Raw genomic sequence first — 72,089 nt, 5'->3', positions numbered from 1 at the left:
TCGTCTATTATTATGCTTTTCAACTCTTCGATCTTGTTCCTAATACTACGAGCATTGATATAAAAAACCTTAGGTAAGCCCATCTTACTTTCATTTAATGCTGGGAGAATATTTGAATCCCAACGGTTAAAATCTTTTCTCTTATTAGCCATCCTATTTTCGTTTCTGCTAAAATCCCAATAATTAGTACCCTTTCGAATTCTGCACCTTAAACCATGCCCCCCTCCCATTCCAACTTACTATCAAACGGCAGGACCTTGAGGGTAACGGATTTAGATAAAATCCTAGATATAGGTCAATTCCCATTAGGTATAAGCCCAGGTAAAGCGGTTTGGCTGCATAAGCCCTAGTTCGGTAGCAGCGGGGGTCCGAAGTTGGAAATTTGAACCAAGTATTGCAATGGAATTTCTTTCAGAATTATCATTTCTACCCCTTTTTTCTGCTCTTGTACTGCAGTATGCAGTGGCGGCTCGTGCCTTAATTTAGCGGGTGGGCTCGCTGTATAAAATTTTCACAATAATATTTATACAGATAAAATGGAGAGAACTGCAGTTAGTAAAGCTGGACTTGCAGTTTCTTTATTTTGAACTTTTCTTCTAGCGTCAAAGTTGAAATTGTTTAGAAAAATATCCACTTGAGCATTTTTATTATAATTTCAAGGTAAACAACCAAAATTTAAAGACACCCACCCCATGCAACTAGTAATATACAACACACAGCATTAATCAAACTACTACATTACACTTTTGATGCCAACACGATCACATGATGACGCAGCAGCATTAACTTTCGTTTTAGCATGCTTCCTTACGTCAAATTATGAAAAAATTGGTAACTATTTTCTTCTAGAAGAACAAACAGTTTCCTCAATCGCCAGTATATTCTTCATATATCAAAATTAGAATTAAATTCAATTTTTATTGTGTGAAACTACATCACAATACCTAGGGGTCACATCCCATTCATAGCACTTTTTAAAACATTTAAATAAAATATGTAATTCCTTGGAATATTTGTATGCGCTTACTTATTAGCCAATAATTAATTTTCATGCCTGTTAAAAAAAATCAAAGCAGTGAAGAATATTTCAATTTTTTAAAAGTATAAATTTTGAGACCTTAAGTTCAAATTATGGTTTTCATTATCGCGGATCGCGATAGGAGGAGTTTCTTTTTTCTACTAATGGCTTTTATCGCAACCATAGTTTGAATTCATGACATCAAAATTCAAATGAATGCAAGGGGATGGATGTTGGATGTTATGTGCTTGATACTATTTTCACGTAAAAAGGATTGTGTAAAATTGTGAAGGTCGATAATAAATAATTTGATTCCAAGGCACATGAATTCCTGCATTATAAGATTAAAAAAATAAAATCAAAGGCAGACGTCATTCAACGGTCAAGTAAAAACTATAAGCAATTCGTAATTGCTCAAAAACAGTTCGAAATCGATAAAAGGCGCATATATGAGTGACCTAACGCTAATAACTTTTTAAATAATTCAACTAGAGCGTTGAAACTCTCGTCATAAAGTTTGAAACAATCTGAAGTTTTAAAATAAACAATAAAAAGAAATCGAATAGTTTGGTCATTTTTGAGGTTATGTGGCCCTACGTCTTTAAGTACTTAAAGCGATGTACCGGATCAAATTGAAATAATTTTGGTTTGTTCCGCCTTAGAGTACTACAGAATAGAAAACACATATCGATAAGACCTATTATACGATTTAATACTTATTACTTTAGCCAAATATCAGAACAAAAAAGAAAATTGAATAGATCTCGCCCATGAAGTTTTTTTGTAAACGTTTTCGACCAGTTAGAACTTTTCACACTCAAAACCAACTATTCAAAAACAAACTCTTCGTTCAGAAATTCCGATCATATTAGTTCCAAACAGAAAAATTAATAAATAAAAATATGCACGCGATGCGATGCGATAGAATCGGGGGAACCCATAAAATGGTAAATGCCAATTCCAGATATTAACAGCCATTTAAGATTAAAGACAAATACAAAAGAAGGACGGTGGTAAACGAAAAGAGCACTTTCTTTCATTCAGTGGACTAGCCTTTTTTTGCCCTTTTCTGAGATGTTGTTTCGTACAAGCGACGTGTGTCAAATCCTTCCCCACCTGCTATTGCCCTTCTACTGCTATTGGGTCAAGCTATTTTTCGGAGGGCTAGGGAGCTGGAGCCCATGCAGAAGGAATCAGGGTGGCGCGGACTTGCGGTTTTGGTGACTGGTTGAATCGTCGTGATTGGTTAGGAGCGGGGGTGTGGCAGGGGTAGTCCTGGGGCAAACCAGAGTCGAAGCCCCAAGAATCATTCTCAGAGCTTGCAAGCGCAAACGCTAACAGATGGAAAATTTTTCACATTTTAGAAGAGATATGCAAAGCGTTAGAAATTTAAAATGTGTTTCATGTCCCAATTCGTTGTTTGTTTGTTGTTTTTAAAAAAAAATTTAACGAAATATTAAACCTTATTTTTCATGAGTTGTGTGCAATTTTTCTGGGCGGGCCTGGCCCACCCGGCCCATAGTGACGAGCCGCCCCTGGCAGTATGAGTCATTTGCGTGCACTTAACTTGGAACTAAGTTGAATACTAATTTTTAATAAGTGTTTCTTAAATTTATATAGGACACTACTTTTACTTTCAGTAACTTGAATGCCAAAATAACATAATTACAGGATAATTATCGTTTGCAAATGAAATTAATTATTTTCGTTTTATATTAATTCTTTGCTAGTAAAAAGTATTTATCGTTTGCTAATGAAAGCATTTACTTTAACTGGATATGTATTGTCTGATATTAAAAATATTCCACAATGATAAGCAAAAAAAAGGGGGGGGGAGGAAAAAAAGCTCTAATTTATTGCGCATAACACATAAAAAAATAAAAATACAAGAGCTTTTCGACTCTTCAAGTAACTTAAATAATGCCTATAAATACATAAGTGTTCTCCTTTCCACTTGTCGTACTAACAGAAGATGCCAAATGCGTTGGTACATCGAATATAGTATCGAAGTTTGAAATTCCAATGGAACGCCATTGCATTTCTGGGGCCAAACTAGCAAATTTTGGACCCTCGTTGCAGTCAAACTGCTTCACTTAGGCTCCTATCTAGTGGGAATGGACCTCTATCTAGAGTTTTGGCCAAATCAGTGACCCTCAAGGTCGTGCCGTTTGGTTGTTAGTTTTTTGATTCTGAATCCTCTAAAACCAAACCACTAACCATTTTGATCCCTGTAGAACTCAGATGCAGGCCATCCCTAGCAATCCAATCGCATTTACATTTACTCCACACATCAATAAACCTGATACTACGCTTTACGCAAATGTCCTTGAGTACCAGGTTCATATACCGAAGCCCGTTGGTTTAACCAGCTCCTATGCACTCCATATCTGGGAAGCAAACCAACCACTTGGACATTTGTCGAACTGTTGGTTGCTTTGTCCAACAGGGAATCCCATTCTTTTGTAAACTCATCGTTGTTACTATGGCCTACATCGTTAGTTCCCACCCACAAACTACATGTCCTTTATTAAATACCCCCTTCTTTTCAGCAACCATATTTACATCTCTCACCGGAGCCCCTCTGACAAACAACATCTAGCCACCTTACGTCTAACTCTGCCTATTGAGTTTCCCACCTCACGCACCATCAGGGTCGGATTAAGCTTTTCAACCGCTCCGTGCAAAAGTGAAAAATTGCGCTCCTTTTGAACTGCATGCATAGACCCCCCCCCCCAATAAATAAATAAATACGTACTATTTTTTTTACATTTCTTAGTAAACGCACAAAATGTGTCGATGATAACAATTTTCATTAAGGGGGCATTAAAAGTACTTTATTTTGTAAAACGGATAACAGATATGATTCTAGTGATTTCAAAAATAGCTGAACAGTTACCAAGCTTATCTTCCGTTCTTAAGACGGCGGATTGAGAGGAAGTGGATCTAGCGTCTGGTTCAAGAGGGAGTCCTTCCTTACTAGAATATGAGCTCACAAATTAGGAGACTTGGGTTATCTATGTTGAATCTGGAATTAGTAGAATTATACTTATGTGTTACATGTATATAACTAATTTTGTTTCTATGTGCAAAGAAAAAAAAAAGAATAAATAAAATAGTTTGAATTTACAGCTCTTGTCCTCGGGATGTGAAGACGAGGGGAAAGTTAAGTGGCTCTTCTCCCCTCGGAGTTTTTCGAAATTGAAATCGTTTAAACAAAAGTTGATCTTTGATGATGGGGAGGGAAGGTTCGGAAGGGCTACTGCAGAAACTTTTCAAAATTGAAATCATAATTACGCAATTGTAAGCAATCTTTGATGACGTTAATGATGAGAAGGGGAAAGATTCAGGGATCCTTCCTCGGAAATTTTTCAAAATTAAAGTTTTGAAAACGCAATTGTAGACAATTTTCGATAATGTTATAGGGATTAGGTTTTTAGGGCTTTTCCTAGGAACTCTCTTTTGAAATTAGAGTCCTAAAAACACAAATATCTAAATTTTTAATTTTCATCCTTACCTTACATTTTAACATGTTTGAATTCAAACGTCTACAGCCCCAGTTAAATATTTCATTGTTTTATACTCAATCTCCAGCAGAATTCTTGTTTTAACCTTCGTTTTTCCCCTAGAACCATTTAACAACTTCTGGTGCGACTTTTCATTACAATTGTTTATATAAACCTCTGTCTCTCTCTATTTTGACTTTTCATCTGTTTGAACCATATTTCGGAGGCTCATACATTTTTCACCATTTAGCTGTGAGATTTCCATGTTAAGAAAAAAGAGGAAATTAAGAAAAACAGAAACAGAAAATCATCAGCTCCTTAGACATTATCTTGTTTACTTATAAATTTATACATTTTTTAGGCTAAAGCTTGCTATGAGTTTCTATAATGCACTAAGTATTGTAAAAGCACTCATTTTCACAAGGCTTAATTTTCACGATTTTCGCAAAACCCCTCTTAATCGCAAAAATTTAAAACTCGCGAAATGTTTTTTTTGAGTAGGATTTTTCACTTTTCGGTTGTGTTTAAAATTCTCAAAATTTTCAGCTCGTGAAATCACCGTTATCTTCATTTTTGCAAAAATTAATGTAATCGTGAAAAGCTACTGTAAGTAGCTTTTTGTACCTGTTTAAAAATGTCTAAACGTTCATCTCAGCGGCTCTTAGTTGGTTTATCTTAATAGTACAGATGTTCTCTGATTTTTTTCTATTTTTTTTTAATTTGCATTTTTTTCTCAATTTTTACAGAAAAAAAAATTATTTACATTTCTTAAATAAATCTTTATCGCTGCGTTCCTTTTGTTACATTACTTAAACCAAATTGGCGATTTACTAAAATCAATGCTTACCGCGCTGCCCATCCCCCTCCTGGTGACTTGGAACACCGGCGTGGGAGGTCACTGAGATCTCACAAAAAATTCCCAATTTGGCAAATTTTGCCTGACGATTCTGCTAATTCGGAGACATAATGGAAATATTTAAATGCCTAAATGTAACTGTTTACTAGATGTAAGTACGTATGTGTGTTTATGCGTATTTTATCATGGAATTTTAGAACTTCTCACCTCCCAAAAATTTAAGTTCGGGACGCTCATGTTAGTGATGATCCTCACAGATGATTCTCCTTCGTTTTAAATTATTTTAATGTCTCTGCAATTAGTTAAAGTTATGCAAGAACTAAACTTTTTACTTGCAACTTTTGCAGACTACGTTTATAGAATAGAACAGAGGATATCGCTCTGCACCATTTTCATTTGTAGATGGTGCCAGAACTTTTTTCCGGAGAACTTTTTTTTTTCAGACGCTTGGTCGCAATATTTTTCTCAATTTTGATTTGGCAATTTTGCGCCCCTCAAATGTTTTAATCCGTGACGGGGCACGGACTGACGGAGTATTAGTCCGGCCCTGGCACCATTGAATCTCCCAAAATTATACCCTTTGTTTCCCAGTCTGTTTCCTCAGCAATAACTTCCTCCTTTACCTCTGGAATAATCCCACTATCTAACACACAGCTAATGCCCACCTTCTTTTTACTAACTCCCCCCCTTTCCCTCTGGAGTGTTTGCCCCATCTGCAATCCTACAGCCTAATGCTAACTCAGCCTCCAAAGTAATCATCCTGATTCTGATTTCTGAGAGTTCAACACACTTGGTGCAAATGAAATCCTTCTCAGACTCATCCTTCCTCTTAAACAAGCAGAACATCTTATAAAAGTCACAATAAATCCACTTGTCCCTCTTACCACTCTTAACCTCCTTCAAAATGCATATAACCCCCCATTCTAGCTCAAAATGATAAACTTAAAAAGTCAATACAAAAATGCAAAATTGAAGAATCAATGCTAATTATTAGAATTAGAAAGTATTGGAAGTAAAAGGAGCAAATATTACTAAATCCTGAGACAAGCAGTAATTTAAAATAAACAAGTTACACACTTAACAAAGCACTCAGGGTTAACAACAAAGAAATCAGCACAATTTAAGCTTAGCTTCAAAGAATAGAAAAACACTTTAAGAAAGCAAGTAAATCAAAAATAAGACTTAAAAGCATAAAAATACTTAATTATATGATAAAATACATTAAAAATACTGAAACTAAAGCAGTAAAAATAAACAATTACAGTAAAAAAATCACTTATCCCTGGAGCTGCAAAAACTCTCAACAAAAATTTTGATAGATCTTTGGTATTGTTAGTAGAAGGAAAAGTTCGGGGGCATTCACCCGGCAATTTTTCGAAATTGAAACTTTAAAATGGCTTCTGTAGATTGTCTTTGAGTGTGTAAAGAAGAGGGAAGGATTCAGGGGCTCTCCCCATAAATTTTTCGAAATTGCAGTTCTGGAGACGCAGTTTTAGATGACTCTTGACTCTTAATGACCAAGAGGGCGTTTTTCGGGCGTTACAGTGGAGGCGCTCTCCTGGAAGTTAACCGAAATTGAAGTCGCATATTCAAAAAAGATGGGACACACACACAAGTACACTATGACAGACATTTTTCGGAAATCCTCAAAATTGATTCAGCTATTCTGCTCACATCGAAATTCGTAACTCGAGAACTTCCACGAATCTAATACTTCCTTTAATATATACATCTTAGATATAGAAAAAAATAAAAATGATTTAAGAAAAATAATTAAAATACCTTAAGAACAAACTGTTCTACTTCCAACAGTGAAACCTAACATCATTGAAAGCTTTATAAAAATTATCTAATGATAAATTGGAAGAACAGTCAATTTTAAAATGGTAGAAAAAATGAGAGTAAAGTGAAATGAAAAATTCTATATAAACTGAAGCTAATTTATGAAGAAAATATATTAATTCTCAAGTTATTGGCTAAAAAATATGTTATTCGAAAACTTCAAAACTAATTTTTAACGATTGTTTTGGTGCAAATGAATCCATGAAAGGGTAGAGCATAGTGGTCAAAATTCTTACAAACAATAAATAAATAACAGGTAAAAAAACAATTTAAAAACTTTTTATTTTAGCCATTTTTGACCTCCTTCTCATCACTGCTACACGTATTCCTTATACTGTGCTGCTTCAAGATACATTAATATAAATAAAACAAAGAATATATGTGCATAAATGTATGCATATTCCCGATACAAATCCAGTTTATGTCGGATCTCGACCAACTTTGACAGGGATATAGTTGGGCATCCAAGAACGAACGTAGATGGATTTTCAAGCGGCAAAGTACCGAACCGTTAGATTTAGTTTTAGCACCTTAAATGGCATTAAAAGGCTCTTTCTACCTGAAATAATTATCCGATCGGTTCGATTTTAGTCTCATTCGAAAGCCCGCAAAAAACGCCCGGAAATAGATTTACGTACTTCCTTCGGATTTCAAAATAAGTCTGTAAAATCAACAGGAGAGAAAATTATACGCATTTTTAAGTAAAGGAACATCAATATCAAATCGGAAGTTTATCGTCTACTGCGAGCTCAGTTTTAATTATCGTCAATAAAATCATTGAGAAGAAAGAACTGTTGTCATTTTTTTTCTTCTCGACTGTGAAGAAATAAAATGCTTGCTTTTGGTATGAGGCTTTTCCTGTAATTGGAGGAAAATATTCCCTCTCTGGTTATTTTTCCGCGATTCAGTCGAGAAATTTTACAGATTTTTTTTTTCTTCTTTTTCTTTTTTTTTTTAACCCTGATTGTTAAACACGCATCACCTTGCTTTAATTTTCGAGGTAGATCTTGCAAAGCCGGCTGACGCAGCTAGTTTATGATAAATTAAAAAGAAATCATATCGTCTGATCCTGATCTGCAACGGACACTGACTCCATTCCGTCTTTGATGATCCCTTTATTGAAAAAGAGACACGGCTAATAAATTTTGGAATGAGTACGTCAAAAGGGTGTTATTTATGCATGTATTTCGTGTTGAATAAGTTTAAATATTTTTTTTTCCTTCCAAAAATCAAAAATTTCATGTTAAAAAAAAATTTGGAAAAAATAATTTTCCCCCAAAAATTTTGGTGGCGCAACTTGCGCCATACCCCCCCCCCCCCCCGTGGAAACCCCTCCGCACCAATATCAGTCCCATAGGTTTTCTTTTTCCAACGATTGCAGCAGGTGTAACGATTGAAGCAATCATATTGGAGCAGGTGTTTTTTGTCCATCTCTTTACTTTCATCACATAGAGTCAGGGCCTGATTACTGAATAGGCCGTGGCGTAGAGCCCCCACTTTTTAGAGGCCCCCAAATGGCTTTTTTTTTTTCCAACCAATAACTAAAACTGTTTTCGCCAATGCCTAAAATTTTAAGGATTGACTACACAGGGGCCCCGAAACAGCATATATGGCCTAGTGGCCCCTGATATCTTAATCGGGCCCTGCACAGAGTGTTGTTGGTAGTATTGTATACGCTAATGTGATGTAGGTGTTTAGAGACCCAATCGAATCTAGTCTCCTAACGAAATTCTGCAACTGCAATCCATCTGGATTGTCATTCCAAGCTCGTCAGCTAGCGAGATCGAGATTTTCGCTCACGTGATCGGTTGTGACGTAGAAATGTCGCAAAGTAGCATTTTAATCTACTCGAACGTAGCTTGCGGCTAGGTTCGATCAGATTCGAAGACTACTTTGCGACATTTCTACCACAACCGATCACGTGAGAGAAAATCTCGATCTCGCAAGCTGGCGAGCTTGGAATGACCACCCTGGGAGAAGAAGCTGGAATTTTTAAAATTCCCTCATTTATTATATTTAATTTCGTCATAAAATTTGGTATCGCACTTTTTCTTCGTTGAATTTTGGAATATTCTTTTTATATTAATTCAAATGGTATTACGCAATGGGGTCGTTTCCAAAAAAAAGTATTTTTTTCTGAAAGAGCATGCTTAAAAACATAGAATATAACCATTTTTCAAATAATTTGTTTAAGTTCAATATTTAAAAAAATAAATACTTAAATCGGAGCGCTTTCATTGTTTACGGCTTCTGCCGATGACATCACAAATGATGAAATGCCAGTGTTGCTATTCACAGTACAAAATATTTAATTCGCATCTTTACTCACGTGTATTGGCAACGATATGGTTGACAGCAAGCGTAGCGCGCAATTTTAATTCGCTTCTTGATTATCATAACGTGCAAACGCGGAAGAAAGATATGCCAAAGAGCATCATTTGTGACGTCATCAAGACCACGCTTTGTTTGAAAAATCGGACATTTAAAAAAATTAATTTAAAAAAAAAATGTTGGGAAAATGAAAGTATTTTCTGGGTCCATGTTTTTTTTTTTTTTTTTTTTTTTTTTGCTCATTCTATTCATTTCAATGACTAAAAGTAGTACTTTTGACTGAAGGAAACCACCCCATTAGTTGATTGTAAAAATTTTTGGTTCCTTTTCTCTCAATTCATTGACGCATTCTATTTATTAAATGCATTGATTTCAGAATGTTTATGACTCGTCCAGATTGACTAAACTCCTTTTGAGAGTAGCTTGGCAAGAATTTCATGCGAGGAATATGCTTAGCTTTTACTTGCAATTTTGTCTTAGCTCTTTCTATGGATGTAATGATGTTTCTGGAGTTACCTTGGAAAATCAGGAAGGTCGGAAGGTGCCAATCAATTATATTATACAGGGTGGTTATAAAATAACGTGAGGTGTTCAGAGCCCTATTGTATTGTAGTTTTCCATTAATCGCTTGGGGGACGGGGAGGGGGAGAACTAATCACAGTCACATTTTCTTTAATGCAAAATATTTCAGTAAACTATTTTTAAAAAATAAACTAAGAAACGTGTTTTAAATTCTGTATATTTTTATGAATTTATTTATTGCTACAAATCATCTTATTTAAGAAAAAATACATGTATTAATTGTTTTTTAACTCATTCAGCATATTTTCTTACTTTAATTACAGTTATTGCTTTAATTAATTTAAAATAAAGAATGATATCTCAACCGATTAATGGGTAAAATCTGCCGATCACAAATAATCAGAAAAATGGCGCTGGTTTCCCATTAATCCGTGTATCTGTACAGTTTGCCACATGTTCTAACTGGAATTGCATTAACTAAAAGGGCTGAAGAAATTGTCAAATACTTTGTACTAAAAATGAAAAACTTCGTTTTTTACTTGTAACGGATTCGGTGCGACTTCCACTTTCTTGAAATGAAGACACAGTTCTTGATAAAAACACAGGAAATTTATTTACACTATGTACAGGAAAGATCTTCAACAACTGCTAAATTATTCATCAGCAATTAAGCAATTATCACACAACACCGTAAACTCAACGTTTACACACGTATTTACTTCCAAATACGAAAACAACACAGCGAAATGCCTCGCTATAAACAGAGCAAAAATGCTCTCAGTTCGAAATCTGAATCGAAACTCTTCTGTTTATCCATCGCTAACGGCTTATATAGACACCGAAAAGAAATTTCTCCAATATTCCACACGCTTCTGTAAAGTAGTAGACCGTTATCAAATTTTATCAATGAAAAGAAAAGAAAATAGGGGCTCGTATACTTTAGCCGAATGAAAAGGGGTTGTATATTCATTACGGGAAACTATTTACAGGTTACGTTACTACAATAATTACTATTTACAGGATTTGTAACATTGCCCCCTTCCTAAGGACTGCACGTCCTGGGCAGTACAATCCCCAGAAAGGGTGCCAAACTTCTATCACATGTTCACAAATACACACATTAAATAATAACCAATAGATACAGAAAACACAATAATAACAAGAAATATTACTAAACATTAAAAGCAAAAATTATCTACAACTTTTATGTTATCAACCATGGTTGTTTACGTATTACTCATGAACTATGGCCATAGTATGGGGCTAACCGATCATAATGTACAACCCTAGGTTTTGCATTAGGTGATTTTTGGATCCTCACTACGACGTCATTTAGTCGGTTAAGGACTTTGTAGGGTCCATCCCAATGCGACTGCAATTTGGGTGAAAGACCTTTCCGTCGGATGGTATTCCATAACCAAACCTTGTCGCCTTCGTTGAATTCATGTCCAGTAGACCTTGTGTCGTATCGGGTCTTCATCTTCTCCGCCGCGATGTTGATTCGCTCTCGTGCGAAGTTATGAACGTCTTCCAACCGGGCCTGGAGATAATGGATGTACTCCTCAGGCGATGAAGGCGCATCAGGAGGACGACCGAAGACGAGATCACAAGGTAGCCGAAGTCTCGTCCGAAGAGCATCTGAGATGGGGCAAATCCGGTAGTCTCGTGGACAGCACTGCGGTAGGCCAGCAGGAACAAAGGTAGCTTCTTGTCCCAATCCTGTTGATTTCTGGATACCATAAGCGAGAGATTATTCAGGATTGTGCGGTTAAATCTCTCCACCATGCCGTCCGATTGTGGGTGTAGTGGTGTTGTCCTAGTTTTCTCAATTCCGAAAATTTGACATAGGCCCTTAAACACAGCAGAGATGAAATTCCTCCCTTGATCGGAATGAATCTGCAAAGGTGTTCCATATCTCGAGATCCAATGTTGGACTAGAGTCTCTGCTACGGTGGTAGCCTCTTGATCTGGAATGGGATATGCTTCCGGCCATTTGGTGAAGTAGTCGATGGAAACAAGAATGTATTTGTTCCCATCAGTAGTTCTTGGTAGAGGACCCAGGATGTCGATCCCAATTCGTTCGAAAGGAGCTCCAACGTTGCACAGATGTAGCTTCCCTCTGCTTCTCTTCTTCGGTCCTTTACGAGCAGCACAGGCGTCACAAGAATGGCACCACTTCTCCACGTCATCCTTCGCCTTGCTCCAGAAGAAGCGCTCCCGAACTTTATTGAGGGTTTTCAAGACACCAAAATGTCCTCCAGTCGCACTACTATGTATTTCTTTCAGAACATCTGAAATCCTTGATCGGGGAAGTAGTAACTGCCACCTAGATGTTTTGCCGTCGTCAGATTCCCATTTTCGGTGTAGCACGCCGTTCCGTAAGTGGAGCGAGTTCCATAAAGCCCAGTATCTTTTTGTTGCAGGACTGAAGATGGAAACGTCCTGCCAGCTAGGGCGCCGACTGTCACTTTCCATGAACTCCAAAATTGGTTTTATGTCGGGGTCTTCAAGTTGATCTTTTCGAACTTGGTCGTCACTCCATGGATCAGGTTCTGATGATATTGGAGTCACTGTCACATGATAGGCGGTAGGGCTAGTCGTTCCATACTGTTTCTCGATTCGGGAACAATAGTGGCAGTTCTCAGGACAGGGTCTCCTTGATAAAGCGTCAGCATTACCGTGAGATAACCCTTTTCGATGCTTGATCTCCATGTCATATTCCTGGAGCCGCTGTATCCATCTGGCTATCTGACCTTCCGGATTTTTGAAGTTCAAAAGCCAAGTTAATGAGGCATGATCTGTCCGAAGCAGAAATTTTCGGCCGTAGAGGTAATGATGGAAGGGTTCTCCAGCTTTCACTATGGCCAGTAACTCCTTTCTGGTGACGCAGTAATTTCGCTCCGACTTTGATAAGCATTTGCTCCAGTAAGCGATGACATGTTCATTTCCGTCAATTTCTTGGGATAAAACAGCTCCGATGCCCTCGTGGCTCGCATCAGTGTCTAGGATGAAGGATTTTTCAGGCTGAGGATAGGCGAGGATAGGCGTTGATGTTAAAGCCTCCTTCAGTCGTAGAAATGCATCTTCGCATTCTTTGGACCATTCAAACTTTTGCTTGCTCTCCGTCAGCTTATGCAAAGGTCGTGCAATGTTGGAAAAACCCTTCACAAACTTCCTGTAGTACGTGCAGAGCCCCAGGAAACTTCGCAGCTGATGGATGTTTTCGGGACGACTCCAACTCTTGACCGCGGATACCTTTTCTGGATCGGTTTGTACACCTTCAGCAGAGATGATGTGACCAAGGTAGTTCACTTCCCGGCGGAACAAATTACATTTGGACGGGCTTAACTTCAGATTGGCTTCCTTAAGCTTTTGCAGCACCTTCCTAAGATTTGCCAGATGTTCTTCGAAACTGCGTCCCACGATGATGATATCGTCTAAGTAGACCAGACAGGATTCGTAGGAAAGTCCTCTTAACACTGTCTCCATAAGACGCTCGAACGTAGCTGGTGCATTGCAGAGGCCGAAGGGCATCACTTTGAACTGCCATAAGCCTTGTCCAGTTGTAAACGCTGTCTTCTCTCGGTCATCAGGGTGTATCTCAACCTGCCAGTAGCCGCTCTTCAAGTCCAGGGTCGAAAACCACTTGTGTCCGGAAAGAGTGTCCAAGGTGTCGTCTATCCGTGGAAGAGGGTAACTGTCTTTCTTGGTGATTTCATTCAGCCGTCGGTAATCGACACAAAATCTGGTGGAGCCATCTTTCTTTCGGACCAAGACGATGGGAGACGCCCAAGGACTGGATGAAGGTTCGATTACATCGTTCTCCTTCATCTCTTTCAGGAGGGTCTCAACCTCTTCCTTCTTGGCGAACGGTAGTCGTCTTGGATGCTGTTTAATAGGGAGGTGTTCTCCAGTGTAGATCCTATGCTGCGTTAAATTCGTCCTGCGCACATCCTCCGATGTAGATGAAAACAGATGCTTGAAGTCCTCCACCAATTGTTCCGCAGCAGTTCTTTGATCTTTCGATAATGGCGCACTCCCAATTAACTTCGATGTCAAGGACTCAAAAGCCACAGTTTCGGGGGAATTGATTCTTCTAATGATGCAGTTTACTGGAGTACAAGTTGCTAACACTTCACCTTTGAGAATATTCCTTGGCCTTTCACTCACGTTGCGACTCTTACAGGAATTACATCCTTGGAAAGGTCCACAAGCGTAGATGCTACCAGCACTCCTTTTAGGTTATTGCTTAGGTTAGGGTATTCAATGAGTCCAAATTGAAAACTATTGCTTTCGTCAAGGGAGCCAGGTATTAATGATTCTGACCTTGAGGGAATTGATAAATCTGTTTGGGCTATTATTTGATGAGCGGATTTTACATCACTTTCTGCAGGGAAAACGGCTATGTCTTCTCTCATCGAGTGCAGCTCATTAGTCTTGAAGTCGAGAGTGAAGTCATATTTCTTCAAAAAATCCAATCCGAGAATGAAGGGGTCCGTGATATTAGCGACGAATGCCGTATGATGGTAGGTGGCATTCCCAAACACTATTTCCAAGTCCACTTTACCGTCAATCTCGATCTTGTCACCTGTCACAGTCTGGAGACTTACGCGTGGCGATGTCCACAGCAGTTTCAATCCAAATTCACGAGCCACATCTGTCCTAATGATTGTCACATTGGCTCCAGTGTCGACAATCAGTCTGCAGGGGTTCCCATTTACATGTGCGTAAATGAAAAGTCCATCACTGCCACTACTAGAAGAGGAAATCTGCAGAGCTCTAGTGGTGGTGATTTCCTTCCCTCGCGTAGCTTGGCGAGCCGGACAACTCCTTCGCAGGTGTCCTTCACTACCGCATTTCCAGCACTTCTGCTCTTGTTTCTTTTGGGCTGTTATGCTGCTCAGATGTCTTGTCAAGTCACCGAGTTGTCTCTCAAGTTCAGCGAGGTGGGACGACCTGGAATCAGACTCATCAGCTTCCTGAGTCCGGATTGGATGGCGATCCACACGGGTTGCTTCTTGGGCGGCCTCGTATCTCATCGCATACACAACAGCAGAATTCAGGTCTTTGACATCCGCCATCCGTAGAGCTTTCTGGATTTCCGGATCTCGAACCCCGTCGATGTAGTAGTTGAGTGCCAGGTTGTCTCGAACATCCGCAGGGCAGTCGTAAAAAGCAAGATGAGACAGTCTCTTGATGTCAGCCGCAAGCTCTTGCAGGGTTTCCCCAGTTTTCTGGAAACGGGACTTCAACTGGAGTCGGCTGAAATCTTTCTGGCACTTCTCACCGAAGCGAAGCTCCAACGCAGATGTGAGGGCGGCAAAATCCAGGCGCTGGCTGTCCGGAAGGGTCTGGAGAATGTCCGCTGCGTCACCTCTCAGGAATGCTGCAAGATGACAGGCCTTGGTAGCAGAGTCCCATCCGTTCGCTTCCGCCACTATCATGAATTGGGTCTTGTACACCTGCCACGAACTTTTCCCATCAAATGTGGCAAGTTTAATGGACGGTCGAGCAACCGATGTGGGAGCGCCAAACTGTACAGAGCTGCTTTCCGCGATCGCCAATCTCCTTTCCACGTCCTTAAAGATCTCTTCTTTAAGTAGATGAAATCTTCTATCTTCATCTTCAAATTTATTTTCTACAGCATTGAATCGGCTTTCAACGGTATCAAATTTTTCTTCAATAGCATCAACTCGATGCTCTATGTCATTAAATTTATTTTCCATCACAGTCTTTACCGAAATAAGGTCGTTTTTAATTTCTTCTTGGTTAGACGTTAAGTCCTTTTTCAGCACCGTTAAATCGCTTTTTAACTGGTCTTGATTTGCCAACATACTTGCAGTCAGATCACTTTTTAATTGTTCTTGATTAGCCGCCATATCATTTTTTATTTGTTCTTGATTAGCCGCCATATCATTTTTAACAGAGTTGATTGCATCAAGAAGTTGTTTTAATTGTTCATCCATTGCGCGAGTAATCACCATAAAATTAAAGTCCAAATTCAAAAAAAGTCTTTATGAAAAAATGTCCAAAGTCACACTTACTCCAAGAAAGTCCAGAAGAAGCCCCACGTTGGGCGCCAAATTGTAACGGATTCGGTGCGACTTCCACTTTCTTGAAATGAAGACACAGTTCTTGATAAAAACACAGGAAATTTATTTACACTATGTACAGGAAAGATCTTCAACAACTGCTAAATTATTCATCAGCAATTAAGCAATTATCACACAACACCGTAAACTCAACGTTTACACACGTATTTACTTCCAAATACGAAAACAACACAGCGAAATGCCTCGCTATAAACAGAGCAAAAATGCTCTCAGTTCGAAATCTGAATCGAAACTCTTCTGTTTATCCATCGCTAACGGCTTATATAGACACCGAAAAGAAATTTCTCAAATATTCCACACGCTTCTGTAAAGTAGTAGACCGTTATCAAATTTTATCAATGAAAAGAAAAGAAAATAGGGGCTCGTATACTTTAGCCGAATGAAAAGGGGTTGTATATTCATTACGGGAAACTATTTACAGGTTACGTTACTACAATAATTACTATTTACAGGATTTGTAACACTACGTTATCTTATTTTGCTTCGTTCATTTGGAATCTCTTGCTGTCGTAAGCACCATCTTCTACACAGAGAAGTCATGCAAAAAAAAAAAAAAAAAACTTTGTAATCCGAACGCATTTGACGCTTTTCAACAAGTAGCACAATAACGTCCCTTCCCCCTCCCCTCGAGGAGGGCATTGCACAAGTTGAGAACCGCCGAGTTAAAGTTAATTCACGTGATTGTTTTTGGAATTATAGAAACATTTTAAAACTGTGAATGCAAAAGAAGAGGATAGGAAGCTAAGAAGGATGGTATATCGGTCGTTTAGCTGGTTTATCTGAAATTATTCAAATGTAGTTTTTCGCTTTCCTAAAGTAAAAAAATGAAAAAAGTCACTTTTCATCGATCGTTAATTTTGAGCTTTGAAAAGTGGGGGGAAGGTCACCCCCCCCTGCCCCTCCCCCCCCCCCCGCACGAGCCACCTATGGTAGAAAAGCACCACCGTCTGTTTTGGTGTTACCACGTTCTATTCCAGGGGATCTCGGGGAGGGCCGGAGGGAATGGGAAAGGTACGTACTGGCTAGAACTGCTTGATTCCTGATTTGAGCCCAACTTTGAAATTAAGTTGTGCGCTTAGTATTTAACAAAGATATATATTGCAGATACTCATTTTGTTCAGAATTTTAATCTCTACAAGTATTCTGCACACTTTTATGGCCACGGGAAGCGTGATTTTTGAGATATTGTTATATTAATGAAAGAAACAGGTGTTTTTTGGTACTAATTTGCCCATAACGGCTAAAGCTCACTTAGCAGAAGCGGGAAAACTTAGTATGGTTATTCCAGACCCATACGGCATAGATTAAAGCAATTTCCAGCTTTCCACCAATTACTTCCGTATTCGAATCTTTTTTTCACTCCCTAACCACTGACCTAACTGGCGAAATATTTCATTTGAACGTTTTGCTAATTTGTTTTTTTAATACAATAATTGTTAAAAATGAAAGTAATACTTTCATTTTTATGGAATCAGTGATTATTATTTTCTCTGCTGTTTTTGCTTCCGCTTATTTCTCTCCTCCTGAAAGAATAGTTTGCTCCTCTAAATAAATTAAAATTAAAAAAAAAAATGTAAAGGGAATCATCATCTTCAACTGAGCGAATTTTCATTATTAGACGTTTCATAAACTTCTAACATAACTTTAAAGGCGGATTTACCAAAGTCAGATTTTGTTTGAATATACTTGGCCTATCAGGAAAAAAATGTTTCAGACGTCAAAAAATACTACAGATGACACGGATTCGATTCCGCAGTTTCAAGTCTAATTAGGAATTCCGCACGTGATTTGAAACGATTAACTGCGAATTAAAAATGCATTCTCTTTCAAGAATAATATGAGAATCACCTTCAGTTGCCATGGGGACAACCCTGTAAAGAAGAAAAATATTGCGGGAAAAATGAATGGAATAGTGTCAGGATCCTTTTTGTCCGGCCGACCGTTACATTCAAAAACATGTGCGAATGTCTTTTTTTATTTTATTTTCTTCTTGCTTTAATTTAATCATTGGCTTTTCCATCCTAGTAAGGACGGGAACTTCGAAAGCACATTAGGTCATGATTAGAGATATGGAGGTCATAAAACAAAAAGAGAAAGTTAAGGGAAAGATGAAAGATTAATGCCTCTTTGGACTGGATAGCTGCGTTTTTTTTATCGAATCGACTTTCGCAGTTAAATCGTCACACCAAAATTTATTCATCCAATAAAAATGCCTAACTTTCATGGAACAATTTTCGTTTTCAATTCGCAATGGGGTCGTTTCCAATATTTTAAAAGTATTTTTTTTTTTTTTTTGAAAGAACATGCTTAAAAACATAGGATCTAACCATTTTTTAAATAATTTGTTTGAGTTTAATATTTTAAAAAAAATTACTTAAATCGGTGATCTTTTATTGGTTACATTTATTGCCGATGACATCACAAATGATGAAATGCCATTCTGTGTTGCCATTCACAGAGCAAAATATTTAATTCGCATCTTTACTCACGTGTATTAGCAACGATATGGTTGATAGCAAAAGTAGAACGCAATTTTAATTCGCTTCTTGATTATCATAACGTGGAAACGCGGCACAAAGATGCGCCAAAAAGCATCATTTGTGACGTCATCCAGACCACGCCTTGTTTGAAAAATCGGACATTTAAAAAAAATAATTAAAAAATAACTGTTGGGAAAATGGAAGAATTTTCTGGGTCTATGTTATTATATATATATATCTTCTATCTATATATATAAAAATCTTGTGTCACGATGTTTGTTCGGGGTAAACTCCGAAACTGCTGAACCGATTTTTATCAAATTTCATACGTATCTGTAATTTGGTCTAACTTAAAAGATAGGATAGTTTTTATAATTTTTTATTGCAAATTTCATATTAATTATGCAATAATAGTGTGAATTAATTGTTTAGTTCTAAAAATTCTTAATAGATGGCGGTGTAAGTTAATTAATCGATATAACTCTAACATCGTATGACTTACTGCTAAAAACACCATGATAAAAAAACTCAGAAATGTTGCTTTGAATTTCCATATAACGTTTCGGGATATTACAGGTTATTATTCACTTCCTGAGAAAATCAACAATATTTTTCAAAACGTTTCCTTGAATTGCTACAAATTGCAGATTTCACACCGTTGTGAAAAATATTTTTCTCCACCAGTATCAAGATTAACTAAACGTATTAAATAGGTGTATCGGTTTCAAAGCGCCTACGGTTCGTCCAGATTGACTCAACGCCCAATGTGTGCGAAAAGACATCTGGATCACGAAGCTTTGCAAGAGTTGCATTCGGGATACTTGCTTGAGATCTGTCTTCGTGTTAACAATGTGTGCATTAATGCTATGAGAGCTTTCTTAGAAAAGCAGGAAGGTTCCAGGTTATTATATTAAATCTGCGTTAGACTTCTCTGAAGGTGCTAGAATCATAACGTCCTTTAACTAAGAAGACTACTAAATTCTTCAAAAATATTTCAGGTTAATTTCAGGAAGTTTAATGAATTTAAGCGGAAAACAATTATTTTCTTTATTTTATTCCCCAAGAAACTTTTAATATCATTAATTCTTGCAAAGATACGTTCGCAAGAGAAAATTGCAGTGACAATTGCATCGTCAGGCATTGCTGCTACTTTTTTTAGATGGTAGACGAACAGCACATTCAGCTTTAAAGTTGCCTATTAGATATTCATAACAAACAAAACGCAATGTGTAACATTTAAGAAAAAAAACAACGTGGAATGGCTGTAGTGTTGCAAGAGAGGAGTGAAATTAAAATTTCGGATAAGTGTGCTATGGCTCATGAGTAAAAGCATTCATTCGAAGCACATCATAAGATTGTGCAATATTTGAACGGCAACGATAAACTTTTAGGCGAAATTGTCTGAATACTGTCTGGGGACTTCCGGCAGACATTACCAGTTATTCCGATGAAATCAACGCATGTTTAAAACAATCGTTTTTATAGCGTAATGTCGAGATAATGCGATTGGCCATGAACATGCGAGTATAAACGCAAAATAATCTAATCCCTGAAGTATTTTCTAAGCAATTGCTGGGTATTGGAAACGGTGAAATTGAACTGTATCAAAATATACAGTACAACAAATAGACAGACATTTTCTACACTGCCGTTGAGACGAAAAGTGAACTAATTGAGAGTCTATTTCCAGATAAATTTAATTTTTTTAAAATCATAGTTGCCTCTGTAATCGCGCTGGTTTTGTAGCAGTTTTGGTTTCGGTGAACATTTTCGAACAGACAGGAGTATTTGTGGATCGTCAATTGTAGACTGTCAAATACATATCCCTATGCATGTCACAAATTGTATTTATTGGTCGCACAAAGTCATTGGGAGTTGACACTTTCTAATGCAGGTTTGACGTAAGGAGAAACAGTATTCGTCAACTCTTTAAAACAATTTTGACGACATTCTATCCAACACAATCATCATTTTTTAAAGAGAAACTATATAACTTTCACGTCTGTAGACGTATTTCATAAAGTTTACCAAACACACAAATATTTAAATCCAGATTTTACACCAGAGATAAATATGAAGTTTTAGTTTTAACTGAAGGTTTTTGCGTTTCAATTTCAAACTTGAAACTTAGTTATTATGATATGCCGTCACCTGACAGTTGGGCCACCGACTTAGTTAACACTGATTTTCAACGTATAACAACAGAGCAATGACGCTGTCTTAGCTACAATTATTGCGAATAATGAGCCATTACTGACGGCTGGAAAAAAAAGCTCCCCATTGATGCTGAACAAGTCTATACAGTTGTCGATGAAAACAAAGCAGTAAACATTCCAAATGAATTTTTAAATTCCCTGGATACACCAGGAATGCGACTACACGATTTCCGGTTGAAAACTGGCTCAACAATTTATTCTTTTTCGCGATTTAAAGCCACCTAAATTTTGCAACGGTACACGTTTCTTCATCCAAATTCAACAATTTTGACGATAAAGTTTAAAGGAGAAATGTTTGTGTTGCCAAGTAATCCATTAATAGCGTCATAAATTTCAAACACATTTGAAAGGCTTCAATTTTTGATTCGTTTAGCTTTTGCAAAGACCATAAATAGATCTCAAGAACAAACAATGTCTTCTTTCGGTTTGGACTTGAAACATAAATATTACTCTCATGGGCAACCATATATCACCTACTCACAAGTGGAAAGTTATCATACTTTTCGTATTAGGAAAAGACTGGTTAATCAAGAACATTGTGCACAACTTAGTGCTTAGACAGCTTTCAGTTTTCAAATAATAGAAACAATAGTTCGAATTCAATGTTATCTACTTTATTGAAAAAATTTAATTATTATGTTTTTTATTTAGTTTGTGTATTTTGTAAAGAAGTTATATATATTGATTACAAACTATAGAGAAAGCAGACGTGAATAAAATGTTGTGTAGAATCTAAAAGCGTATGGTGGTTTACGCTTAGTTTCTACATTCGGTTATTTTACAATCAGTTTCGATATTTACTATCACTTTCAAGTTATTTTTGCCTTTTTTTTTGGCCAAAGTCATATTTACAAATTTTACTAAGCGTAAGTATAGTGCTTTTTCCATAGAAAATTTAGTTAGTACTTACTGAATTCAATAAGTACTTTCTTCAGTCTGCACTGTAAAAAAGAAAAAAAAAATGCGAAACGTTACTGAGTAAAAAGTTTCTATACTTGCTTTGCAGTTCTGGCTAAGCTTTGGCTATGTTTGCATTACTGCTTATAGAAATTCCTTAATAAATCAGAAAGGTGCTAAGCCTTTTTTTTAATTTCTTCCTAAGTTTACACTAAAGTTCCAGAAACACGACTAACTTCAAACGGGAAGATCTTCGAATTTTTAAAGAGGTTTCCGAGATAATTTCAGGAAGGTTATTAACTTTTATCGGAAAACTTTCCGGGTTTTGGCATGACATGTTCCTGGCAAACATTGGCCAAATCAGCTGCCCATAATTTTCCAGGAACATTTATGAATCGTTTGTACATTGAATCACGCCCATTATCAATCTCATATGTTTTAAAATCGGCTATACTATTTTAAACTCTATTAAAAATATTTATTTGATTCTATCAAAATAATGAGTAAAATTTTATTTTAATCCAACTTCTTTGCCACAGCAACGCGTGGCTGGGTCAGCTAGTATATATATATAAATCTCGTGTCACGATGTTTGTTCGGGGTAAACTCCGAAACTACTGAACCGATTTTTATCAAATTTCATACGTATCTGTAATTTGGTCCAACTTAAAAGATAGGATAGTTTTTATAATTTTTTTATTGCAAATTTCATATTAGTTATGCAATAATAGTGTGAATTAATTGTTTAGTTCTAAAAATTCTTAATAGATGGCGGTGTAAGTTAATTAATCGATATAACTCTCACATCGTATGACTTACTGCTAAAAACACCATGATAAAAAAAACTCAGAAATGTTGCTTAGAATTTCCATAGAACGTTTCGGGATATTACAGGTTATTATTCACTTCCTGAGAAAATCAACAATATTTTTCAAAACGTTTCCTTGAATTGCTACAAATTGCAGATTTCACACCGTTGTGTAAAATATTTTTCTCCACCAGTATCAAGATTAACTAAACGTATTAAATAGGTGTATCGGTTTCGAAGCGATTACGGTTCGTCCAGATTGACTCAACGCTCAATGCATGCGAAAAGACATCTGGATCACGAAGCTTGGCAAGAGTTGCATTCGAGATACTTGCTTGAGATCTGTCTTCGCGTTGGCAATGTGTGCATTAATGCTTTGAGAGCTTTCTTAGAAAAGCAGGAAGGTTCCAGGTTATTATATTAAACTTCCGTTAGACTTCTCTGAAGGTGCGAGAATCATAACTTCCTTTAACTAAGAAGACTACTAAATTCTTCAAAAATATTCCAGGTTAATTTCAGGAAGTTTAATGAATTTAAGCGGAAAACAATTATTTTCTTTATTTTATTCCTCAAGAAACTTTTAATATCATTAAGTCTTGCAAAGATACGTTCGCAACAGAAAATTGCAGTGACAATTGCATCGTCAGGCATTGCTGCTACTTTTTTTAGATGGTAGACGAACAGCACATTCAGCTTTAAAGTTGCCTATTAGATATTCATAACAAACAAAACGCAATGTGTAACATTTAAGAAAAAAAAAAAAAAAAACGTGGAATGGCTGTAGTGTTGCAAGAGAGGAGTGAAATTAAAATTTCGGATAAGTGTACTATGGCTCATGAGTAAAAGCATTCATTCGAAGCACATCATAAGATTGTGCAAGATTTGAACGGCAACGATAAACTTTTAGGCGAAATTGTCTGAATACTGTCTGGGGACTTCCGGCAGACATTACCAGTTATTCCGATGAAATCAACGCATGTTTAAAACAATCGTTTTTATAGCGTAATGTCGAGATAATGCGATTGGCCATGAACATGCGAGTATAAACGCAAAATAGTCTAATCCCTGAAGTATTTTCTAAGCAATTGCTGGGTATTGGAAACGGTGAAATTGAACTGTATCAAAATATACAGTACAACAAATAGACAGACATTTTCTACACTGCCGTTGAGACGAAAAGTGAACTAATTGAGAGTCTATTTCCAGATAAATTTATTATTTTTTTAAATCATAATTGCATCTGTACTCGGGCTGGTTTGGTAGCAGTTTTGGTTTCGGTAAACATTTTCGAACAGACAGCAGTATTTGTGGATCGTCAATTGTCGACTGTCAAATACATATCCCTATGCATGTCACAAATTGTATTTATTGGTCGCACAAAGTCATTGGGAGTTGACACTTTCTAATGCAGGTTTGACGTAAGGAGAAACAGTATTCGTCAACTGTTTAAAACAATTTTGACGACATTCTATCCAACACAATCATCATTTTTTAAAGAGAAACTATATAACTTTCACGTTTGAAGACGAATTTCATAAAGTTTACCAAACACACAAATATTTAAATCCAGATTTTACACCAGAGATAAATATGAAGTTTTAATTTTAACTGAAGGTTTTTGCGTTTCAATTTCAAATTTGCCACTTAGTTATTATGATATACCGTCACCTGACAGTTGGGCCACCGATTTTGTTAACACTGATTTTCAACGTATAACAACAGAGCAATGACGCTGTCTTAGCTACACTTATTGCGAATAATGGGCCATTACTGACGGCTGGAAAAAAAAGCTCCCCATTAATGCTGAACAAGTCTATACAGTTGTCGATGAAAACAAAGCAGTAAACATTCCAACTGAATTTTTAAATTCCCTGGATACACCAGGAATCCGACTACACGATTTCCGGTTGAAAATTCGCTCAACAATTTATTCTTTTTCGCGATTTAAACCCACCTAAATTTTGCAACGTACACGTTTCTTCATCAAAATTCAACAATTTTGACGATAAAGTTTAAAGGAGAAATGTTTGTGTTGCCACGTAATCCATTAATAGCGTCATAATTTTGAAACACATTTGAAAGGCTTCAATTTTTGTTCGTTTATTCGTTTAGCTTTTTCAAAGACCATAAATAGATCTCAAAAACAAACAATGTCTTCTTTCGGTTTGGACTTGAAACATAAATATTTCTCTCATGGGCAACCATATATCACCTACTCACAAGTGGAAAGTTATCATACTTTTCGTATTAGCAAAAGAGTGGTTAAGCAAGAACATTGTGCACAACTTAGTGCTTAGACAGTTTTCAAATAATAGAAGCAATAGTTCGAAGTCAATGTTATCTACTTCATATTGAAAAAATTTAATTATTATGTTTTTAATTTAGTTAGTGTATTTTGTAAAGAAGTTATTGATTACAAACTATAGAGAAACCAGACGTGAATAAAATGTTGTGTAGAATCTAAAAGCGTATGGTGGTTTGCGCTTAGTTTCTACATTCGGTTATTTTACAATCAGTTTCGATATTTACTATCACTTTCAAGTTATTTTTGCTTTTTTTTTTTTGGCCAAAGTCATACTTACAAATTTTACTAAGCGTAAGTATAGTGCTTTTTCCATAGAAAATTTAGTTAGTACTTACTGAATTCAATAAGTACTTTCTTCAGCCTGCACTGTAAAAAAAAAAAAAAAAAAAAAAATCCGAAACGTTACTGAGTAAAAATTTTCTATACTTTCTTGCAGTTCTGGCTATGATTGCATTACTGCTTATAGAAGGTCCTTAATAAATCAGAAAGGTGCTAAGCTTTTTTTATTCCTTCCTAAGTTTACACTAAAGTTCCAGAAACACGACTAACTTCAAACGGAAAGATCTTGGAATTTTTAAAGAGGTTTCCGAGATAATTTCAGGAAGGTTATTAACTTTTATCGGAAAACTTTCCGGGTTTTGGCATGACATGTTCCTGGCAAAAATTGGCCACATCAGCTGCCCATAATTCTCCAGGAACATTTATGAATCGTTTGTACATTGAATCACGCCCATTATCAATATTATGTTTTAAAATCGGCTATTCTATTTTAAACTCTATTAAAAATATTTATTTGATTCTATCAAAATAATGAGTAAAATTTTATTTTAATCCAATTTCTTTGCCACAGCAACGCGTGGCTGGGTCAGCTAGTATATATATATATATATATATATATATATATATATATATATATATATATATATATATATATATTTGCTTATTCTATCAATTTCAGTGACTGAAAGTACTACTTTTGACTGAAGGAAACAACCCCATTGCAATAAACTACGAGGCACTGCGATCTCTACCTAATGGCGGACGAAAGAGGTAAAACAAACAAAAGGCCGTAACCAGCAGGCCATTGTTTTAGTGCAGATGTTGCAAACCTGTGGGTTGCAATCCCAAGGGGGGGGGGGCAATATCATCCCTACATTAAGAAATATATTATTGCATAAAAATCAAAATACAGAGGAAAAATAGCATCATTTTGGGGCATCAAAATTCCGGTAGAGCGACTCCGAATCCAAACCTTTTTCCTAGAGTTTTCATAGATGGCCTATAATTGGGTCATTCTCAGAAAAATCAAGAATTTGTGTTTCTGGTTTTTACTATAAAGAATAAAAGTTTAGAAAATGTTTCAATTGAATAAAACACTTTAATACAACTGATGAAATATATTGAATTTTCTAAATGAGAAAAAAAAAAAAAATATTTATTGGTTAAATTTTGGCCACAGAATGTGATTTATCACATCCCAGGGCTCCCAACACATTTTAGCTTCAGAAAAGGGTAAAAGAGGACCATTTTCAATCAAAAAGGGGACTAAAGAGGACCAGTTAGGATCAAAAAGAGGACCTTGGGGGGACCACTCATAGTTAAACCCAGGGAAGCACCAAAAAGCAAATTAGTTGCCAGTTGCTAAATTCGTGAAGATAATTCGTTAATTAACTATAATAATGATACAGTTCCTTTATCACCTGTGAAACTGATCTTTTTATCCATTGAATAATATTATTTACACAAATATTTGGATGTGGGGGGGGGGGGGGCACTTAGTTCAGCACTTAAGTATAATTATTTAGTTAAAAATTATTTTTATGTTTTTCTGTCTTGTAATACTTCTTAATAGCGTTATATCCCTTCTCAACCGATATTAATCTATCATACACCAAACAAAAAACGTTATTCTCTTGTTTTTCCCAGTCTCTAATTTTGTTCCCATCTTCATCAGTTTCACCTAACCATTTGCTGAGAAATTTGCACTTCTCCATGACTCACACTGAAACCTAAAAAATATTGTTGTGATTTTCAACAAAGCTACAACTGAGTTTATAATAAAATTATTTTATATTTGAATTTTAAATTTAACCTCTTATCACAGGGTTCATACAATTTAGGGAGAAAAAAATATAAGCACTTTTCCAAGAGTAAAAAAATATTTTTCAAGGTGCTACCCTAAATTCGCACTATAAATATTGCATGCAGATTTCATTTAATGCGAACATATAAATAACAGGAAGTACAGTAGAACCTCTCAATAAGGGACACTAAAGGGACCGGACAACTTGTCCCTTAAGTAGAGGTGTCCCTTCTTCGGAGGTAGATGAAGTAATGAATGTTGAACTCAGTATAATTTCTTAGTAACACTCGAGATTAATTATTGAAAATGTATCATATTTGTTGAATAAAACTCTGATTTCAAACTGGAAAAAAAAAATTTAAATTTTATCAAACATTTTGTTGCATCAAAGTTTTGTAACTGATTTTTCATTAATTGCAATTTTTAATTAATGTGTTATACGGATTTGTTTGATGTCATGTACTTTGCAATGCAAAAGACATTGTGATCATATTTCAAGTTTTCTATAGCAAGCTTGTCATGGGGGTATCTGTCGAGGCTGAACCCATATAAAGAAATTGATGAAATAGAAAAGCATGAATGTTGGTCTCAGCAAAAGTTTTGGAACACATATTTGTTTATTTGCATGTTAATGGGAAGGCAAACTTTTGCCATTTAATTTTTGGACAAAAAGTAAACCTTGAATACCAATAATTTCAATATTTCTTATGCATTTATGCAGAATTTTTTTGTATTTTTTCTCTGTGACTGTCCCTTAATGAGAGGTAAATACATAGAGGTCCCTATTCAAAGGGACTGGGACCAGAAAAAGTGTCCCAATAGAATTGTCCCTTATTCATGTGTCCTTTAAAGGAGGTATTACTGTAATATAAAAAGTATAGGAAAACAAACTGATTTTTCTACAAGAGACACTTTGATAAAAGATCTACTGTATTGAATGTTTTCCTAAAAATGTCTGAAATGCTTAATCACAAAGAGAAGCAGATCACATGAGGCTTAGTTCAATTCATATTCAAAGTATATTTTCAAGAATCATAAAGCTTGGATTAAAAAAAGAAAAAAATCCATGATTGCAAGGTCATGAGTGCTTTGAACTTTTATGGGGGGGGGACTACTTCCCCTCTTAGCATGACAATGAAATGATGTACATAAATTCAACTTTATAAATTTTATAATTCAACTTTGTTTCAAATACAAACACTAAGTTAAAATGTTATGCACTCAATTGTTTACATTTAATACCCCCCCCCTATGTAAAAAAACAGTAATAACCGAAAATAATATAATAATAATTAAAACTAAATTTGCAAAACTAGAAATTTGAATTAAAAACAAAAAAAATATTAAATTAATTTTTTAGGTATTTAAAAAAAAAATAAAACAAGTTAATCTAATGTAGCATGTCAAGACAACTTCAAACTGCCAAAAATATTAAAATATTTATTAGATGCAAAACGATTGAAAGCTCAGATAAGCAAATTTTCACGAACCAAGTTCAATTTTGTCATGATTCCCATAAAATAAATTTAATTATTTTCTACTAAATTAAACATAAAACATGCTAATCTAAGGTAGCATTTGGGAAAAAAAAAACATTCGATTGGGCAAAATATTTAAATATTTTCATGATGCAAAAAGATTGAAATTTCAAACACTAAAAGTCATTTTCCGCTAAGTCCGAGTAAGTTCAATGTTGCCATGGTTTCCAAAATAATTACTTCGTTAATTATTGAAATTAAACGAAAAATAAGCGGATCTAAAGTAGTATATGTCAAAATAACTTCCTACTGTCATAAACATCAAAATGTTTATAAGATGCATACGGATTGAAATTTCAAACGCGAGAAGCAGTTTTCCGCGAAGTCCGAGTAAGTTCAATGTTGTCATGATTTCCATACTAATTCCTTCGTTAATTATGAAAAATTAAACGAAAAATAGGCTAATCTAAAGTAGTATATGTCAAAATAACTTCCTACTGTCAAAAACATCAAAATTTTTATAAGATGCAAAAGGATTGTAATTTCAAACGCGAGAAGCAGTTTTCAGCGAAGTCCGAGCAAGTTCAATGTTGTCATTGTTTCCAAACTAATTCCTTCCTTAATTATTGAAATTAAAAGAAAAATAAGCTAAAGCAAAGCATGCCAAAATAATTTCCGATTGTAAAAAACGTCAAGATATTTACAAGATACAAAAGGATTGAAACCTCAAGCATGAAAGCAATTTTTTGCGATACTGCATGTTCAGAAAATTGCACTGATGAAATATTTTTAAAAGAATTACAAGCAATCTAAAGTATGCTTTAAATTGCTTGTAATGATTTTTGAATGAATTCAAGCAATAAAAAACTTTTCATACTTTTTCAAGCACTTGGAAAATAACTCTTTTTTTCTTTTTTTTTCCAAGAACTTTTCAAAAGCATAAAATTTACGAACTATGCGCCTGAAAAAAAAATGGCGCATGCGCCACATTACTTCCGAATTCATTTGCAAAAGGGGTGGTTAGCAGCGTTACTATTAGTCAACTTGCGACAACTCGTAACTCCCAAGGAACCGGCTAAGACGTTCCGAGTTATAGGAAGTTTCCACAACAGTCTCAAGAGCTTGGGATCCAATAAAAACTTTGAGATAAAGGAATATTCGAGCTATCGAGATCTGAGATCGGAAAGTTCATTCGTTATTGCAAACATGAGGCTGAAATTCCGAGGAATATCGGTAGCATCCTGCTCTGATTCGACGTCATAGCTCCTCCCCCAAACCTCTCTTTTTTTTATGGACTTCCATGCTGCGGCGGTTGAAGGAGGAGTAATGACGTCAATCTGAAGCGAAATAATGCGGGAAAGTCAGGTTACGGCGCCGCGGCCGCGTGTACAGTATCTTTTAACGTAAAGGAAACCTTTTAATATCTGATTCTTAAGTAAAAGCGGACCAATCGGACCAAAATGTTAAAAAGCGGTCTAAAGCGGACTTAACCCTAAAAAACGGACTTAGGCGGGAAAAGCGGACCATTTGGGAGCCCTGACATCCGTGGATTTTAACCACTTAGTTTTTTTTTGTTTCCATATTTAATATTTCATGCACCAAACTAGAAATTAGCTATATTTTCAATCAAGTACACATTTAGTACACACTTCTCAAAAATTTAAACTTAAACTTAATTTTCATATTTATTTAATTGCAAGTTTAATGCGTGAAATCAGAGAAATAGTCACATCTGTGGACAGAAAAGAAAGCGCCAATAAATTCTTTCAGGTTGCAGCACCAAATGCATTAATCGAAGCATCAACTCTCAAGAAGTTATTTTGTTTAGTGGGAGAGAAACAGAAGCTTGCTTTGATATTTATGTGACTTGATTTAAAATTTTTGTCCTTGATTTATAAAAAGTAAAGATCAACTCATCACATCTGTGGCTCATACATATTTAAAATAACCAAGTAAGATAATACAATAATTCAATTAATTGATAATATTAAATGTAAAACATTTGTTTTTCAATTTCAAGTCAAAGCTTCAGAAGCACATGTTCTTAAATGTAGAAAATGGTTTATTTTATCAGATCCGTGGACATCACATCTGTGGACACAGTTTGTCCATGGATATGGCACTAACAATGTAATTTAGATAAAAAAATTTTGAAAAAAAAATAGAACCGACTTCAAAATTGCTCTAAAAAGTGAAAAATAATTTTATTCTTTAAACACCATCGATAATACTTTTAAACATATTTTTTGAAGTTGGCGCAAAAACGATCGATAAAATCATTCACAGCCATAACTCAACAAGTATAAATTTAACCAGGTCTAGTTTCTTCACTACCACATGCATTACGCATTGATGGCAGCATATTTGAGTAACGATATAAATGTTTCGTTCCTAACTTTTGGATGATTTTTTGATAAAAATATGAACGAAGCATCGTTACAATGGAATTTACTTTTTGTTTTCGCGCCAACTTCAAAAATTATGTTTAAAAGTATTATCGATGGTGTTTAAAGAATAAAATTATTTTTCACTTTTTAGAGCAATTTTGAAGTCGGTTCTATTTTTTTTTCAAAATTTTTTTATTTCATTCTTTTTAATGTAAATGTAGATCTTTCAGTAAAAGTAAGAAGTTACCTAGTAAGAAGTTCGGCTCTATATCACTGTATTGCTTTAGAGAAGCCTTTATTCAAAATTATCATTACAATTACTATTAATGTTACTGTTATATGGCACCAAACGTTTATAACAATGAGTTTCATATTATCGCGTAGATGAAGATAGCGAAGACAATGTGCAAGCCAAATGAAGCGAATACTCGTTAGTCTCAACTCGAGATCTTTATTCAGAAACACGAATGAACGTTATATCTCCTTATATACAACTTGAGAAAGTGCTGGAACTTTCCAGACTTGGAAAGATACAGAAATTAATAGAACATTCGAGAAAATATGGAAAACAGTAGAAACGAAATTTTAGTAAAATTCACTTTGTCCTAGTCGGGATTTGAACCCGGGTCGCTCGTGTGGGAGGCGATAATTCTACCACTGAGCCACCGTTATCCGCGGACGAAAAGTGTGAACTTCGCTACAGTATCATTTAATGGGGAAATTGCATAAAAATTACTGTTTTTTGCCCATAACTTTTTTTATAAAGAACAAATATGGTCAAACAAAGAAATGGGACCTAAGTTGAGCCATCCCCTATCCATTAAAAAAAGAATCATCAAAATCGGTTCACTAGGTGAGACGCTATGAGTGGACAAACAAAAAAAAAAAAAAAAACATACATACGGTATGAACTGATAACCGCCTCCTTTTTGAAGTCGGTTAAAAATTTAAAATATTTGCTCGCTTGATCTGAACCACTATAATAGTATTATTACTTTAGGGTACATCTAACTTAATCTTAAGTGTTTAACATATTAGGAGAATTTTTTTTTTTTTTTTAATCAGCAGTAAAAATCCTGCTTTTTCTGAGAATGATCCAATTGCGTTTTTAGAACCAAAAACTCAAAAAATTTCCGGGAAAGGTCGCCCGTCGTCCCTTAACTTCAACAAAGATGGTCTAACTGAGTTTTTTAGGACATTTCATTCTCATGAAAAATCATTGAACATCCCCGATGTTCCTCCCTCTCCCATGGTTAAAGATAGTCTAAAATTTCATTTTCAGGACTTCAATTTTAAGAAATTTCAAACGCAGAGTCTCCGAGCTTGAACCGTTGCGGTTCATAAAAGTTCCGAATTTCTCCTCCTCCAAACATCATTAGAGATCGTGTAAACTGCAAATTTAGAACTAAAACTTCGAACAATTTCTGGGGAAGAACCAACGCGTTTGTTACACTTTCGACTGTAGATCATATTATTAATTTCCTTTTTCCGCTTATACAAAGCAGTTCTCTTAATTTGATTGCTCATATGCTAGTAATGACAGTGGCGTAGCCAGGATTCTGTTTCTGGAGAGGATTATGTTTAATATTATTCTTGGCTAATTATTGATTAAAATCAGCTACGTAGCTTTTGGGAAAAATGATTGTGGTAGGAATGGAACAACGACAATTATGCCGAAAGAAAATCCTTTCGACTATTTCTTAATTGCTACATATACTGGGCAAGAATTTTTTTTTTCTTTTATTTCGGCAAAAATGCAGCTGTCACTTTCTTCCCGACTTCAACATTTGTTGTTCCGGATATTTTTAAAATAATAAACAACCTCAAGATTTTGGCATGAACTACATGATTTAAATATTTTCCACTTCATTTTACATAGTAAAGGAAGTATTGTATTCGAGAAAATTTTTTCACTTAAATATCGGTTTAAATTAATTTTTTTCTCACCCCTGAATGAAGACGAAGAGTTAATCAACACGAGTTTTCTCATGACGTCTACATGTATATACGTATGTATGTGCGTTTGTATCTCGAATAACTCAAACACGTATGCCGTAGAAAGTTGACATTTGATATGTAGACTCCTTGTGGGGTCCAGTTGAGCTCCATCCGTTTTGGTTGCATTCGGATGCTCCAAAAGGGGTCTTTTACACCTTTATGGGGGAAAATCAGTGTTGATTTCAATGCAAACTTTAGTGGTGTTACAATTTGGCAAAAAATCGCCAGGTTTTTGGTCGCCAAATTAACGACAAATTTGAAGAAAAAAAATATTTTTCGATTTTTTTTTTCCAATTTGGTACTTTTGGCGATATTAAAAGAGTTATCTATTGAATCACGTTAAAATTGTCGATATTAGGCGCTGTAATCTCTGTAAAATTCTTTTCGCATCGGTTCGCTACAATCTACTTCATATTTGTAATGCTTTTTAATGTGAGTGACGCGCACGAACACGAATCAAGTAGAGGTTATGGTATTAGTGATTTTCTGAAAGTGTTTAACCACATCAAAACATTTTATGAATTTAAGGAACATTTGAGGCAGTGAGAAGTAAAGTGATGTAAGTATCAAAATTGAAAATTTGGAGATAATCAGCAAATGGTAAGAGAACCTCTCCTCTGCTACAATCAGCCCTGGTTCAAAAAACTTTTCAATGAAACCGAAACTCAAAATGCGAAGATTATTGGGCGCTGGGAGCAATGGACGTCGGGAACATTGGGCGCCGAGCACATTGGACCCAATGTTCCCCGGCACCCAATATGCCCGGCGCCCAATATTCCTGGCGCACAAAGTGCTCGGCGCCCAAAATGTTCCCGGTGCCCAAAGTGCTCGGCGCCCAATGTTCCCGCGGCGTCCAATCTTCCTATGATCGGAACTTTGAACGCGTTTAACTCAAAACTTGAAACGCACTTAAATCCCTTTTGCTTCTCACTGACGGAAATCTGAAAAATCAAAGCAACATTAACTGATTCTTATACATATATTAGCAAGTTAAGATGCTATAAATTAAAACTTAAGCTGCATGGGAAAAAGGGTGAAAACGTCCCCATCATCTCCTCTGCTTTTGAGGAGGGCATCTCTCAGGCAGAAACCATTTTTATAAAAAAGAAAGTAAAATCACTAAACAAGTTTGTTAAAAGTTTTAACGTTGAATGAAACACATGACTAAAGTAACATTTTAAACTATGTACAACGAAAATCTTACCTTTTATAATACTCAAAGCAGCAACAAAATATACAATCGTAATAAAAGTAAAGGTAAACAAAATAAAATTCATTGTAGAGAGTGTACAGATTACAAAGACGAAGAATAAAACTGAGTCGAGACCATCCTGTAATCTAGGAAAATGTATCAATAACAAATAGCAATCTATGACCTCTGAGGTCAAAGAATTGACCTTTGTACAAGCAGTGGACAGCTGCTGTTTTGTGTGACGTCAGTCTGGAAATCAAAACCTTTTGTTTTCGGAAATCAGGAGCAAACCTTTGCTCCCAAAACGGGATTTTGTAAAGAGTTGATGATTTAAATAATTTGGATGATTGTTTAGCATATATAGCGTCCATTTTACGTTTTCAAACTTTTAGGGGAGAGTTTAATTTACGGAGCTCCTTTATGGAGCAATATCTATATCGTGGTTCAATTTAAATGGTTTTCTTTTAAATATGTTCTCATTTTACCCTTTAAAAACTGATTTTTTATCCAAACATTTCCATTATTGGACGATTTTTTTTTCTTTTGTTTCCACAAAATTTAAGGAATATATAATTTAAGTTCTTTTTCGAAAAATAGTAATAGCTTTTGCAAGAATAAAATTATTTTTGTAGTTGAATTTTCATGAGTTTGAATAACTTATTTTGAAAATAAGGCATATCGTTAAAAAAAATATATGAATTTTCGCCCTTTCTTCTCGTTTCAACTCAACTTCAACTATCTATTCTAAAAGCAACTCAACACAGCCCATTGCGCGAGAAGCGATTGCGATTAGCGCCAGTGATCCATTAATTAGTTTCTTTTTATAAACTGAAGAAGATTGAGAAATTGTGAGGAGCCAAAAGGATTATGGCTGAAGCTGTGGAACTTCCAACTCCTACGAAATATTTTTGCCATCAATGCTCGCGAGAAGTTTCTCCTTTGCACCCTGTAAGTAATGAAATAGAAAATTCAATTTTTAGTTATATTTATTTTTGAACGCTTCTTTATGTTGCTTCTGTTTGCATTGCTTTGGAATGCTTCAAATTATTTTTAGATAAGAACTGTATCAATTGAATCACGTTGGATTATACTGGCAACTGTTATCTTTTTTTTCTTTTTAGTACGTTTCTATTTATTTCCCAATATTTGTTTATAGTTGTAGGGAACATTTCAAGTCCTTCGAGCATGCGAAGTGAGTTCTGTTCACTTAATATTTTTTTATTCATCTGAAAGCATTAAAAAAAAAAAATCTGATGACGAAGTATTCTGTAGTTATCTTTTTGTTATTTTCAGTGGCGCAACTAGTTTTTCAGAAAGGGGTTGCGCTTTGTGCACTCTACAGTTTGAATTTTCATATTTTTTGAAAAACTTTTAGAGTAAAGTTTTCCTCATTTCGCTATAATAATTTATTAAACAGCAGAAATATAACTTAAATTTACACAGCAAGCACGGCTTTTTGAAAAACAAAAACATTCTTGAAGAGGAAGTACTAATATCTGGAACATCAGTAATGTCAAATGGGAGAAAGCAAGTTTTGTTTTTAGAAAAGTGTTATAAATAAGTCGAGTTTTTAATGTTAAAGATAGTAACTTTTTTGTCGTGTAAGCAAAAAGGTTAGAATATTTTTGATGAGACATAAGCACATGTAGTCAGTGTAACTTTATGTAGCTTGTATTTAGTTTGGTTCCTTTTTTTTCCATTTACATTTTGAGTCCTTGATAATGCTAGAATTTTACTGTACCAATAGTGTGCACCCTGAACTATTGTTTCAAATCTGATTGGTGGAAACCAGGGGTTTCCAAGGTGGGTGCCGGGGGGAGAGGGTGTCGTAGTGATATGTTAGAGCCACAGCGAAATCTCCACAATATAAATAGAAATATGTACAATAAAGATAGACTAAGGTGCTGTGAATCTATTGTAATTCTTCAGGGGGGGAGGTGCCGCAAATCGAAAAAGTTTGGAAACCCTTGGATGTTGACTATAAATCAGGGTTGCCAGATTTAAGAACAGTAAATACGGGACAGGCTTCGAGGAGTAAAAGGGGCTGGGGGAAGGGGTATATTTTTGAGATTGAGGGCAATTACTGGTTATATATTTTTAAGGGGTGATAAACAACCATGTTTTAATAGCTTTCGGAAGATTCTTCTCAGTATGTTTATGGGTCAGCACATTTTTGGAGGAACTCTAACTCAAAGAATAAAGCAAGCAATAGAACGAAGTTCAGTAAACAGATCGACGTTGATAGGAACAGGTGCTAATTAGTTTTTTATTTGCGTTCGCTATAAGTTCGACGGTGCAATTGAAAAATTTTCTCATTAAATGTGACTACTTTATCTGAAATAGTAATGCACGGAATCGGAGAACAAAACTTGGTTTTTAATGCCATACCAGCCAATGGAGAAATCTGAACATAGGCGTGCACGGGGCTTCAGAAATGGGGGTACCACTGTACCAGGAGGTTGAAATTGCACTTAGAAAGGCTCCCAGACTTGCTTGCTTAAGGACAATTTTCAAATATTGTGAGTCTTAAAGCGTATGAGGTAAAAATTAATGAACTTAAAAATGTAAAATTTTAGCCACTTTCGTATTAACTTTCATTTCTATACACTAATGGGGGTACCACGGTACCCCTGGTGACCCCTGTGCGCACGCCTATGAATCTGAATGAGTAAAGCAATTTTAATGTACCATTTGCCACTTATCGCCAATGTTCATAGCTTTTTGTGCAACTTTGCTATTAAGAACTTTTTTTATTGTGAAAACTCATCGTATAGATCATCTACTGATACTTTATTTTCAATACTTAACTGTTCTACAATAGCTGACAATCAGAAAACTACTTTATCCATTAAAGCCATTAGTCTTAAAACAAAAAAGGGATTTTTATTTGTGAAACCAAACTACTTTCTCATGTAATTCACAGCTATTTCAAAAAATGTCTGGTATCTCTCAGTCAGATATTGTATTTTTCTACCGTCTAGATGTTTTAAGGTTTTATTGACGAACGCTTTATAAAACTTATCTTCAAATCTGCTCTCTAGCTGTTTTACCATATGTGTCATAGTATCATAAAGTTAGCAGCTGCAGTTGTAGATTCATTTTGAAGTTTTTTACAGGCAACTTCAAAAACGGGGGACACATTACTAAGAAAATGGAAAACTAATGGAACCTCATTGGTTTTTCAAATGTTGTAGCTGTACTTTCTTCACCTAAAAGCAATAATTTTCTGAGAGGCTTAGGGATGGATTCTCATTCGCATATAAAATAATTTATGAGAGCAGGCCAAGATTTAATGAGTCGATCTACAGCAGGAGCTAAACTTTGCCATCGCGTCGGGATTTGCTTTAGTACCTAGCTCTTTAAACTCTAGGTTAGCAAGCTCAAAAAACTCCTTCGGCTCATTCCGCTTAACTGCAGATCTAGAAAAATGTGAATAAATTTTAAAAATAATAGTTTTGACATCAATTTCTAAAGCATCAGCAGCATGGCGAAATGCAGTGTTAACTATATGAGCTAAACACCCTGACATAAGTAAATTTTTGTTTTGCTCTCTAAGTAGGGTATATGTTGACCGCTTTGTTTCAAAATTAGCGTTGATATTGTCGGTTGAACTTTAAAATAATGTCGCGTTTTGTAAAATATTGTTATTAGCTAGAATACGGGACTTCAGCTGTCCCATATGGAAGTTCCCCGGGACGCGGGACAATTTTTCAAAATACGGGACTGTCCCTTGAAATCCGGGACGTCTGGCAACCCTGCTATAAATGTCGACAATACCATTTAGTATATGTGCCCCTTTTCTGTTAGTTTTTGAATAGAATTATGTAGAGACGTGCCGAGTACTTGGTAACTACTCGGTACTTGCCAAATTTTGATCAGGTACTCAGTCAATACCGAGTAGTTGTAAAAAATGTTTGAATATTGTTCAAAGTAGATTTTACAATTAATAAAAAAGTGCAAGCATATAATATACTGCAATCATTCACAATTCAAATTTACAAGTGAAATTAAAATTTTGAGCATAATGAAGAGTTATGCTTCAGTGGAATAAATCTTTTACCTTAATTCCCCAAAGTTAATGAAACTTATTTATTAAAAATGGGGCAAAAAATGTAAGTACAAGAAATATGAGATTTTTATATTATTAAATGGATTTTTGCCACAAACAAAATTGTTTATAAGAAGCATAATTCCTTTTCTTAAAAAATAAAACAACGTTAAAAGCACAAATGTGGAGGAACACTGCATACACGTGTTTTGGCATTACAAGGAATGCTTTTTTCACTGCACAAAATGTGAGCTAATGGATTTAAAGAGTAAAGACAGACGACAAAAGTCGGATTTTTTTACATTCATTTTATGCACTGAAAAAGACATTCCTTGTTATGCAGAAACACGTGTCACATTTGTGCTTTTAACGTTGTTTCATTAGCTTAATTTAAAAAATAACTTATTTGTAAAATTATTGACGCAAACAAAATCTTTTAAATAATGCGTAGTTAAATTTCAGCTGGAGTTTTGTTTTAAAACCTATTATTTGGACATAGAGATCTATACTACTATTCCAATGAGTTCAAAATTCGTCATTTATGTGTCGGTGGTTCTTCTTAAAACATAATTGAAACTCGGTACTCGGTCGAGTAGTGAAGGCCGAGTGCTCGGCTGCTAGGCCAAAGTAGGACTTGGTACGACTCTAGATGTCTCAAAACGGGCAGATATTTCTTTTCAGTTTATGCGTCACTTGCTTGTTTTTATTGTTGTTTTCTGGACTCTTAATTGAAATATGGATTTGGATTTTTCTTGCAATATCAGGGGTCTGTCCAGGGTTTTTCACAGAGTCCGTTTTTTGTGAAAAATCAAATAATTTTGTGAAAAACGGAATAATTTTGTGAAAAATTTTTGTGAAAGATCGTTTTTTTCTTTTTTGTGAAAAAATAAATTATTTTGTAAAAACAAAAATTTTGAATTTATAGACATTAATAAATGCGTTGGGGGAGGGGAGGCTCATGGCGCAAACTGCGGCATTGAAATAATTTTTTGGGAGTTTTGTGGCATTCCTTTTTTCTGGTGCATTTTTGAGAGTTTTCATAGCAATAGGGAGGTATCATTCTCCAGAGGAAGGTCAACCTTGATGTATCAGTATCTATATGCCATTCCACATCTTGTTAAATTGTACTAGAAATTTTTTCTGAAGATGTTGTATGGAGAGTAAAAACTTAAAATAATTGAAACTAAAATTAATTTAGGCAGTGGTTCAGTATTTGGCTTTTTGGCCCATGAAATTTTTACAGAACATGGAATTTCATTTAAAACTTTTAAAATTTGTAATTTTAACAAAAAATAAGTATAAATTTTATTTGCTTTCCTTTGAATAAAGCGTAGTAAGCATCAAAAATGCGAAATATTCAATTCCCATGCGGATGCAAAAAGATTGAAATTTTTGAAATGAAGGCATCAAAAGTATAAAAATGGATATAAAAGAATTTATTTTAGTAAAATTCTCTTCAAATTGCATATTAAAGGTTAATGATAAACATATTGTTCATGTCTATCAACATAGTTGAAGCAAAAATAAAATTAAACCATCGAACCCTCTGGACACTTTAAAAAGAACGCAAAATTCCACTTCAACTAATGATTTCACTAAAAGTAAAGAGAATTTTCATTTGTTTGTGCCTCATAACAAAGCGTAGTTAGCATGAAAAATGAATAAGATTCGATTGTCATACCGGATGCAAAGAGATCGCATTTTTCAAAATGAAAGCGTCAAAAGCAAAAAAAAAAAAAAAAAAAAAAAAAACAGCAAATAAAAGAGTTTATTTAAGTAAAACAATTTTAGAATTGCATTTTAATAGGTTTACATGATGAATGTTATTAATAAAAAATCGATCTTTTCGCCGAAAATTCGGAGTAAGAAAAGAAAAAAAAGGAGGTGGGGAGATGTAACATAATGAACAATACCAGATTCCCATATTGACATAGGAAAAAATACAGGGATTCTGGTTTATAATCGGTTCCCAAGCACCCCTAGTTAGCATAAAATATTCAATACTAATATAATTTCTTCTCAAGATAACGTTAAAACATCACACCATAAAAGCGCAAAAATTGCCAAGCTGGTAAAATGTTAGGAATATTTTCCAAGTCCCTGTAAAAGGTTTACTAGATGTTTATTTAGCGTTAATTTTAATTTTATAGGTAGTTGGTAACCATATCTGAAGCGATCACATTTCTTCCCCACCCTATAGCTATTCTATTCTTTAACAGTATCAAGTTCAATGGCAAGTTCATGAGGTAAACCAGCCAATGACCCTAATAGTTATAGACCAATCGCACTTACTAGTATCTTTTGCAAACTCATGGAGAGGATTGTCTTACATAGACTTGCCAATTATCTTGCTCATGGTAATTTTATTCCCTCTGAGCAGTACGGGTTTCGTAAAGGTCATTGCACAATGGATCAGGTCTTATTTTTTGGCCAGAATATCAGGGATGCTCATAACTTGAGTCCCACCAATCATACAATTGCTGCCTTTCTGGATCTATCCAAGGCCTCTGATAGGGTCTGGAAGAACAAGCTTATTTGCAAACTTCATACTATTTTCAATATAAGTGGGAAGATGCTGCCTTGGCTGGCTGATTTCCTAAGAGCTAGATATATACGCGTGAAATTTAAAGACATCATTTCAAGCAAATTCAGACTAAGTCAAGGTATACCACAAGGATCTGTACTCAGCCCCACCCTGTTCTCCTTATTTATAACCGGAATCGAGATTGGGGATAATACTAAGAAATGTACAGGACTGTATGCTGATGATATAATTATCTGGAGCACCAGCGGAAGTCTAACTACTGCTCAAGAGGACATCAACTCTTCTCTCGTTGAACTTGAGAAGTTTGCTATAGAGCGCAAAATTATATTCAATCCTTCTAAGTCTGTTGCAAGTATATTTACCACAAATAGACATTTTTACAATTACGAGCCTGAAGTTTTTCTGCTGGGAAAACGGCTGAAATGCGAAAAGCACCCGAAATATTTGGGTTATATCCTTGATCAGGAAATTCTCAGTCATGCACATATAAATAACTTGGTCCTAAGAGGCAAACAGAGACAGAAAATTTTAAAATATATCTCTGGCAGGACCAGGAGAGCGGATGCTCAGACACTTCGAAATTACTGCGCTCATTCGTCCCGTTTTGGAATATGGGTTTCAGGTATATCGGACTGCCGCTGTCAGTAACCTTGAAAAACTGGAAAGGGTTCAGCTCTCTGCTGCAAGAATCATCACTGGCCTCCGAAATAGTTGCCCTAAGGATATTGTTCTGTATGAGGCTGACCTGCAACCTCTAGGACTCCGAAGCAGATATCTCCTGGCTAAATACTTTGCTAAGCTTGTTAGTTATGGTGACCAGAACAGGACCTCCAGTTATGTACGAAACTGGAAGAATAATTAACGCCTTAAGAGACAGAGTCCACTTAGCTTTGCTGAAAGCGAGGGTTTCCTTTTTAATGAAGTTGAATATGTTTCACTGACTTGTGGTCTGGATGCTGCCCCATCATTACATGAAGGAGTTTTCTTCCAACCTCACTTGTGCTCGTACACCAACAAGAGCTCCCAACACCCGGAGTATCTTAGATAACTTCCTTTGGAGGTTATTCACCAATTCCCATGTGATGCATTGCAAATATATACTGACGGTAGCAGGGGTGATGGCGCTATCTCCGGTAGCGGTGTTTATATCAGAGAAGGAAACGGCATTAAGATTTGTATTAAAAACCCCGATTTTTGCTCCGTCTTCCGGGCCGAACTTCTAGCTATTGAGGAGGCTCTGAATTATTGCGTCACAGAGAGTGTCAGTACTGATATTTGGATCTTGAGTGATAGCCGAAGCTCTATTCAGCATCTGTCTGAATGGTGGAAACAAGGTGACAAAACAACTCTGAACATAATCCAACATCTAAAACACTTGAGTAAACATCTCACCATTACTTTTCAATGGATACCGTCACATGTTGATGTATTTGGAAATGAGATTGCTGATGGGCTGGCTCGTCACGGGAGCCGAGAGATCTCTCCCCATAACGGATGCCTTTCTTTTTCAGAAATTGCAACTTGTGTTAAGCAAAGCATCAGTTCCTCTTGGAGACAGCCCCCTATTCATGAATGGTACAAAGCATCCCGCCCTGGCGCTGCTTTACTTCGGGCAAGTAGTAGAGAACAACAAACCGTCCTAGCCCGACTGAGAAGTGGACACACTTGAGCACAGCGACATGTGGCTGGTATTAAGGTTTTCCCCTTGTGCCCAAAATGCAATTTGACTCAGGCTGCTCCCGCCCATATTTTCTCTTGCATCGCCCATATTTTCTCTTGCATCGGCTGTGACCTGAATCAGCTGTATTCCGACCCTTGTGCTGTTTGGGAGGGACTTTCTTTGCACGGCTTCATGGACTTGGTATGATGTTTCTGTCTGCCAAGTGGGACAAGCAACAACATAACAAGTTCAATTCCCTGACATGTGTTATTATTTAGATTGAGAGCAGAGGGAGAAAGGTGCTGAGGTAGCAATATCAAGATGCAGGTCAATAACATTTTCAGAGATATCTATAACAACATCCTTGCTGGCTATTTTGATTCTGCTGTGATAAAATAAACACTAAGCATCACAGAAATATGCGGACATTTCTTTTGAAAAATTAGCCATTGTTTGGATTTTAGATTTGCTTTTACAATAAATGATTTGTGAAAGATCCGTTTTTGTTGATTAGAATTTTGTGAAGGGTCCGTTTTGGTTGATCGGAATTTTGTGAAGGGTCCGTTTTGAGTGATCGTATTTTTGTGAAGGGTCCGTTAATGGACCCAAATTTCCTCTGGCCAGACCCCTGAATATATTTTCTTGTTTAGTTAAGCCTTAAAGCTGCTTTAAGGTTTCTGATAGCGAAGCACTACCATGACCAGGGTAAAGTATTTAGTATGATTGAAAAATGCAAAACTTACAGTTTTTCAATCTCATGTAAGATGTACTGCAGTGCTTGGTCAACAAGTAATGCTTTAACTGAGAATTCTAGAATTCATTTGTTGAAAGATTATTTCAATAAAATTATTTCGTATCTTTTACTAAATTCTAAAACTCAATGTTTGATTTATTTCTACCAATTTAGTTTGTGGAATTGATATGTCCTGAGTGCTCAAGTGGTTTTATTGAAGAAGTTTCTCGGGACCTATATGAAGCCCAGTATGTATCCTCTATTTTGCTTACTTAAAAAAAATTTTGGAACCTTCAACATTTGTAAAGAATAAACATTTTGTCTGATATGATTATAATAAGGTGATATTTGAAACTTTTATTTTGCAACATGATATTAAACCCTTGTCCTGTACACCTCTCTATTGTGAACAATAGCTCATAAGAGGGGTTTTACTGTACATGCAAATACAAATGTAACGACCAGCAACAGACTCTGGGCCCAGCTAGGCTGGTCGTAGTCTGTTTTTTAGTCCCAAATGATGATCAATAGGCAGTTATAATAATTGATAAAAATTGTGGATTAGTGTGTTGCATACATCTTTTACAAAGAAACTAAAAGTATTTTTTCTCCTACAAAATATGTCTTTTTTTTTAATTAAAGTACCTTTTATCAGTACCTGCATTTTTTAGTCTTGGGGATTATTGGCTCACCCCTTTCAATCAATATAATCTCAATAAATGAACTTATCAGCAAAAAATCTAAATGAACTTATCAGCAAAAAATCAGTCTTGCAAATAAAATCCTACTGCTGTCAAATTTATGCAAGTCTTCCATGCAATGTACAAATTTTTACAAGTCCTATTGTACGGAACATTGCTCATCTTGTATGGATTTTGAATGCTACAGTATAGAAGTTTATCAATTGTCAAAAACTAGTTTTGTTGGTGTTTTATCTCAATTTTGCAGGTTTTGCAGCAAAATGGAAACCACATTGTGACTATAACATGAATTAATAATGTAATGAACAAAGATTTTGGCACATGAAACATTTGAAGTGCTCTTAAAGTGATTTTTGATGCTGATTTCAAATATTGGAATTTTTTCATTGCCCCCCTTTTGTGCAATCTTAGAATTTAAGGTTTATTTTCCCGATATGTTTCTACGTAACGTAATGTTAAAAGCCCATAATTCACAGTTAAAATCCTGTCATGAAGACTGGAAATGTGGTGATAGATAGTCAAATTTGCATTGGTGTCATGGTGATAGTCTCATTGGCTGTGGCATAAATAGCACTCCCAGGGTGCGTGAATGTTGAATCCAGAAAAAGTAGTATTATGAATTACAATAAAACTATTAACTTTTTTTCAATATATATTTTTGCTGAAATCAATATTACCCCTAGGCTTTCTGAATGATACCTCGACGAAAACATTATATGGCAAAATTAAGACCTCTGCCCATCCTTTCTGTCTTCTGTATGCCTGCATATTTAGTGTTTGTCCTGGATATATTTTGTAGGGTGATGCGCTTTTGTCTTTTTTGTATTTCTTAATATGCCTTTCTTGCTTCTTTTCAAGTTTACTATGGTTGATCCAGGTTTCATTTCTTGTGTCCCCTTTTTGTGAAAAGTTTAAAAAAATTTTAGAATTTTCTTTATTTTTGTGAAAAAGAAACTATCTTGAATTTCTTTTTTTTTTTCATGGAAAAAAGTTACATCAGGTAAAATTTTAAATGTACGCAACAGACAAAATTTGAATGTTTGTTTTTTTTCCTCGGAAAAATCTTATGATACTTTTTGAACATTTTTTTTTTTTTTTTTGAAAAACACACTTTTCAGGTGTACCATGTAAAACATATATTTCATTTAGAAATATTTGATCACTAAAGCAAAATAAACCAGCTGAAGTTTTCAAGGTTGAAACAGCACTTTTATGATAAAAGGTCAGGACTAAAAATTTTCGAAGTGGCCAGTGAATTAAGCCATTAGAATTAAAACACTTAGTAGCTACTACTGTTACCAAGTTTTGAAGTACAAAAAACAGGGGAAAGGGGTTAGTGTTTACTACTCTCATAAGAAAATAAATTAATAGAACCTTGCACATTCTAAAACAATTACTTCATACCTATTTTCTTACAAAAACATACATTTTTGGAAATTTCAGTTAAAATAGGTTTTTGAATTAAATGAGAAGTTGGCAGGAAGATGCATTTTTGATGAAATAGTTGATTTTAGTTCATGGAAAAGCCTCCAAAGCAATGAGGATCAAATGCAATTGTGCAGATATAATTTCATTTTTCAAGGACTAATTATTTTTTTTAAAAAAAGATGATTTGTGACACATTTTGTGAAATTTTCTATAGTTTGCTTTGAGATAAGCATCTAATTCTGTTTTTGGAAACTTTGGCATTTAATAGTCTTGTCTACTTCCATCTTGTGAATGACCAAAGGCAACTACCCAAAAAATTTAAGATAATAAATTTTTGAATTTGTTGCACAAAACTAATTAATTAAAAATCCTAATAAAAAAGCCAGTTTTTAGCACATCAGCGTCTAAAGCAATGTGGCGATATATATATATATTCATGGGATGAAGTAACGCTGTATATATAACGTATATATGTATTTTTTAGAGAAGAATATATTGCTGAACAAGAAGATGAATTTAATCCTGCTGCTGACTGGGATCATCATATAGCTGATGAGCTGATGTTACAAAATGTAAGTATTTGTTTTGATGTATAAGTAAGAAAAAATGTCTGTCCACACACACAAAACTAACAACTATCTGGGAAAAATAATATTGGATAGACAGTTTTTAGTAGAACAATAACTTTTACTTTCAATCATGTATCCATGAAAGCCAAAGGTGAACTATTTTCATTAATTTATCAAACTATTTCAAAGTTAGTCAATGTATAATATATACATATAATAAAATAAGATGTTTGTGTGTGTGTGTATGTGTGTGTGTGTGGCGCGCATCCCGGGAAAACGGTAAGGCCTAGAAAGATGAAATTTGGTATACAGGTGTAGTTTTTGCTGAAGTTGTGCACCTCGGGCTTCGATTTTTGATATTTTAATTAGAAAAAAGTTAGTTAATGTTTTATGTGATTTTTAACACTTTTTAGTACTTTTAACCTCACAGACCCCGAACCAATCGCGCCAGACAAATATTTTTGGTACTATAGTGTCAGAAATTTAATTTTAAATATGATGAATGAAAAAATTTTGAAGATAGAGCAATTTTTGCATTTTTTATGAATTTTTGGAAAAACCTTTAGTTTGCATGTTTTTCTGGATTTTATTTTTTTCTAATATCATCCTGCGAGAAGTATCAAAGCCTCATTTCTGAAATTTAAGTTGGTAATAGTAAAAACATTTCGCCCTCTTCAGAAGAAAAAAGTTCTTAAAAATACGCAATAGTTTTTTTTTTACAATTTTTTTAATGCTGAACACATCATGTCCTTTCACGCATCAGTCGAAAACAGCGTTCTTCAATTTTTTATGCCGGTGACGTCACTACTTGGGTTTCGATTCGATATTTACGATGGAATCTTAATCGCAAGCAATGTTAATCTTTTTTTTTACTATATAGCTTACTTCTACATTTACTGACGTGATGACCATCTGACGTGATGTCTACTGACGTGATGACCACTTGTTTTTTCGGCAGCGCTTGCTTTTTTTCTTTCATTTTTTTTTTTGTTTTATTTAGGGATTGCATTTATTTCTTTTTCCATCCCCCCCCCAAGCTGGACCTTTCGCTGTATCTATATTACGTTACATTTCATAGTTGTGCGCATTAATTCAATAAAAACAGCGAGATTTTTTTTATCTTTGTCAAACGCTACTTTTTGCACACTACGGGGAATTTGAGCTTTTTTTTTTTTGCTCTACTTCTTAAATAAAAAAAAGCGGTTTTTTGAGTGTTCTTTGTTTGTATTAGGAAATGGGTGAGGAGGTCAAAATAAATAGAGATGGATAAGAAAATGTAGAGATAGATCGTAAAGGTAGATAGCCGCCGAAGGCGGCAATCTTGGTGTAAAAATGTGAATGGCATAAAAAAAAAGATAGAGATGGATTGATTAATACTGCTGCCAAATTTATTTAAACAACCGCCGAAGGCGGCAAACTTGAAGTAAAAAGGTAAATGACAAGTTAGCCAAACAGCCGCCGTAGGTGGCTGCTTGCACATTGGATGTCAATGCCCCCCTCCCTCCCCCACATACCCCATGACTTTGAAAAAACAATGCTTTCACATAAAAGTGGAAGTGCTTTTTGTTATTTTTCGACAAAATTTGCATGAAGAGTACGTCGTTTGTGTCTCCCCTCCCCCTCCTTTAAAAATATTCCAAACGACGAAACTGGAGACAAATCTAGAAAATATTTTATTCAAATTATTAATGATATAGATAGATATAGATTGATTGACACCGCCACGAAATTTATTTAAGCAGCCGCCGAAGGCGGCAACATTGGCGTAAAAAAACGAATGATAATACTGATTTATAGAGAAAAACATTGATTAATGTTGTCGCTAAATTGTTTAAGCTGCCGCCGAAGGCGGTACCCCCTGGCATAAAAAGGCGAATGACGTAAAAAGGCGGACCAGCTGGTCGCCGCAGGCGGCTAGTGTATAATATGCATATTAATTAACAGTTATATGGCATTGCACTTATCCACAGCATCTGTGCCTTCACAGAGCAAAAGTGTAGACTTGTCATGCGCCAGTGTGTATTTATCTGCCTCATGTTTGATGCACATAATTTTTTTTTTTGACTTTTGGAGTTCATCTCCGATTAATTGTTGTAAAAGAATGATTTAATACATGGTGAAAAAGCTGTCATTTTAGTACTTTTTTTATCTAAAAATGGTAACATTTTATTAATGAAAAGTTTTCCTCTGGAGTGGTAAAAGATATTTTCGATTGACACTTCACACTCCAGGGTACTACCACTATTAGTGGTTTAACCAGTTGGATGGGACCCTGAAGATAGTTCTGATTTTTTGATCCAGTCCAGAAGCCGAGCCAATCCCTGATCCAGCACCCCCAGAGGTATCGCTTCATTTGGAGGACTTTGTACGAGTATATTTAGTGTCCCCCATTCACCTTGAAATGAAGACGGTGGATCTTCGGCTGGTTAGGATTGAACCCGGGGCCTTCTGGTCACAAGTCCAATTAGCTTTACCAATCAGGCCATCAGGGTCAAAATTATTTTTAATGGGTGCATATTAGGGTGCGTCTTATAATGCACTTTTTGAAAAAATTTTGAATTTCTTATGGAGCACCCCTTTAATTGCTTCCTCTTGATGAAAAAATACCCACTTAAAAGTTTCATAGAATTTTAACAAAATTTAGAGGTCGCTACCAGCGATTAAAACTGCCTTCATTGTGCAAAAATAGAGTAAAAATATATTCCCATTTTTCTATTGCAGTATTTGACATCAACATGAAATTGGGTTTCTTAAGGTAGAAACATAACCCAAATATTTATTTCCTATATATATACAAAAAATAATAAGCATTTCATGGTTGCAATGCTGTGTAATAATGTCAAACAAAAATCATGCAAAAGTTCCACTATGCCATTCATATCATTGGTTTACAATTTCAGTCTTTTACATTCACCAATATTGTAATTTTTTCCCCTTTGTTTCTAGTGATGTGAAATATACAAGCCTTTTTCTGATTGCTACTCATCATGCAAACTATTTGATAATCTCTTCAAAAAAACTTGATGAAAAAACCTTTATGGTAAAAAATCTGAATGTTAGTAATGAAATCCTCTATTTTGATTCCTTTGGTTTTAGTTCTACAACATCTGCTGTTCAGTGTTTCATTGGAGGAGTTGTTCTTTTAGGTTTCTTTAAGAAAGAAACCAATTTGGAGTTTCTCTCTTCAGAAATGACACATAGATGTCAAATAAAATTACTTGAAGCAACAAATTCCTTCTTGTAAGTGAAAATGCTTTTCAACAACAAAAGACCAAATCTAGATAAACTTTATTGCAAATTCTTGTTCTTCAGAATCAGTTAAAATACATTCAGTTACAACAGAGGCTAAAAAAAAAAAAGAAAAGAAAAATTAATTTGAATTTTGACATCTTGAATTCAAATTATGTTTTTCGCAATCACTAGTGTGTGTATGTAGGCGTGTATGTTTGTGTGTCGGGGGGTATGTGTGTTTTTGGTGTAGGGGGGTATGTGTATGTTTGTGTAGGCATGTGTTTGTGTCTGTGTGCTGGCATAAGTGTGTGGGTAGTTGTGTGTATGAATGTATGTGTGTGGGGGGGGGGGGTATGTGTGTGTAGGCATATGTGTTTGTGTCTGTGTGCAGGCATGAATGCGTGGGTAGTTGTGTGTATGTGTAGGTGTCTGTATGTGTGTGTAGGTGTATGTGTGTTTAGGACATGGATGCAACCTGGAGACGGCTTTTGCTATAGGAGCAGCATCGTGAGGACCCGGCCGACGGTGATGTTGCAGAGGGTGGTGGTGGGAAAATAAAATGATAGGACTCCAAAAACAGTCAAGTGAGAACAATAAGCAATTGTGATTGCTCAAAAAAAAAATACTTTCACTACAGTTGATTCAGATTCTTCATGATTTTCTTTCTTTCAAAATTTCTTCTTTTGACACAAGTTCTGTTGCCTTTTTAAATAGAGATTTATTTGTTACCAATTTCGCCTTGTCCTCCTAGTTTTCTTTCAGTTGGAAATAATTTCTCTCCTGGAAATGAAATCTTGCGTAAAGTACCATCAGCAAGAGCAAGGTCAAGCAAATAATCTAATGATGGATTCCAATAATTTTGTTTTTGATTATTGAAATAGAACTCTTTTAATTTTCTTTTTCAGTTCTTAACTGACAACTTGTGTTTCTTTGAGTTGCTAACCAACAGTTAGTTAAGAGGTTGAGAGTTGATTGTAGCTACAGTTAATTAACATGATTTAATAAAATGAAATAATTTCAAAGTCAGTAACAATCTAATTTATTACTAATTAAAATTAATAACAAAAAGATAACATAAATGTTTTAATAATCGATGAAAAAAAGAAAAAAAAAACAGATTTCAAATTTTGCAGCAATGGTAGCAACCTCTAAATTTTATTCAATTTTTATTTTTAAGATATGTGAATTTTTTTTTCATCCAAAGGAACAAAATGAGAGGGTGCCTAGTGAAAAAATAACATCTTCAAAAATAAGACGTACCCTAGTACATATATTGTAGAGTAAATTTGGTGTTTGGCAGAGATTTTAGGTTTTGAACATTTTCTGTATCCTTTCATTTTACAAACTATTCTTAAATATTTTTCCCCTTCTCAAAGTCATTGTTTTATAAGTATTTTTTCAATGACTTTTTATAAGTATTTTTTAAGTTTTGTAAATTTTGATTCAGATAATTTTTGATTTTCTAAATGGTTTAAAATTCTTTTTGGTGTTTCTATACTCATAGGCTTTTCAAGTTCAGGGTATACTTAACCGGGCATTGAACAACATTGGAGTTGATGAAGATGAAGATTCTGAAGCTTCATATGCAGAGCATTTGTTTAGTATAAAGTGAGTATTTAGCTCGGAAATTTTACAAATTTCTAAAAGCTAATTTTAAAGTTTTTTTTGAAAATAAAATTTAAATGGCAAAATTTTGCAGAAAATGAGTAATTCCAGTTATTAGTTTCTTACAGTGTACAAGTTTATTGCAATGGATTTCATATTTTTCCTTTCATTTAAATAGTCAGTCATTAACATTCAAATACAAATACAAAAGTGACGATCAGCAACAGGCTCTGGGCGCAGCTAGACTGGTCCTAGTCAATTTACAATCCCCAGTGAAGATCAATGGCCCTCTTAAAACTGTCTACTCCTTTGCTCGTTACCACCTCTTCCGGTAAGCTGTTCCAAGGTTCCACTACCCTGCTAAAATAATAATTTTTCCTAATATCCATGTTAGCCTGAGATTTAAATAGCTTAAAACTATGACCCCTTGTCCTGTTTTCAGCGCTAAACTTTAGCCCCGTAACATCTTTCGTTTTAATAAATTTAAACAGCTGAATCATGTCCCCTCGGTCTCTTCTTTGCTCAAGACTGTACATTTTTAGCCTTCTAAGCCTGGAATCATAATCTAAGTGGGAAAGTCCACTTATTAGCCTTGTAGCCCGCCTTTGAACCCTTTCCAATACATTAATGATACATATTGTGTCTTGTTTGTATTTGCATTGTAGGGTTTTAATCAATGAATCTCACAATTCCCAGTGGTTCTTTTTAAATGTTTTAAATGAATCTGCATGTTATTACATACTTGAAACTCTCGCTTAACACAATAACAAATTTCTCGGGGAAAAAAAAGTAATTACGTAAAAAATTGCAAGTAAAACTGGTACCAGAGCCAACAGAGAGTTTTCAACTACAGAAAAAGAGTGATTAAAAGTTATTTTTTTTTAATAAAAGTTTTTGAGAAAAAAGAAATTGCCATAATGTAGTTACAGACATCCAAAGTAGCTACTGCTTTGGGTATTATTATTGATTTGGAGGAGGGAAAGGTAACAGCTTTTTTTTTAAAACTACTCAAATATATAGCTGTATTTGCTTCCGTCTAATGTGCTAGTAGCACTTGACAGAATCTTTTAATTTAGATCAGTTTTATTCTTGCTAGTTCTAGTATATAATAGAAATTGATAAAACAACTTAGTCGAACCTCCCTATATCGAACTTCCACATATCAAAATTTTCTATATATCGAAATCCCAGTGAATTTTTATGTTTATTACATAGAAAAATTGTTTCTATATGTCGAAAAACTCTCTATATATCGGATTTTTGAGACATTAGTAGGTTTTTTTTCCATTTTATACTGTTTATCTCCTGAGAAATAAAGGTTAGGGAAGAAAATTATGTTCACTAAAGGTTGCTATGAAACTCATAAGGAATCTGGGGTTGAGGGGTGTGTAGATAGGTCTTTGTTTCGTTTTAGAGTTCTTAAATTCCCTCAAGCTAATTTCAAATATTTTAGTTTCAACCAGTAATGCAGTAAAATCAGTTTCAAGTTATCCCTATTACCTGTTGATCATCATTCCTATTCTTTTTAGCTTCAGTGAAAATCATTCAAGTTAAGTAGATTGATTTTTTACTTTTCTCTCGATTACATTCTCAAAACAAAAATCCCCTAATGTTGCGGATCAAGTTGAATTGCCGAAAAATAAAGATGTATGAAGGCGCAAAAATGAAATTTCTGTTATTTTTTTAATTATTAACTTTCATTTAATACTTGTATAAATTAGAAACTAGGTTTCATTCATGAAAATTAGCTTTAATTTTAATGTTTCAGGAGATTTTTAGGATAAAATAAGATTGTTTCTATATATTGAATTTTCTACATATCAAATTTTTTTCCGGCAATTTGCTACTTGGACATATGGAGGTCCAACTGTATTCACCTTTTAACTGTCATGCCTGAGATGATTTCGGGGACAGCACTAGGATTCCAAACTGTCAAGCTGCATATTACTCAGAGTATTTTTTTTTAGTGCATTGTGGTGCCATGCCCCAAGATATATCTAGATAAGTTTATTTCAGTTTCATCTCTTTTTCAAATCCAAATCTTGAAAAGTTAATTTGCACTCAATTCAATAGGTGACAACTTTTTCAGGGTTCCCACAGGCCCTCAAAAGCCCCTTAAAAGGATCCATTTCCAAGTATTGTTTGTAGGGACCCTTCTAAAAACCATATTTGGTAGTCAAAAGTCCCAAAAATTAATCAAAGCCCTTTTTAGGATTTGGGTCATTCCATGTCAAATAAATAGATAAATAAGTATTCTCATCCTGAGCATCTCTGATTTTCATAAAACTTTCTGAAATTGAACTCTTTGACATCTTAAATTTACATACATTTTTAAAAATGTATCATTCATAGTTGCAACTATTTATTATTTTTTTTAAATTCGTTAAACAGTACTTTTTATACTTCCCAGCAGTGTTATAAAGTTTTGTTTTATAGAAGTTACGAAGTTATATAACAGCTCATTTTAAAGACAATATGTCCATTAATTTCATATATGTAATTTGAATAATTTTCTAGAAAATACCTTTTTAAAAAAATAAAATTTAGAAATTTTTAAGTGTTCTTTAAAATATGATTTTTTGTATTTTAATGAATACATCAAAAGATTTGAGTAAGACTGAATGAATCGGCTGTTGCGGCAAATAATGTAGAAAATTTTCTGTTGTAAAATGTTATGAAATGAGTAATTATGAAATTGCTCTTATAATTGCTGATTTCATAAAGAATTCCATGTTCTTAAATTTAACATGTTACTTAATGATTTCAAAAAAAATCTTTAAAAATTTAAAATTAAAATATCTTTGTGATCATATCCTTTAAAAAGTTTTTAAAAACTATAATTTTTAACAAATATAGTAAAACCTGTAAAGTTGACCCCCTTGTAAGTTGACCGCCTTTTTCAGGTACAGAATTAGTCCTATATTATATAACTCAACCTGTTTACGTCGACCACCTGTTTAAGTCGACCACTAAAGCAGTGCACCGCAAGTCGTCAACTTACACAGGTTTCACTGTACTTATTTAAAACATCCAAAAATTTTCAGAGTGGGGCCCCGAAAAGATTGGCAGTTGCTAAAAATTTTTTGCAAACATTAGTTATGTGTCCTACATTTTTGATGTAACTGATAATCCTTGCATGTGCCCAGTCTGAAATTTTACATATTCTTTAAAATACAAAATATTTTCTTTAAAACACAAGAGCTACATAAAGTTCCTCACTGTTTTAGTTTAGTAAGCTTTGTGCTCTGTACAGTTCCTAAATCATTAAAACAATGGCAACCCAGAAATGGATGCTAAAAGATTGTGCTAAAACTTCTTAGTGTCTTTTGGCAAAACAGATAAAAATGAGTTAAAATACAATGAAATAGTTGTTGTCCATTGTGTATATTCATTCATTTTAACATTTAACTTTATGAGTAAGTTTATATTCAAGAATAAAATTTGAACTTCTGTGATACCAATTTTTAAATAATTGGTTTTTGTACATTAGCCAATTTTCAAAAGTTTTGTGAAAGTGCCAATTTTATTTCATTTTTATAGAAGTACAGACTTTCCTGTACAATTTTTTTTGAAGGTACTGAAAAAGACCTCATTGGGACTGTAATGGGAATATTTTTATTGGTATCTTTCAATTTGTTATATGCATACACTTTTGTCCAACTTTTTTATGTTACTGTTTATTTAATTTTGCATTTTTATGTATCAAAGAAACATAACTACGGTTTAAAGTAATCACTTAACCAATGTTTTGAAGCACAAAAATTGCAAATTACTGCAGACATGTGTTTTGGTGTTACAAGGAACACCTTTTTCAATGCAAAGAAGTGTGAGGTTCTGGATGAAAAGTCATCTGGATGACCGAAACACGTGTCTGCAGTAATGGGCCATTCCACCGTCACGTGCGGGACAAAAATACGCTTAAATTTCATTAACATTTCGTGATATCTCTTAATATTTTTAAATGAAACATGGGTAAGCGATTTTTTAAATCTTTACATTTGATACAAAGATACTCTGACACAATTATATTTTTATTAAACAATTTTGTTATTTAAAATAAAATTTATTTACATGCGTCACGTGCGGGACATCCAAAGTCAACCTCTGGTAACTTGCTTATGAATAAGCCAATATTTTTGCTCTATTAATACAGCAATGACGAAACAAATTGTAGATTTTGAAAGCTATGTTTCCAACGTAAAGGAAACATATCTCATTAGTTTAGAAATAATTATTTAAACCATTGGAAAAAATATGTATATGCCCATTCCATTGAAAATAGTCATTTTGTCCCGCACGTGATGGTTCCTATATTTCATAAGAAAGAAATAATTTTTGAAGATAGTTTTTTCTTAAGAAGTCAGACATGCGTTTGTGATTTCTTAAGCAACAAAACTTTTTTCATCATCCTTTTAAATTATTATTTTTTATGAAATATATGAAACGTCACATGCGGGACAAAATTACCGTTTTCCGTGGAATGACCCTAATGTGCAATTTTCAAGCTTCAAAACGTTGGTGAATTAATTGCTTCAATTTTCAGTACAAAGGTATTTATTAGTTACTACAATGCTTTGGTTAATTGAAGTCACAGAGTATGATCTATAATTTATGACAATACTGGTGCTTCTTGTGCAAAATAATGTTAAATACAAAATATGCTTCTGAAGTCAAAGTGTTTGGTAAAATCTAATAAAAGCTAAAGTTGTGTAAAATGTGTATGACAATTTTCTGTATTTTGACATGAAACACTATTTGTTTTTGAAATGTTATTTTGTTTTACTTTAGTGAGCTGGAAAACTACTTTAATTATCGAGCATTTGGTAAGAACATTTGTTATATCAAATATCGCTTTTATGAAATTGGTGAAATTTTTGTAGTTCTCCTTTTACCAGACCTATTTAATTCAAATTTGTCCATAACAAGCTTTTGAAAAATGCAATTTTTCTATATTTTGAAAGTAGCATTGTCAACAAAATTCTGTCGGGTGGTGTGCATTCTAGAGACCTCAAAGCCTTTTTTTTTTTTTTTTGAGCTAAAATTTCACCTAAATTGCCCATTAAACAGATGATGCTGCCAGGAAAAAGAAATGTTTCAGAAATGAGCAAATTGGTTTAAATATTTTATATTGTTTCTTTTTTAAAGAGCTGTTTTTCTTTGAGAGGTTAAGTACATGTATATTGTCTGTTGTGTATTAAGGCTAACAGAAGAATGTGGGAATAGACAAAAATGTTGGCAGCAGAGTAAAATAGCTTTAAAAAAAAAGGGTCTTTTTATTCCCTCTTTAGTTGTTGTGATATGAAAATTTTTAATGTTTTACTTTAATTATAGTTAAACTAGTATTAGTTAAAGCGTATATTCTGCAAGAAAGTTTTACTGTTCCTAATTTAAAAATACATTCAAAAATTCCTTTAAATATTTTACTCATTTCAATAACATGCTATTATTTATTTCTATATAAATATTGATTGAAAATTTGAAGTGTAACATTTTTCTTCAAAAATATTTCTTTAACTTTATTTGCGAATTACTTTAATGTATGTATATTTTAATGTTTCAGAAATGACAAGGGATGGCTCAAGGTAAGCAATTGAAATTATATTTTAGTACTGAAATCCTGTCACTTTAAAACATGGTAGAACCCATTGAGCTACAACACTTAAGACGAGAGAGAACTTCCCATTCTTCAACGATGAAGTTCACTGTCTCAATTTTGAGCGAGTGTGGCAAAACGCTTTGCACAATTAAACATCTTGTTTAATAAGAAAAGAGTGCTTCTTTTGCTATACAAAATGGAACAGGTTAAGGACTCGAAAAATGCATGGAAAAACGCTTTACAGAATAAAAATTGAGTTTAAAAGCGAAAGTAGCACTTCTTTTGCCATACTTGCTTGAGCTAAAAACAGACCACCAATTTCACTTTCCTCTTAGCATGGTAGAGCCAATGTTTTTGATGGATTTTGGTTTGATAGTACCAACTCGGTGGTAGGACTAATTATACAAAACTGTTTTTCTAATGCTTTGTTTACTCAAGGTCTGTTTTCTTGAATTATTATTATTTATTTATTTATTTATTTATTTTTTTTTTTTTTTTGGTATTTAAACAACATCACTTTAATGTCACTATTTCTATTGTAAAAACCAAACTATCTGTACATTTCGATCACCCCCCCCCCCCCAACCCCCTTCCCCCCCCACCCCATACATCAGTAAATTTCTTGAGAATTAAATGATTCTAGTTTTTAAGCATTGTTAAACTGGGAAGCCTTTGAATGCAAAAGTAAAGTATTGCTGTATTAAGTATTTATTTCATCTTAATGTATTCATATTAAAACTAAAGAAGAAAAAAATAAAGTTAATGGCATCATAAATGACATAATTATGATCAAAATTGACTATAATATATTAAATTTACACTGCATTTTCTGGCTAGTGTGATATATGTTTATGTATAAATGATCACATTGCATTTATAGTAGTTGTTCTGAAAATGTGTACGCGTTAAATCAGACCTAAAACTTCAACAGTCTCTTAATAGCCATTTTAAGCATCCCTCTTTTATCCGAAGAATTTACGAAAGTGGGTTGGTCCCCAATTGCTTCGGTTAATAGACGTTCAACCGTGTTTACATTTTGCTCATTTAGAAGAAGAGCGCCGCAATACAAACTTTTTAATTTTCTTTTTTTTTTTTCGCCTTAAGGCCTTCACATTATCTTCTTTGGAAAATAACAGATTTTTTTGTTCCAATGTTAACCACTAGAGAGCACCGCAAACTTACTTTTCTTAGTGCAAATTACCTGACGCTTCTCCTGTAAAATTTCATTACTTCCTATTGTGGCACTCTTCCTCCTGTTATACCATTTCATGATGTTTATCTGCAGTTGAACCTGGTTATCTTTAACCTGCTTATCTGGAAAACCTCCCTTATTTGGAAAATTTCTCATTTCCTTGCATTTGTTGATGGAATGTTTCCTTCCTGAGAAAATAATGCTTAATTTCATGTTGTCAGATCTTTTTTCGAAATTTCCGTCTGAGAGCAATATTTTAAAAACCTACCGTAAAATCCCGTAAGTAACCCCCCCCCCCCCCCCCTATTTTCAAAACAAAACTTTTTAATTTCAGAAGGGGGGTTGTAATCGAGATTTTTTTGAAAAATTAGCCAAAATAATTGTTTTTAGTAGTATTAATTTTAGAGTACAGAAGAGAAATAATAAGTGAATAAGAGTTAATATTAATGACAGAGTGACAAATTAATTAAAACCTGCCATAATTTTCTTGTTGTAATAAATTGCACGTGGGCACCATTTTTTTTTCGAAAAAAAATTTTGCACCTTAAGTTAGCAAGACCCCTCTCATTTATCGCTTGAAAATTCATCATGTTCTGAACGTAATAAGGTTACAATAAAAGAAGCAAAAATCACAATCGCTGCCCGCAAATTCGTTAACCCAAAAATCATAATTTCGAAAACTGCGCTTTACAAAATTTCGCGAACATAAAAACAGACGAATCTCTTACTCAATTTACTAAAATATACATTTCTGATTATCCTAAACTCGTTCAAGTACTTTATTTCTCTTTTAAAGAAGGGTTATTTTTAAATTTCGCGCCACTTTTTAAGCAACGCATTTTCAAAATGTCTTGAAGATTGTTTATTTTCACAAGTCAGAACAAAAATGCTCTTTCCAAAATGAATCAAAAGCAGTACAAGTGCATAAATTTATTTTGTAATACATATGAACAAAAAAAAGGGTGCCCTTGCATCAAAAGGAATCAACCTTATCGGTGGAGGAGGACGACATTAATCCCTGGAGACCTCTTTTTTGTTTTGTTTAAATTAATTGTTTTCTTTTCTTTCTTTTTTTTTTAGAAAAGAAAACCTGCACATGAAGGGGGAAACTAAACCTCTGTAAAGGCTTTCTAAGTAAAGCAGAAAATGCTATCTTTTTTTCTTTTTTGGAGGGAGTGGCAAATGAAGATGATCGGAAAAATTTTAGGTGAAGTGAGAGGGGGGGGTTAAATTCGGGATTATAAAAGTATTTCATGTTTCACAAAAAAAGGGGGGGGGGGCTAAATCGATAGGGAGGTTACTTTCGGGATTTTACGGTATTTTCATTCAAATTATGGTCTTCATGGTCCTTTTACTGTTGCTATTCTTATGAAATTAGAATTCTGAACGATATGCATGTATTTTGTTTTCCGTATGAACTAATTACTGTTTAATTTAAGAAAAAAATATTTTAAAAAATATTCTTCTAAAATCATTAACTTGTTTCAATGTTTATTCTTTTAATAGTTTTTACAGATTATCTTCTGGAAGATAATAGAAGATACACTTGTCACACAGGTAAATTATACTGTACTTTTTCCCCCTTGTAAATTGTAGTGTCGTTGATTCATTTGTCTTTATGTTTCTTAAGGCAATGTTCTTCGACTTCCTTAAGTATCTCTTTTATTATCACATTTTATGTTTTAAAATATAAAATTGCAAGAGAAATCTTTTTAAACTCATAAAATGGAGGAAATGTTTTGCACTTGTATTATAATGACTGTCGTAACTTGATACTTGTTATTCACTGGAGGTATTTATAATTATTGCAGTACTAAATAGTTTAAGTAGGAGTTGAATTCATTATCATCAGTAAAATGTGGTATACTTATATCAAAATTATACCATGTTTTATTAATGTAGAATATTTTAATCAAACTGCAATTGAATGAAAACAGAAACAAAATAACAGTATTTGAGTTTGAGTACAATAGGAACTCAAACTGGAGGATAGGTGGTGTGTATGGTTTTCACTTTAAGGCAAACTTGGAAACTCCTTGAAATAATGCTTCATTTTCAAGGGCTTGAAAACCTTCAAAATTTATTTGTCAAGTTCAATTTTATGATGTATTTAAAAAAAGGGTACACATAAAAATTCGCAACTCCAGAGCTCGAATACGCTACCTTGCGGTTATCAACACTTACTACCAAAAAAAGGTAAAACATTCCATTCCACGTGTTTCTTTGGGGTAAATTACTGCTTCAGACAGTTTGTGGTGTAATGTAATTTCAGAAGAATAGAAAAGAAAGCTTCCCACAAACAGGATGAAAAATTACTGCTATTCACTGAGCATCAAAGCAAGTTATAAGTTACAGCATTTGTTTGTTTTACCTTTTTCATCCGCCATTAGACAGTGGCTGCAGTGCCCCCTATGGCTTATTGGAGTTGCGAATACTTGTGAAAGAAAAATCAGATGCCCTTTTTTTTGCGACATTTCTTGTATTTTATCGACACAAAAAAAGCAGTTTTTTTCCCTTTGAGCTTGTGCTTCACTGAAAATAGCATGTAATGTTCGAGAATTCAACCCTTTTGCATTCTAAAAATTTGATTATTTTTAAAATTTAGAAGTTATTTTACAGAGAGCCTTTCATTCTGGGAACTAGGAATTCTCAGGAAATTTTTAAATAACACTAAAAAACTGAGAAAACTCTGAAAAATGTGCAATTAACTCGGGGAAGTTAAGATTGGCAAGGAATCAGCTGTTACAGCAAATGTGGTCAAGTGATTTTCCCCCAATGGGCTCTTTGAGTGCAACTCTGGCAAAGTTTTAAAAATCTCTTAGGGCATTTTTTCAGATTTTTTAATATTTCTAAATTTAAATCAAGAGATTTTGTTTTACAATTCAGGGCACTATTTAAACATTTTGGGAGATTTCTTTTATACTTTATAAGGGGGGGGGGGTGAATGCAGTTATTTTTTTCATAAGCAATTGTTAGAATATTTTTACTTTTTCACTCTCAATATCTTATAGAGTCTAATCAGCACCATACTTTACATACTGTAGAAGAACTACCTATTGTTTAAACTTTAATTTCAACTGAGTTGTTCAATTCAGTTTTCAGAAAAAATCGGATCTGTAGACGTTGAAAAAACTTCACCCATCTATAAAAAATATCTTTTGGACAATTTATTCAGATGTTTCTTCTCGACGATTTCTTCATAATAATTTAACCTAGCTCTTGAAAACTATAAATATCCAATTTAAAATTGATTTTAACTTACATAAAAATGCTTACAACTTTTTTTCGTGGTTAAGTCGACTTTTGGAGTGTTTTAAATCCGTAGATAGAAAACCTTAGGGGTATATTTTACGAGCTTTCTAATGAAACTAAAATTAGTATGATAAAATTGTTTTGGGCAGAGAGAGCCATTTTTGTGCCTAAAATTAAAAGTTGAAACTTTCTGTGCTTTTTTAGCTTTTGGAAACCCCCTTTTCTACTTAAACTGGATTTATATAGGAAACATGTACATATCCTGAACCCTCGGAGGGGTACAACACTACGTCCATTTTCATAACTTTACAGGAGAGTTTGTTTTAACCACATGGTGTTCTATCCCTAATAAGTGGAAGTGGGCTTGGTATTATTTTAAATATATCCATTAATTAATAACTTGTTTTTTGACATAGTGCTCTATGCCTCTAGGAAATATGAGAAAAGCTGATTTTAACTCTGTAATATCATTTTGGAAAAAAATGGACGTAGTGTTGTATCCCTCCGAGGTACAGATATACTCTCTGCTTAAGCTATATGTATTTATTTGTTTGTTTGAAGTTTCTTGATGAAGTAGAAATTTCTGGACCACCACCTCTTCCAGAAGCTCAAATTAAATCACTGCCAACCAAAACAATCTCAAAGGAACATGTAGGTAAGTAATTGTTTTACTACTGGCATAAAAAACTAAAATCTATTAATGATCTCGATTTTTGTGAGGAATTCTTTTTTGCATGCATACTCTCTGAAAACCTTTTAGCTTTTTATTTTTCAGTAGCTTTTGAATCACAAAGGGATAATATATATATTTTTAATCTTGAATCTTAAGGGATGTTGACGTTTAAAAATTTATTGCACTGAACCGAATGGTATGGGGCCTGCCATCTCGTGAAAATGAAAAGTTATAGAGTTGTTGTTGAAAGGACTTGTTATGTCCTTTTGGACAATGACAAAGGGGTAATTCGAAGAGATGAGCCATCCTCCATTTTAGTGTTCTTACGATCAAAGAATGGCTCGTAACAGCTCTGTAAAATGAATGTCAGGCTTACATTTTTTTCTGTTTTAAGTAAAGTTTTTATGAGCCATCATTAATATTTCATAACTCCATATATATATTTTCTTTTCTTTTTTTAAAGCTTATTGTAGTTCACCAGAATGGAGCTCTAAAAGTGAGAATACGCTAATACCCAGTAGAATAATCCAACTAAGATGGCCATTTACATTTAATATAAAAATGAAATGAAAATCATTACTGGTTGTGGAGAAGCATGTTATCGGTTAGTTATGTCGCAATAATGCAGGTTTTTAAAATTTTCAGATTCCAAATGGATCTGTTTTTGATAATCTTTGACTTTTATTGATACTTGAGAAGTATAAAAATGTATAAAAGTGGGAATAAAAATTCAAAATTGAAGTCAATAGGGGCCGGCAAAGTGGGGACTCGGGGGGGGGGGGGGGAGAAGTTGTCTACTGGTTGACAAGATTCCAATTTTCCTGGTAATCTAAACATGAAATTAAGGTTGATTCTTATTAAACAAGGATGTAGAATTGTCCATACGGAGCAGATTTGGAAAACAAATTTTGCATACAATGGCTTCTTTTTGAAAAAAATATTCTTTGCCTTTTTTTTTCAACTTTAGTAATTTTTCTAAAATAGAAAAAAAAACCCTATGTGGAGGTATAATTGATAGTATTAAGAAAGTTTACCTAATTTCAAATAAATCCATGCATTAGAACTTGGGATATCTTGTCATCCGTTTTGAAAAAAGTAGTTTCGAGGAAAACACGTTTGAAGTTTGCAGTTGCATTTCGGGCAGTCTGAGTGGTTTAATGGTATGCTATACTCATATTTTTTTTGAACCACCATCCCAGCCTTATACATTGTTCCTTCCCATACCTCAAAAGCTGTATTTCTAGCAGAGCTTTCAGCCATAAGAGCCGTTCTGCCTTCTTTTGAATCTTCAGAAGCTCGTACCTCGGAGCGTTTGTTGATCTCGTTTGCTGGCTTTTTCTTTGTCTATCTAGATGCAAATTACTTCCTCTTTAACTTTTTTTAAATCCATTTTATATTTAAAATTTGAATTTGACCCTGAAAAAATACACTGAGAAAGTACATATACGTGACTTGATGGTTGTTTGTCAGATAAATATTGTGAAAAAAGAATTTATTTCAACAAAGTTAACTAACTCCAATAATAATTCGAATTTCCATAAATCCTCTTAGGGGCTTATTCTTAAAGATCTAAACTTTAAAAATATGAAAAGGAAAAAATTCTATTTTTTTGAGTTCCTAGATTAGAATACCCCATTAAACCTTTGTTTTTCAAGTCAAACAGGACAAACAAGTTACAATCATATGCAACTAAAGTAAGAGAAAGCAATGTTAGAAGAAGCACAAATTTGTAAATTACAGCAGACACGTGTTTCGGCGTTACAGGGAACGCCTTTTTCAATGCAAAAAATAATGAAAAGACCGGATGTCTTTTCATCCATCTTCTAACATTGTTTTCTCTTACTTTACTGTTCAGCACAAAGGTATTTATTTATCTCATATGCAACTAGTCTGGAATTTTCACAACAAAAAAAAAGTGGAAAGCTTGGAAATTTGATTTTTAAAACAGTATGAATTCTGTATTTTCTTAGTTTTTTTTAAAGTTATCAATTTTGATTATTATTATTATTGAAGAATTTTACTAGTTTCATCTGTATAAGCTTAATGCTTGTGCTTTTATTTCTATTTCTGACAAACAAGTATCAACAATTGCTGCTTAATATTGCTTGAAATGCAGGAAGTGAGGCAAGATATTAATAAAGATGACTGTATTGCAATAGGTTGTAAAATGTCACTATAATAAGGTGCTTTTTTTTTTTTTTGACTAATATTTAAAAGTTGAAATGTACTGAATATGAAACTTTAAAACTTGCTGGGGAAGAAAAAATATTGGCAATTCATTTGAGCATAGTTTTCATTGGAGTAAAGCAACTGTCTCATATATCAGAAAAAATAGTTTGTGCTTATCGCACAGATATTTATGTCCTTTTTCTTAAAACTAAATGTAGTTTAGAGTATCAAAAGTACTATGAAAGGTACTCTCTGGAGTGCTAAAAAGCTTGTCTTTGAAAAGTGTGTACACATTTTGTATAGTATCTTTCTCCTTAATAGATAAAGGTGTACAGTGTACGGTTTGCATGGATGATTTCGCTTTGAGAGAAAAAGTTAAATGCCTACCATGTCAACATTTTTACCATGAAAAATGTATAACTCCATGGCTAGAAAGGGTGAGTAGCCTTAGGTTGCATTAACATATTATGTTTAACAGTGATTGCCAATTTATAGGATGTGTAGAGATTCAGTTTAAGTTATTTGCAGTGATGTTCCGATCAATTTTTCTGAGGGTATACTCCCAGTGATCCATTAGGCACAATTTGTGTATGTGATCATATACATAGTATGTCATAATATGAAAATTTATGAAGCTTGCGGGTATACGCTATATCTCTAAAAAATGTTTGAGAATTTACGGCATATATGGAGTATAATACCCTATGGGAACACCACTGATTATTTGAAACATCTGTGAAAGGTTTGAGACTGCGAATTTCATGAAAACTTATACATTGTATTTTATGTGGTACGATTCAATAAAATTGATATTGCATTTAATGGTCTAAGTATATAATATTCATATCATAAGTAAAATTAATTTAAAGGACTTTAAATAGAAAATTCGCTTATTACAAGCACACACAACACTGGTATGAAAGTGAAATCAAGTTTATAAATGTTTGCCATTTGATGTTGACATAGTTTCAAAAGCTACTCTGGTGGAATATTTTTTTTCTGAAGACTGCATGAAACAAGGAAGCAAAGAAATTCAGTGCAAAGAATTTTTTTTTTGAACAGTCAGTATTGGTTAGCAATGCTGTTGAACAACTGCTTTTGAATCTGCCTTAAGGGGTTACTGTACCTCAAAAATGATCAAACGATCAAAAAAAAATTTATTGGATATTTCAGAATTAAAAGTCATTTCAAACAAGGGAAAAAAGTTTCATCATTTTAGTTCAAATATTTAAAAAGTTAGGAGTGGTTTTTAGGTCATGTTCGCTATGTGTTCCTATCCCTAAGGACTTTTTTCTATTGAAGATTCAGCTTTAAAGTAATACTTTTGCAGTCAGGATAATATATTTAACAAAAATGTGCATTGGATATGCATTTTATAAAAAAAAACTAAAATGTTTAGAGCAGCGGTTACCAGGCTTTTCTCCTTTGCGAACCCCTTTCAAAATCCAAAGGAAGTTGGCAAACCCCTTGTGCAATACGTAAAAAGAAAAATAAAAATTCTCACTAGCAATGACATTTGGGAGCAGTGTTTTAGTTTAATTTTGCTCTATGGTTTATTGCAAGATCGAAAACATAACTGCTAAATTATAAAAGTACTAACAATGCTACAAACTAAAATAATAATAGAAAATGAATGCAAAACAAATTCAACTAAAACAATCAGATTATTTTTTATTGAGCTTCAGTCAACTTTGAGGAAAACTTAAATGTGATGGTTGTGGATGAAAGAAGTTCAAAGTTTGGGGTAAATATTGGACAGTCCGTCTTCCATTAAATTCAGCACTTAATTTTTTCTATATTCCCTGTATATGTTGTAAATTCTTTTACAAATAGCAATGTTGTCAAAATGTCTTTTTCTGACCCAAAGGTACATTTATTGGCAACACTAAATCAGAAGTTAATTAAAGAATGATCTTTAGCATACCTTTTAGAAAATTATCTCAGATTACTTAAAAGACCTTTTTTCTGACAGTAAAGTTAGAAAGATCTTTAAATTTGTATCTTCTTGAAAAAGACTAAGAGTCTGCTTGTTTTACACAGATATTCTGTGTACATTGTTCGTTTGAGTGCTGCATACTTTTCTAGTCTTTATACCAAAAGTGCGGAATAAAATGCGTAGTTATTCTTATTTTTCTTATTTAATTTTTGAAAAACTATAAAACGCCTATAATTAACTCAAAAAATTGCATAACAGGTAATTTTTACCTAATTGAAAACATTTACTTATTACAAGAGAATTTTTCTGCACAAATTTCATGATTTATTTATTTATTTATTTTTTTACATACAGAGAAAATTCAAGTTACAAGGCCTAATTTCATCAATTTTTTATTGCGTACCTCACACTGTAGCAAATTTTCACTCAGGGTTAAAAAAAAAAGTAAAATGGTTTGTTTTTATTTTTACACCTCCTAATGTAATTTTTTACATTTTATTAAGAGATTTTCAGGAGCAACCACAATTTTCTTTGTTTTGACGAATTCGATGATGTGAACCCTTAGTTAGTGGGAACTTTTTGTTGGTCTCTTGGAGTTTAATATAAAAGTGCTCTACTGTAAACCACTCATTTCTGATCAAGGAGTTGGTGGGCTTCACTTTGTGCAAGGAACAGTAAAGGCTTAGGTGTATATTGGCATTTTGGAGGAGAAATTGCTTTCTACTATTCGGGATCACTTTACTTCAGTTCCAAACGTCATTTTCCAGGATGATTCTGCTCCACGCCATAGAGCAAAACTGGTAGGTAACAATTTAAAAACCTTTATCCTGCCATTAGACTAAAATTGACATGGGGTTAAGTGATTTTTTTTCTCTAAACTCACACTCAAGTTCAGAAATGGAAAAATTAGCATGGGGTCATCAGTTTGCCTTGGCCCGGAAACAGCCTCAATCTACGTAAACAATTATCAGATTCCTGCTGTCAAATGTTTATTTCATTAAGTTTTGCAAAATTTCACATACATTCATCGTTAATCGGTCGACCAAAACTTCTCGCATAATCCCATTGTTGTGAAAATGGGAGGACGATGCAATTTTTTTTACCAGCACTGTATTTGCTGTTGTTTCAAACGTTTAAAGGTTTTAAAACTTTGATTTCATATTTCAGCATGCCACATGTCCAAACTGTCGGGAAACCATAAAGATTCAGCCAAACTGTAGGGGCAGACGATCTGTTAGCTGTCCAAGGTCAAGCAGACATTCAGATGAAGAAAGTCAACACAACTCAGACTCTTCAGCTTCCTCATCATCATCGTCCTCGCTCAGTGATTTTTTCTCAACCAGTATAAATCCATTTCGATTTTTGCATTAGGAAGGTGGTGTATGATAGTGTGCAACATGGGTGAAATTATCATCTCTGTACAGGTAATACTTGTAAATATGCTATTTGATACAAAATTTTAAGAGACAGTCTTTGAAGAATTGAGTGTTCTTTGTGGTTTGTTTTATATTAGGATTTCAATGCTTAAGTCATTTTTGGAATTTTTAAGTGTTCTGCAATTTTTGGCAAAAGAAGCAAAATCTAAATTAAAGTATTTATCCTGCATTTTATAACAATTTTGCTTAAAAGTTATATAACATCTAGTTTGCTTTTATTGCTGAAATTATTTATCTTTTCAAGCAAGCTTCGTTTTTAAGAATTAAATTCTGCGATTCTCCCATACATAGTTATTAAAACTTGGTGCCTTCTCAGTAGCAAATCGCGAGTTTTTATGCTAATTTGCCTAAATTTGCTTAACGTGTATTTAGTTAAAGTAAAAATCTAAGAAAAAAAGCTTTTACTTAAATAGTGTGACTTCAAACTGAAGTGCTCACTGATAGTTGAATTTGGCATCTCAACTGTGAGAGATTTGAAGAAATTGATGTTTTTCTTTCACTGGGTGAGTGAAATACTGCTCATGTAAGATATGTTGGCTCATACTATACAGAAAATCTATTTATGTGTATATTTTTTTTTTTTTTTGAGACTTTGTTCCTGTATGATTAATGCCAGTGTTAGAAAGTATGTTTATAATTTAAATACAGTAGAAATCTAATTTCTTATTAAAGTATTTCAATTTCTATACATATCAAATAATAATACTGTGATTGTTTAACTAAGATTCATTTTTACTGTCTTGTTTAAAATTTGATATTCTTGAAAAATAATTTTACTGTTAGTTCTTATACTAATATTCTAAGTTCAGGGGTGCTGAAAATTTCCAGAGCTTAAAATTTCCCTGAAACAAAATTGTTGCTCAATACTGTACTTGCATCATATTTACAGCATTACAATGTGGGAAACCTAGTAATTTCATTTATTATTTAGCATGTTTGATATGTCTAATCAATCACATTTGTCAAATGTCTTACATAAACACCATCTGTTAAAATTAAAAGGCTTAACTGGTTATAAAAGCAAAAATCAATGTTATAAAGTTATAAATCTTTTAAAAAATGGATCCTCTAAAAAAATTTTCCCTAAAAAGTGCAAAATTTTTAACCTAAACTAGTTCAGGCATTCAGACCTATTTTGCACCCCTGTCTAAAATGTTATAATTTAAATTACACCATCAAAAATTATCTTGCTTTTTAAAGACATTTTAAAACATAAACTTCCATTGGAAACCTGTGGTGAAACATAATAGAACTTTTGAGTGTGATTTTACAATTCAAGTGCCTTTTTTTAGAGTACTTACTTATAATCTCCTTTTGATAGGTTAAAGTTTAAATTCAATTATTCATTAAAATGCAAAATAAATAAACATAAATTAGTAAGATGAAATTAATAGAATTTTAATAAGTAAAATATCACTGAAATGATTAACCTAGTTTATAAATTATATTTGTGGAAGAGAAAATTCATTAAGTTTTGCATCAATTGTAAGACAGTTTCTGCTCAAAAAAATGCCTATGGCATTGCACTTCTCAGAACAGCATAAAAATTATGTTTCCACATTCATGAAAACTATGTTAATCAATATATAAAAATGAAAATTAACTTTCTTGTACTTGTATTGTTCATGAGAAGTTTTATGATGATAATGCTTCTATTCATGGTATAATCCTTTGAATACAAACCTTAAAAATGTTATCAACTTAAATTAAGAAAAAACCTGGCATCATATGTTGCATTAAGGCCTCCTTGGTTTTATTTATCTTATACATACATATAATGTAGAAATATGAAATTATAATTGGTTAACATAAGAGACGCAGCATGACAACTATTATTTCTGATTTTTCTGCAATTAAGATTTTAAAAAATATTTTGAATTGTTGGTTCAAGAATAATTTAATTATTTTTAAATTTTGGTTCAGACTATTTTATCAATGATTTTCATTTAAAAAATTGAAATATTGGGTTTTTGCTGGAATTGCATTTCTTTCTCTTTTTATTTTTGAAATACAATTTGTGTTCAATGCCCCAGAAAAAAAATTAAATATCAGTTATGCATATGAAAAATAATAAATTATATTTGAAACATGAGTGAAATGTGCGTTCGTTTAATGCTTGACAAAAAACAACATTCCTTCACAGCAGATTTAACCCTCTGACAGTCCTGGGTCGTGAGTAAGATGTGTGAAATTCTTCCCTATAAAATTTTTTTGGGGGGTTACTTGTCATGTAAATCAAGTGAACTACCATCTATCAATGCTTAGCTACCGCCCTGTGCCTGAGACTATTTGACAACGAACATTTAGCATCGGAAAACAAAGTTTAAAATGCTTTTGAAACGTGCTCGCTAGGGCGTGATAAGACGTTCAAAACTGTCAGAGAGTTAAGCACGGGTGCCAATTTTCTGTCCTAGGAACAATTACATCTTTAAAAGAATCGGCAGACAAATCTGTCCTTCAATCAAAGGGGTTTTTTTAAATGTGTAAATTTATTTATTTTATTATATATTTACAGCCAAGACAGAAGTGCAAGTCAGTCAAGAATGTAACTCGTCTGCAGACTTATTTGCTCCCTTTGGCAGCATGATTAATCTAGGCCAGTGGTTCCCAACCTTTTTTCCCTAGCGGACGCCTTGAAAAATCAGACAGAAATTGGCGAACCCCTTGTAAAGTAAGAAATAAGTAACAAGCAAAAAAAAAAAAATCGCACGCTCACTAAATTTAAGAGACTTTTTTTTAGTAATATTGCTCAATAGTTCATAACAAGAAAGAAATTTAATTGCAAAATATAAAAGCACAAATATTTCTACAAACTAGAATTATAGCTAGAAAATGAATTTAAAACAAGTTCAACAAAAAACAAACATAGTGATTATTTTTTGCTTTGAAAAAAAAAATCTTAATAGGAAAATTGCAAAATAAAGAAGCTCAAAGTTTGGCTCAAGTATCGCTCAAATATCTGCTAGTTTTACAATTTACTTGAGCATTCCATTTGCTTCTATATTTATACTTTTTTACATGGGAACGTTGTTCAAAAGGGTAAATAATGTTTAAAAAGTATTTTCTGACATGAGATGTCTATGGCAGACACAAGAAATGCCTAAATGAAACATCTGGGAGTAAGTATGCTATGACCAATACAGAAATGGGTTTATAACTTGCACTCTTTTGGTGATCTTGGATGACTTAAAACCTTTGGTAGAGGGTTGGATGGGGTAAGAATAGTGATGTAAAATGCCCGGGCATTTATTTTTAGAGGTAAATACCCAAAGTGGGTATTTACCCGGGTATTTATTTCAAAAATTTATATTCATCTAACATATTTTTCTGTATGTATTCCACTATGTATATAATAAACAACCATATACAAAACAAATTTTTGCCCAAAAATTGTATTTTGATCACATATTGAAAAGAATTATTGTGTGAAACAACTTAGCAATCTAATATGATATTCACATTAAATGTGTTGGATATGCCTTGGGTTTATAAATAGATCTATTTCAAACAAATCTGAAGAAGTTCTTCTGCCCTTATATAGAAGTTTGGTAAGACTTCATTTGAAGTATGCTGTTCAGTTTTGGTCTCCTTATCTTAAGAAAGATATTAATGTACTGGAAAGGGTTCAAAGGCGGACTACAAGGCTAATAAATGGATTTTCTCATTTAGATTATGATTCCAGTCTTAGGAGGCTAAAAATGTTCAGTCTTGAGCAAAGAAGAGACCGAGGAGACATGTTTCAGTTGTTTAAATTTATTAAAATGAAAGATGTTACGGGGCTGAAGTTTATCACTGAAAACAGGACAAGGGTCATTGTTTTAAGCTGTTTAAATCTCAGGCTAACATGGATATTAGGAAAAATAATTATTTTAACAGGGTAGTGGAACCTTGGAGCAGCTTACCGAAATAGGTGGTGATGAGCAAGGGAGTAGATAGTTTTAACAGGGCCATTGATCTTCACTGGGGATTGTAAATTGACTAGGACCAGTCTAGCTGGGCCCAGAGCCTGTTGCTGGTCGTCACTTTTGTATTTGTAATGTTGATAGTCAAATTTCAGATACAAAAAAGCCATTCTACAAAGAGTAAAAAGCTTAACTGGTTACAAAAAAAAGCAAACATCTTCTCCAATTATGACATTGAAAAGATTCTTTGGTTCACGATATGTTTCTTTCATAATTTCATCAAGTCTTTCAATAAAAAATATTATAAACTGTGTAATACATATGTATGTATCAGTTTTACCAATTATTTCATATTTAGGTTTAAAAAAAATCCCATTCACTTTTTGCATTTTTGCATAAAATACCCAGGCCATGGGTAAATACCCAAAAAATATTTACCTACCCACTGGGTATTTACCCGATCCACATCACTAGGTAAGAAACAATTGAATAAATGAAAGGGAAAAATGCTCAGCAACCATTTTAAAATCCCGCCATTACAATATTATTTTCACAAACCACCGGTTGGGAAAATGTGGTCTAGACGGACCGTAATCGAACCGAAGCTGATACACTTAATAAATATGCTCGGTTAATCTTTAAACTGGGTGTAAAAAATATTTTTCATAACAGTGAGAAGCCTGCGTGCAAGCAACTTGTAGCAATTCAGGACACTTTAACTTTTTGACAATTATATTGGATTTTTTGAGGAAGTGGATAAAAACCCTTGAAATCCCAGAACGTTACACGGAAATAATCAGTAATGTTTCGGATTTTGTTTACAGTGTCTTTTTCTTTTGTTTCAGCATAAATGCAGCTGTCTCATTCCACCCGACTCTCACTATTTGTCATTCGGAATATTTTTTAAATGATAAATAACCTCAATGTTTATCTTTGAGTAATGAAATTTTAGGAGACAGAGGTAGTTTTCAATTAGGAGACAGATATGATGAACAGTTTTTACCAACCATAGTGTAATAATTCACTTAAGTTTTCACAGAAAAATATTTGAAGCACTAAAAATTGAGACGTCTCTTACATTAAAAAAAAAAACCTTAGTTATTTCCTCATCAGAGACTTTGATTTCTCTTGTATGTTTACATCAGAACAAGGCCATTTATGCGCTCTTGATTAACACTGCTCTTTAAATAGGTCTGCACTTAAAATATCAAAAATTTCCTTTACGATTCATATCATCTTTTGCAAGATCCATTCTCCTGATGGAATCGAAGCACGGGAACTCACTAAATTATTTGAGTAAAATTCGATCATTGGTCCCATTTCGGAGAATTCTGATTTGATGACTCTGCCCTAGATTAACCTCTGGCGGTTTGACATACGAGCG

At 34.0% G+C, this 72,089-nt stretch overlaps 1 protein-coding gene and 1 long non-coding RNA gene across 2 annotated transcripts; both read left to right on the top strand.

The window, feature by feature from the left end:
- The first annotated feature begins 34,812 nt into the window (after positions 1-34,812).
- LOC129227984 (uncharacterized) lies at positions 34,813-58,460 on the top strand. The gene is made up of 7 exons (XM_054862609.1): positions 34,813-34,977; positions 43,190-43,263; positions 45,629-45,716; positions 50,449-50,552; positions 55,338-55,372; positions 56,110-56,131; positions 58,418-58,460. The coding sequence occupies exons 1-7, from the start codon at positions 34,897-34,899 to the stop codon at positions 58,458-58,460; spliced, it is 447 nt and encodes a 148-aa protein (XP_054718584.1). The 5' UTR covers positions 34,813-34,896.
- Positions 58,461-61,148: 2,688 nt separating this feature from the next.
- LOC129227621 (uncharacterized) lies at positions 61,149-66,755 on the top strand. Its single transcript, XR_008580856.1, has 3 exons — positions 61,149-61,244; positions 63,753-63,868; positions 66,535-66,755. It is a non-coding gene; the product is annotated as an uncharacterized LOC129227621 (long non-coding RNA).
- Positions 66,756-72,089: the final 5,334 nt, after the last annotated feature.

This window comes from Uloborus diversus, chromosome 8 (genome assembly GCF_026930045.1).
Source record: "Uloborus diversus isolate 005 chromosome 8, Udiv.v.3.1, whole genome shotgun sequence".
NCBI lineage: Eukaryota > Metazoa > Arthropoda > Arachnida > Araneae > Uloboridae > Uloborus > Uloborus diversus.
This window is presented reverse-complemented; position numbering and strand designations above follow the sequence as displayed.

Coding starts and splice junctions, on each gene's coding strand:
- LOC129227984 (XM_054862609.1), top strand. CDS start 34,897: ATGGCTGAAGCTGTGGAACTTCCAACTCCTACGAAATATTTTTGCCAT. Junction 43,264..45,628: donor CGGGACCTATATGAAGCCCA/GTATGTATCCTC, acceptor TGTATTTTTTAG/AGAAGAATATATTGCTGAAC. Junction 55,373..56,109: donor CTTTAATTATCGAGCATTTG/GTAAGAACATTT, acceptor TTAATGTTTCAG/AAATGACAAGGGATGGCTCA.